The sequence below is a fragment of the Schistocerca americana genome, chromosome 5 (assembly GCF_021461395.2).
Source record: "Schistocerca americana isolate TAMUIC-IGC-003095 chromosome 5, iqSchAmer2.1, whole genome shotgun sequence".
NCBI lineage: Eukaryota > Metazoa > Arthropoda > Insecta > Orthoptera > Acrididae > Schistocerca > Schistocerca americana.
Genome location: NC_060123.1, coordinates 257,419,851 through 257,491,939, shown reverse-complemented (window position 1 = coordinate 257,491,939; position 72,089 = coordinate 257,419,851).

The following is a 72,089-nucleotide window of genomic DNA, read 5'->3' as shown; positions in this document are numbered from 1 at the left end:
CGGTATCCTCGACATGACTGGGTGGACAGGCGAGGTCACCTTGCCGCAAAGTTCCGCTTCTGCCTGAAGTGTGTCCTCCATGTGGCAGAAGAGTATGAAGAACGCAAAACTCTGATTGTGCTAGTGAGGGTGAAGGAGAGTGGGCGTTACGTATGTGACAGCGGGTCAGTTGCTGCTCTTCCTAACACGCGTGACGGCGTTATTAACCGTGATTTATTGTCACGTCACTCATTAAGGAGATCCGTTAAGGAAACAATAGACTGCAATTACGTCGCGGATGCAGGAGTCGCTGCTTTCATAATGCATTGCATAGCTGAGTAGTTCACGGTTCTCGTTCGTCATCTCCAAAAGGAGCCCTTTCGCACTAATATTAGGACGCAGTAGGTAGTAAAAGTGTACCGCAGACATGATATGACTGACAGGTTTCAGAATTTATAGATGTTATAAGAAGCTACAGACGCTATTCAAAGCATGAGTGTGTAGGCGAGAAATACAAACTAAATGTGTATATGAACGTGTACGAACTGTGCTTAACAAGCTTTCGGTTGTCCTGTTCTTATAAAATTAATCATTGGTGTCCTACTTTATCACGTTTCGCCTGTTTCAGTCTTTTCACCGGTTTGTTATTGTCATTTGATAGATTTGAGTGTAAGATACAATTAATTTTGATGTATTTTTACTTTGTATGCTACAGGTTCAGACCGTCAAATGAAGGTTGAGAAAAAAACTTTAGGAAGCTTATTGTAGATTTATATGGGTAACACTGGTTCAAGTTGAACTGACGAATCATGAACAACTTCAGGTCTAAACTTTGTAAAGACACGAACGATTTACACACACTGGCTGCGAGCCAGCATTGATTTAAATGAAGGGGGAAAGATGAAAATTTATGCTGGAGGAGAATACGAACGTTAGTCTCCTGTTTACAAGGCAAATGTGCTGACCACTGCTCCATCCGGAAGCAGTGATCATTGCAACTGTACAGAATACTCCAGCACGCCTCCCGTCAGACTCAAAATCTCAACTTACCCACACACTACTAATGCAGTGCCCATTGCCTATTATCCTTATTACTCGCATCAATTCGCCAGTTCCTGTAACAGTTCGAGCCTGGTGTCCATCATGTCCGAAAGAACAGACAGCACAGATACACAATTAAGGCGAGCACGGCCTATGATCTCTGCATTTCAGATGCAGCGCAGGCTCGAACTCTTACGGGAATCGCCAAATTGCCACGAGTATTCATGGGCAATGAGCACTACATTAGTAGTGTGTGGATAACATGAGAATACGAGTCTGACGGGAGGCGTACTAGAGTAGTCCGTGCAGTGCGGAGGACTCCTGACTGCGGCCGGCCCAGTGGACGCCGCTATGGTAGCTCAGCATGTTCAGTCACAGGGTTGGTTGCCTTCTGAGTAAAGGAATCAACGATCAACTTGAACGGATATCATATGACGTCCACCCAGACCAAACGCCACGAGTAAGGAAAAAAAATTCTCACTGCATTTGCCTATTGCGCAGGAAACCTAGGTTCGAATCCCGGTTTGGCACAAATTTTCAACTTTCCTCATTGATTTAAATCAATGCTCGCTCACAGCCAGTGTCTGCAATAAATATCATTGTGAGGTGACTCTCAACTGCCGTCAAGTAATGTATAAATGCATATATGACCAAGAGCTGTTTTTATTTTTGAACCCAAATATCAACCGGCATCAGTCATGGTCCTTCATGGATACTATCCAAAGATACAAATAATTATATGTAGTATACAGGAAATGTCCACAGTTCTTTTTTAAAGAAGCGCAAAATATACGTGAATACCTACAAGGTTAAAATGGTTTAAGCCATTACATAACGTTTGTCATTACTTAAATAACGTGTAAAGCATGCCATGAATATTAATATACTACACAGGACTTTTAGAAGCAAACATAATAAGTGTACACAGAGCGTTACTGTAGAGAAGATCAGGACTGTAAGTATTGCATTGTACAAAATATTGAGGAGTTGGTCAAAGATCTTTAAAATGCATTTTCGTTATATGGTATAAAAATACTTCGATGACAAGTTACTTGCTGATATAGAGGACTGGAGTCGTTTTGGAAAACATCTTTGGTACAGTTTCGTATGAAAACAGAAAACGAAGTTGGTATCTCCAAACAAAGAATAACATCGATCTTACAATACAAGGTAGAAAACACTATAAAACCTTATATTACACGCTATCATATTCATTGCATACATTTGATAAAACGTATAAAAGCAAACAAATGCATATGACTGCTGAGTAACCCATTCCTGAACACTGTATTTTAGCTTGTTTTAATGCTTCAGATGCGATTTCCATTACGTTTATGATATAATTGACGTTTGTTTATATACATTTTATCAAGTGTATGCAACGAATATGATAGTGTGCAACATTAGGGTTTATAATGTTTTCTACCTTGTGTTGTAACATGAATGTTATTTTTTGTTTGGAGATAGCAACTTCGTTTTCTGTTTTCATACGAAACTGTACCAAAGATGTTCACCAAAGCGAGTCCAGTCCTCTACATTGGCAAGTAGCTTATCATCGAGATATTTTTATACCATATAACGAAAACACATTTTAAATGTCTTTGACCAACTTCTCAATATTTTGTACAATGTAATAGTTATAGTTCTGATCTACTCTTCGGTAACGCTCTGTGTACACTTAGTTTGTTTGCTTCTAAAGGTTTTGCGTCTTGTATTGATATTCATGACATGCTCTACATATTATTTTAGTAATGAGAAATGTTATCTAATGGCTTAAACCATTTTAACTTTGTTAGTGTTTATGTATATTCTGCACTTCTTTGAAAAAGAACTGTTAACATTTCCTGTATACTACATACAATTATCTGCACTTTGGATAGTATCTGTGAAGATGGCCCATGACTGAAAACGGTTGAGATTTCGGTTTAAAAATAAAAACAGCTGATGGTCAAACACGCATTTTGTACAATGTCTATAATGCCTTTGTGTGTTAATTCATAGTGGCTACTGGACCACATATTTTATAAACTTTATAATATTCACAATCTGCTGTACGCTACCGTGTGTCAGTATGAAGTCATACGAGGGTAAGTGCGCAACATCTTTCTTACTTATTAGAAAAGCAGTACTAAATTTACAGTGAAATCAATTTACACCACAGTCATCCAGCTTTTTAGTGCACTTGATCCGTTGTTGCACAAGCTTTCCAACAACCTCAGATAAAAGGTTTCCGTTTGAGCAGCAGGCCACATATGCAGTACTTCTTCACGTCTTGATAGGAAGTGAATCTACGGCCTCTTAAACTGCCAATCAGATGGAAGTCAGATAGGGTGAGATCAGGACTGTATTAGGGTACTCCAACACCTTGAAAAGCGTATTCACCATCATTAGCGTGACGGTGCAGTAGCTGCTGACAGGTTCGTGCACGATTGCGCTTGTGCTGAGTTGCTTTGGAATCCACCTTGCACAGTCTTAACGGAAACTGAGCCTTTTACGCATGATTTCATATCCAGAACCGTGAGTAATGTGTATTTGGTTTGCCATTTCGTCAACAGTCATTCGTCAGTTATTGAGAATCATGTCACGGGCTTGCTCAGAGTAGGCATCAGTAGTGGATGTCACTGGACGCCTGCTCTTCCCTCGTCCTTCGGGCCTGTTCGGTCACTTCTGAATTGCTCAGTCGACTGGTAAACAATTTTCCGTCGTAAAACACCTTTTTGAAATCTACTATGGATTTCAAATCCCGATACACCTTCACTTCACAAAAAACGAATTACAGAACTCTTTTTCGTCACTGGTGAAACCAAAATGTGACACAGCCATGTTTATTTCGCAAGAGCACGAAGCAAGTTGATGTGACAGCGCCAGAACCCGCCTTAAAGGAAGATATTATACCATTTATCGGCTGGGAACGTGACACGCCGTGTTACCAATAAAAAGGCCGTCGAAACGATGGAGCAGATACTTTATACCGTCTGTCCAAGAAGTTCTGAGAGTGATTTCATTTCGGTATTACAGGCGATGCTAGGGCAGTGACTATTGCGGCATCTTAACTAACAACTATAAACAACAGACGTGTATCCGACCAGTCAGTTATGAGTAGGCAGTGTTATGCCTGCATTGACGCGCGTGTTAAAGCGCTGCTTTTGGGACGAGGAGGTGCGCCGGCCCGGGTCCAGTCCACCCGGAGGATTAACGATGAGGGTCAGTGTGCCAGCGAGCCTGGATGTGGTTTTTAGGTGGTTTCCTACACCCCACTGGGTGAATACCGTGATGGTATCCAACTCCTGCCTCACTTACATGATTTGCAGATAGTAAGAAAACTATCGCTCATTTTCACATAAATAACACTTCCGGCGAACAGCTGAGACACTGATTTTCCGTCCCGCGATTTAACGAGGTGGCGACAGGAGAGGTATCCGACCACCCCTTCAACTTACCATGCAAAATCCGTTCATAGCTATGCCAACCTCAGCGAGATAAACGCGGAACAAGAAGAAGAAGAAGATAAAGAGTGGTAAGTAGGAGACGTGCGACTGTAGTGAGTCAACATTGTTGTCTCACAAATCGCAATGGAGCAACAACTCTTAATAAAGTGTTCAAGACACTCTCCAGAAAACTTTGCAGAAGAGAAAAGAGTCTGCAGAGATGTGCCACATACTTAGACTCCGAACCATAAAAAACCATGCGTGGGCTACTACCGCGACCTGATTATAATTCAAAACGCAGGCAATTATTTTCTGAAAAAAAAAATCGCAGGTGACGATGCTGAGTGTGGGCAATACGAACCTACTGCAAAACGACAAGGTGCAGAAATTCACACGAAATTTCATTGCTTTGACAGTATAACAAACATTAAAGCCAATGTGACGCGTGGGTTGAATAACATCCCAAAGAAGGACTTTTCTTATAGTTTCACATGGTTATATGAACGTTCTGTGCGTTTAGTCAAGGAGGGGGGGGGGGGGAGGGGGAGGAGAGGGGAGAATATGCGGAATGCTAGAAGCGTAAAAACCACCATATTAATTTATCCCTATTATTTTATTTATCCACTCTCGGAGCGTTTTGGGCTGATGGGGTAAAGTTCGACAGCGGCTATTGAATGTGAATCTACCACAGAAAGCTACATTGTGTGATCAAAAGTATCCGGACACCCCAAAACACATACGTTTTTCATATTAGGTGCATTGTGCTGCCACCTACTGCCAGGTACTCCATATCAGTGACCTCAGTAGTCATTAGACATCGTAACAGAGCAGATTGGGGCGATTCGCGGAACTCACGGACTTCGAACGTGGTCAGGTGGTTGGGTGTCACATGTGTCAGACGTCTGTACGCGAGATTTTCACACTCCTAAAACATCCCTAGGTCCACTGTTTCCGATGTGATAGTGAAGTGGAAATGTGAAGGGACACATACAGCACAAAAGCGTACAGGCCGACCTTGTCTGTTGACTGACAGAGACCGCCGACAATTGAAGAGGGTCGTAATGTGTAATAGGCAGACACATATCCGGATCATCACACGCGAATTACAAACTGCATCAGGATCCACTGCAAGTAGTATGATAGTTAGGCCGCAGGTGAGAAAATTTGGATTTCATGGTCGAGCGGCTGCTGATAAGCCACACATCACTCCAGTAAATGCCAAGCGACGCCTCCCTTGGTGTAAGGAGCGTAAACATTGGCCGATTGAACAGTGGAAAAACGTTGCGTGGAGTGTCGAATCACGGTACACGATGTGGCGATCCGATGGCAGAGTGCAGGTATGGCGAATGCCCTGTGAACGTTATCTGCCAGCGTGTGTAGTGTCAACAGTAAAATTAAGAGGCGGTAGTGTTATGGTGTGGTCGTGTTTTTTATGGAGGGGGATTGCACCCGTTGATGTTTTGCGTGGCACTATCACAGCACAGGCCTACACTGATATTTTAACCACCTTCTTGCTTCCCACTATTGAAAAGCAATTCGGCGATGGCGATTGTATCTTTCAACACGATCGAGCAACTGTTCATAATGCACGGCCTGTGGCTGAGTGGTTACACGACAATAACATCCCTGTAATGGACTGGCCTGCACAGAGTCTTGACCTGAAGCCTATAGAACGCCTTTGGGCGGTTTGGAACGCCGACTTCGTGCCAGGCCTCACCGACCGACATCGATACCTCTCCTCAGCGCAGCACTCCGTAAAGGATGGACAGCCATTTCCGAAGAAACCTTCCAGCACATGACTGAACGTATGCCTGCGAGAGTGGAAGCTGTGAAGGCAAATGATGAGCCTACACCATACTAAATTCCAGATTACCGATGAAGGACGCTACGAATATTTGAGTCATTTTCAGCTGGGTGTCCGAATACTTTTGAACTCATAGTGTATGTATGTTTAATTGTACTGAAATTAGATTGCTGATTTCATTATAATGCCAAAAGCCAAGCGCAAGTAAATTGCCCTACTATATTTAGTCTGCAGTGCAGTGATGCCTTTTTTTAAATGAGATGTATTCTCTGTTGCGAATATACACCACCTTCAGCCGTGTAATGGAATGATGACAGAGTGAATCCGTGGCGGACACGCACTCGAATACAGATTTCCCGCTTATCGCGAGCGGCCGCCTTACGACCAGACTATCCTAGCAAGACTCCCGCGCAGACCTAAACGTCTGTATATCGTCAACCGTGTGTCTACGTTCAGCACCCGCACGTCCATTATGTACATTTTCGTACATCGGAGACACTTTAACTGAAAGACACTTGCCCGGTGTCGGTGGATAAATACAATATTGCAGAACCTGAACAACACGGGCCGTGCTATATCTTATCGGCTTTTTGAATTGTTTACAAGCATGAAACTGTCATTTCCCCTCGTGCTGAACAACGGATTGTTTTGTCTCAATCTGATCCCGTTATATTAGTAACAGAAACTGCGGTATGGAAAGTCTGTTCTTGAAAACTGAGTCTCATTATTCTCGTTTGTCATGATGAACGTGTACTTTGGTCTGTCCTCTACTGCTGAAGAGATAATTTCAGGCGGCTGCCGGTAATGTGCCCTGCTTTATCTTTATCTTCACGGCGAATCCTGATTGAGAGCTTCGCTCCCATCATCGTAACACCATTGTAAAGTTTTGTCGTGATATTTGTGGAAAGATGATTACAAACAAGAAGACCACAGTTGTATTCGTTTTTGAGTAATGAGTTATTATTATTCACTTAGATTTTTCGCGTGAACTTTTAATGGTCAGAACTATTATCGCCTGCACCATCTATGTCAATTATACAGTGATCAAAATAAGTGTTGCATATTGCTTTACTGTCAATACTGGAAAGTTGCACAGGTCACACTAATATTCAAGAAAGGTAGTAGGAGTAATCCACTAAATTACGGAATCATATCATTAACGTCAATATGCAGCAGGATTTTGGAACACATATCGCGTTCGAACATTATGAATTGCCTCGAATAGAACTGTCTATTGACATGCATTCAAAGCGGATTTAGAAAACATCGTTTTCGTGAAACACAACTAGCTCTTTACTCACATGAAGTGTTGAGTGCTACTGACAAGGGATTTTAAATTGATTCCATATTTCTAGATTTCCAGAAGGCTTTTGAAACTATTCTAATCAAGCTGTTTGTAGTGAAATTGCGTGCTTGTGGAATATCGTCTCAGTTGTGTGAATGAATTCGTGATTTCCGAATAGAGAGAGCACATTTCGTAGTAATTGACTGAAAGTCATCGAGTAAAACAGAAGTGATTTCTGGCGTTCTCCACGGTAGCGTTACAGGCCCTTTGCTGTTACTTATCTACATAAATTATTTAGTAGACAATCTGAGCAGCCGTCTTAGGTTGTATGCAGATGATGCTGTCGTTTATCGACTACTAAAGTCATCAGAAGATAAAAAAAAAATTGCAAAAGGATTTGGAAAAGATATTTGTATGGTGCAAAAATTGGCAATTGACGCTAAATAACGGAAAGTGTGAGTTTATCCACATGAGTGTTGAAAGGGTCCGTTAAACTTCGGTTACACGATAAATCAGTCAAATCTAAAGGCCGTAAATTGAACTAAATACCTACAAATTACAATTACGAACAAATTGAACCTTACCAGGTGGGATTGATGGAGTATATAGAGACATTTCAAAGAAGAGCAGCACTTCTTGTGCTACCGTGCTACCGCGAAATAGGGGACAGAGTGTCAAGAAATGATACAGGATTTGCGACGGGCATCATAAAAACAAAGGTGTTTTACGTTGCCGTGGCACCCTCTCACGAAATTTCAATCCGCAACTTTCTCCTCCGAATGCGGAAATATTTCGTTTACGCCGACGTACATTGGGAGAAACGGTTATCATAATGAAATAAGGGAAATCAGAGCTCGCACAGATACATACAGGTGTTCGTTTTCTTCCGGGCGCTGTACGAATTTGGAATAATAGAGAATTATGAATTATTGTGAAGGTGGTTCGATGAACCCTCCGCCAGGAACTTAAATGTGATTTGCAGAGTGTCCATGTAGATGTAGATGTAGGCAAAGAAGATAAACTCATTTCCACTTGATTAACACACAAAAAAGCCTTACAAACGATTCCACTGGAAACACTTCAGTTTCTTTTTATTTTCGTCTTGCATGAGACATTGTTTACGAACCATTTGTTCTTAATTGAAGATACTGCTTAAAAACTGTCCGTATAAGCCCGTGGGATATTGTCCGATTCCTCGACAGCGGCATCAATGGTGCCCTGTAAGGTCTGTGGTGGGAAAGGACGATTACACACCGCTTGTTTTAGCATGGCTCATGCATTTTCAACGTAGTTGAGATCTGCAAAAAATTGTGGTTACTCCATTCTACTGATTGTATGCTCCACTTGGGGGGGGGGGGGGAGGTTCACATCAATAATCTTCTGAAACCGCTAGGTTCAGCTACTTATGCTATTAGGGTTATTGCAAATTTTGGTGATAAACATGTCAGTAAATTAGCCTACTATGCCTATTTTCATTCACTGCTTTCATATGGCATCATCTTTTGGGGCAATTCGTCATTAAGAGAGAAAGTATTCATTGCACAAAAGCGTGTAATCAGAATAATAGCTGGAGCACATCCAAGATCACGTTGCAGACATTTATTTAAGGTACTCGGGATATTCACAGTACTTCGTAAGACATACATTCACTTATGACATTTGTCATTAATAAACCATCCCAATCCAAAAATAACAGCGAAGTGCATAGCTACACCACTAGAAGAAAGGATGATATTCACTATTCTGGATTAAATCTCACTTTGGCACAGAAAGGGGTGAATTATGCTGCCACAAAAATCTTTGGTCGTTTGCCAAATAGTATTAAAAGTCTGACAGATAGCCAACCAACATTTAAAAGTAAATTAAAAGAATTTCTGAATGACAACTCCTTCTATTCAATAGATGAATTCTTAGATACGTTAAAGAAATTAATTAATTATTTATTTTGTGTAAAGAAAACCTATGTGAAAGTGAAACGTTCCACATCATTACGAAATGTCGTATTCATGATCTATGGATCAAACATTAATGTATGTATGTATGTACGTACGGGCGTGCAAGGATGTCCTTCTGCTACTTCATGCCAGTCATCCTCCCGTATATTAGCAGAAGAGGTGCCCTGCGGCCAGGCATGATTTCACTCAAAAACATGAATGAATGCCTTGATAAGCGTGGCGGTCTCTGATACAGTTAGGGCGTAAACGTTGTCTTCGTTGCCTCCTCACACGAGTATCAGTATTGTCAGGTGGAGACTGATACGAGCCTCATTAGAAAAGAGCGCTGCCTAGCTCACAAATAGTGGTTTCGTGCCCTTCCGACACGAGCCCTTCTCAGAACCGGATTTAGGGGATACAGCCTTGAGAGGTCTTCTGGCACGTAATCCCTGCTCATGGAGTCTGTTTCGTATCGCTTGTGTTGACTCCTGTGATCCTGTACCTGTTTGGAACTGCCCCAGTACACGTGAAGCATTGTGTTGATGTTTTCTGCTTTCTGTTAAAAGCAGATTCCGTCCTGCACACCTGTTGTTTTTCTTCCGCGGCCGCTTATGTGATGCTCCTCAACTGATCCTGTCCTCAGAAGCTTGAACCAAATTCTTGAGACAATGCTTTGACTCACAGCGACATTCGCTGCGACGTTGACCCCGTCTCATTCCCTACTGCACCGAAGGAACACGGAGCATCTGATCGGACGTTATTGTTCTCTGAACTATACTGGTCCAACACAACTCTAGTAATGACACACAGGATAAGTACTGAAATGTTTACAGGTGACACGGCTGCCCTAGAGTGCACATACTATACCGTCAAGGTAGAAAGATGGACTGTTTTCGCTAGAATTACATTATAAATAAACCAGTGCATTGCTATCATAACTTATTTCTTGATCACAGCGTTCAATGTTAAAGTTTCAGCAACATGCAAAATTTATTTTGACCACTGTAGTAGACGCTTGAGAGAACACTGAAATGAACACAGTAATTTGCCTATTATTCATCCCTGACACTCACACTTTTCTTGTGCTCCGAACATGATTTTTAAAATCGTTAATTTTTATGAGAACTTCCCACATACTCTCGACTGTGCCCGCGTGCCACTTTGCTCTCCTCTCTGCCTTTCTAACCTTCGCCACTCTTGGAATGCAACGCTGGCGTCTCTCTCGCACAGTGTCCCTATCTGCCAGTCATACTTCAATCACGTTAACACGACGCAAGGGTTGAAAGTAACAATATACTGGCTGTATCAAAAAGAATCATCAGATTTTGCACGTGTATATTTCTGAAACTAATAAACATATACAATGAATTTTGTTTTTTGATGAATGAGAAACTCCAAAAATTTTATTTCATACCTTTTCATAGGTGTTCAATATGCCTCCTTGAGATGCACGGCATATATCAGTGCGGTATTCCAATGGTTCCCACACTAACGCGAGCATGTTTTGTGTTACGGGTTCCACAGTTGCTGTTACGTGATGTCTCAGTTCATTCATTGTTATTGATAACGGAGGCATATAAATAGATTCTTTTGCAAACCCCCACAAGAACTAATCACATACAGACAGGTCTGATAATTAAAGGCCTCGTCACCAAACACTAAACGTGGTAGAAATCTGTCATCTTCCATCTTTCCAACAACGAAATTACAGAACTCCACATGTTGTTGTTTGTCACCTTCACGAAGAGCTTGCAGTAGCTGAATTTTCTATGGTTCCATGTATAAACGTCGACGCAATACATGCCACAAGGTCATCGGGGCATGCTGAGCTGTGAAGCTACACGGCGAACAGATTTATGCGGACTCTTTGTGAAACTATGGCGGATGCGTTCGACGTCTTTGTCAGACACTCGGGGCGACCCGGCGATTTGCCTTTACACAAACAACCTGTTCCTCAGAATTGTTCATGCCATCGTCTAATGCTCTGTGGTGTAGGAGGATCCACCCCATACTGGTACGAAAGTGATGCTGAACAGTTATTACTGATCCGTTCTGGGCAAAACTAAGAAAACTAAATGCTTTCTGTTGTTCCAACAATATTTTTATTAGAACTGAAGTGGGTGCACACTGCTGCTACCTCTCGCGAACCATGTAAAACTTGAGAGTCTGATCTTTCCAACAGTACGTTGTTCACCCACATAACTTAAATAACATAATAGTTATGATTTTTTTTAAATCGGATGATTCTTTTTATATGTTTATCATGGAATAGTCTGACATGCGTAATACTTTTGTAAACGATTCCGTTTTTTACGATACTTTTCAACAAAAGAAAAGCATATTGTTAAAATGTGCGGTGATATCTGAGGTGTCCGAGGATATGATTACCTTGCAATGTACTGTCCTATCCTCATGCATTCCCTAATGTGACAGGTCTTTTGTGCCACTTCATTAAAAATGGCTCCAGGTTTGTTTCAATAAGGAAGCAGCATGGGTCGTAATTTTTTTTATTCCGTTTACTGCAGATCTATTTCAGCTACTATGTACCTACATTCAGTGCAAATATATCCAAGCCATGATGAGTTATAGTAAATAAAACCGCATGTGGTACTTTGTTGTCATTACTGTTCGTTATCTTAAAGGCAGTGTAGTATCAAGTGCGATTGTATTTACGATGAGTCATCACGACATGGATATAACTGCACTGAAAATAGCTACACTGTAGCTGACATAGATCTGCACTGAACAGATAAAAAAAAAAGATGCTGTCCTTCCTCCTGTATTGGTTAAAAAACAAATCAATTTATTTCCTAACACTCCCTATCGTTATCTTCTTGGAGGGTACCACAGCCTCGAAAATTTGAGGAAAAAGATTATTCTACGGTGCTTCAATACTTTATTCCACATTACTAGTGTCGGACACGCCCCATATGCTGTAGATGTACTTGAAAATGGACCAGGCCCCAGACTAATGGAGCAGAACGAAGTGTTTTAGAATACATCCCGTGCCGGCCCATGTGGCCGAGTGGTTCTAGGCACTTCAGTCCAGAACCGCGCTGCTGCTCCGGTCGCAGGTTCGAATCCTGCCTCAGGCATGGATGTGTGTGATGTCCTTAGGTTAGTTAGGTTTAAGTAGTTCTAAGTCTAGGGGACTGATGACCTGAGATGTTAAGTCCCATAGTGCTTAGAGCCATTTGAATACATCACGTTGGAATAATATCTTTTTCTAGCGATGTAGCAAAATCGATGGTCTTGCGGACACAGAGGACAAGCACTAATTGCCTTGCTCAGCAGTGGCAGACGCGCAGACGCTAGTGGTGGGAACAACAGAATGAAAAAAATCGACTCAGTCCAGTGATGGGACAAATTACTGGTTTGAACAACCGATTGGCTACTCGATCGGTTGTCGTTCAGTTGCGATTTTCAGTCGAATGAAACAACACAACTAAACTAGTATCTGCAGTCACGCCAGACACCCGTATATGAATGTTTTCACTCACTCTTCGAGTCTGAGTGGTTTCGCTTACTGTAAAGCAACCAGCTGAGCGGCGCGCGATTAGCCGAGCTGTCTAATTCGCTGCAGTCATGACTGTGCGGCTGGTCCTGGCGGAGGTGCGAGTCCTCACTCGGGCATGGGTGTATATGCTTGTCCTTAGGATAATTTTGCTTAAGTAGTGTCTAAGCTTAGGGACCGATGACCTTAGCAGTTAAGTCCCATAAGATTTCACACACATTTGAACATTTGGACAACCAGCTGACAAGTCTCTGACAGTTATTTCAGTTATATGAATGTTTTCAATCAGTCTCCAGGATTGTGCGATTTCGCTTACATCCTTTTTCAGCCTAACCCGCCGGTTACACATGAATCGTGACTAGGACCGACAACGTCAGTTGAATAAAAAGTATCTTTCTACAAATGAAGGATTTTAAAAATGCACGTATTTATTTACTGAAATACGAATTTTTCGTACTTCTGGAATTAAGTATGGATTTTTTGGGTAGGTTTTAAAAAGTTGATAGTTGGTGTTAGATTGTAAATTTATTTTTAAATCAATGAACAATTACTTTTTTTTTCAATTTTATTGAAGCTCAGTTTCTGTCCTCCCACCTGCTTGCACCTACTGTCAATAATATTCCCTTTCGGTAAACAGTTGTGGTTGGACGTGAACAGACTGAACGTAAGACACAATTTCTTTTTAATGTGCGGTGACTTAATCACTTGATTTTTGAGCCTGTACTGTCTTCTGTCAGAGAAAAATATTTTTCAGCATTCGTTTAATTAATACAGATTTGAAATATGAATAATCTTAGCAGAAATCGTATATCGCACTGAATTTATCTTGAGCATTACTTTTTATCCAGTCTAATGGTATCTTCCATACTCACACCACTGAGCGTTACGGACTTTCGGTCGCGACTGAGTTCCCTATTACGTAAACGCCTATTCGTAAACATGGACAAAAAATTGAAATGAAAGCTGCTTATTGGCACCCAATGAAAAGCGATAAGAACAGTGACGACTGATGACAACAGAGTGCAATAAATAATAATGATTTAAAAATGCCAAAATCATCGAATGTTTCAGCTCGGAATTGAATACACCGTGAATCAGGTGACTCCCGGCTGTCGCTCCCAACGGTACAAGGAGGCGCAAACGTGCTTGCAGACTGTTTATAGTGATGGCTAGGTATAGGCTTTATTGCGAAATTGAAGTACCTGTGTATGAATGTAAATAGTATCTTATCTTGTACGGGAAATACTAAATCTGTCACTTTTCAGAGTCAGTAAAATTTAAGCGGATTAGTGCGCACGGGTATGATTTGTACGCACTAATTTTATGCTCAACATATTTAACTTCCACACAGACAAATAGATGAATAACTATTTAAGGGATAAATTCAAATAATGTTCAATTAATGGACATCATCACATCTTTTCAGCAAAACAGAATAAAAGGCACTCACTACAATATGGTAAGGTTGCTTTCTTCTTCACGTATCCTTAATGGAACTTTTATGTTCGACTATTTACCACAAACGATACATCAGCTTAATTAGTTATGTGATAATTGCATCTGGAACAAATTAATCCACAGATATATTTAGTCAGTTTTAAATGTTGAAAAGAAGAACTAGCCAATTAAGAACATAATTAAACGAATATGTTGAAAGGTGCTCGTTTATTCGGAACTTCCCTTTCCTCTCATTATATTTTGCTTCTCGTGGATTGCGACATTTATCAATGCAGTACTCTATGCGAGTCTTCTATAATCAGCTTCGATTTATCGATATGAGCACTGCAGAAACCTCTTTGCGTAGGCCGTGTAGCGATTGTAAGACTTCAGTGATCAGTTTTGATTTTGCTTTCTACCAATGGTATTCGTTCGTGAGTATCGAACCATCTGATTCAGCTCGTTTGAAAGAAATTTCGTCGTTACAACCTCAAGTCTATAAATATAGCCTGTGAAGCATACTGATGTTGAGAAGAAGACTACCTTTGTTTGGCAGAGGTCCATGCTGTCGTGCAGATACTGCAATGAACAAAGATTTGGGTGCAATTTATTTACCGTGGTGTCACTTGTTGCGAGAGGCGAGGATATATTGGCTTGGCTTAGCTGCAATCATTCACGATCAGACATGGGCACAAATTTACCCCGATCGACTGTACACGATTCACGTACACTCTGATGGATAGGCAATCACCTGCTGGGCTGTCACTAGGAAATGTTAGTAACAAATATTTCTTCTCTGCATGTTTTTAATTTACAGGGGATAATAAAAATAGGTCGACTTACGGTGCTTTGCTGATTACTGTTTTCAAGACATTGCGCTACGTAATCACGTTCATTATTATGCTGTTACGTAGGAACGATTCTAAGGATATGGATAGTTATTCAGATTAAATAATTGGTTTTGCTTACCAGATCTACTCTTCTACAAATGGGGAGACTGCCTCATTGCACAGCTGAACGCTTTAATCAGAAAGCCAACACTTTTCAGTGTGATTAACACTTTTGCAAATCGGTACTCATCAATAATCACAATTACGGGTGGGTACAATTAAAATGCCGCTGCTCATGGAGGTCCAGTATGGGTGGCAGCTATTGTTTGGAAGTGAAATTTGAATGATATTCTAATGCATTAATGCGGAACCGATTAAAGATGGAAAAAGATAATTCTTATTTTGGCCAACAGCGCTGTACACTGGCGCTGTACACTGTTTGTGTGACGGTATCACATACACGCTGTCATTTGACGATCCATAAACTCAGTGAACAGAATGGTTATCGAGAAGAGAGAGCGTGCACTGTTATTTTTATGTGAACGACAGCAATTACAGAGCTGCATTAAGAGCGCGTCGCCCACTGAAAAGTCCCAGGAGAAGCCTGATGGCATTAAATGGTTTAAATGGGATGATAATGAAATTCTAAAACACGGGTGGGTTAGGTGCTGCATCAGGAAGACGAAGGCGCCTTATCTCGGTGCAAGTTTTTGACGAGGTTGCTGTTGCGAAACTTACCATACCATGGCAGAACTGTTGGCCTCGCCCTGTTACAGATCTTCTTGGCGTCGGAATTATATTTTTACAGGGCCAAAAACCATGCCATGGTAATAGTATCACCAAATGCAGCATTCGAGGCCCATAAGTACTGCTCTAAAGCTCCTCTGGCCTCAGAACTCCAAGAATATGAGCTACAAAGGTCCGCTACTGCTAATGAGATGTTAACCACAGTATTGATCAGCCCAGACTCCTTATCCGTCGCAGAGGACGAGCTGCCACTTCAGCGCCACAGACCTCTCAGCCAGGCTACTTCCGTAGCTGCAGGGCTTCCCCACATCTTTTACATTCATCCCTACGTTCCCTAATTATGGACCAAGTCATTTACAGTAGATTCTATAACAATCATTCGAGTAGTTATTTAAATCCACAAGCACAGATTAAACAACATCGTTGAAAAGGTTCAGATAACTGAAATACATATACATAGTCAAAGAATTTCCATGAGAGATACAACATTCTACATAAGCAACACTTCAATCTGACATACAAATATCGGTACAGATACAAAATAGGTCGAAAATATGTGTTATAAGTTTGGTAGCAAACCACGTGTGATGTAGTTCTGTACACTTGAATTACAATCCTTCATTGGAAAGTTATTTGGATAGTACTCGTGAACGCTGCAAGTACAATATCTTCATTTGAAATCACACATTTTCCTTTGTCTTTAGTTTTCATACCTTTTTTGAAAACTTACTAAACACGCTGTATTGAGCATTATTTCATTTTTTGTGCAAAGTATATTGCATAAAAACTGAAAGTAAAGAGAATTAAAAGAATGTTTCCACACAGAGACTCGACCCAACGACCCTGAGATTTCTGTGCTGAACTCTTTCCATTGCACCAACCGCTACCTGAAAACTGTGCTTACATAAATGTCTCATGCCTCGCCTGATTCCTGCCACTTGCCCATCTGGCGCTCCCGCTACTCTCACTTTCATTTATGGTGAAACCCTGCATATACCATAAATTTGGTGACGACGAGTTGGCGTAGTCTGATAATAAGCATGTCTCCTTATAAGTCCGTCTTTGCAGAGTGGCCTTTTTCCTAAGCCCCTGATATGTATGCTGACCTGCACAACAGACATGTTGTCAGAGTAACATTGACCTGCTTTTTCTAATATAATTGGCAAAATCAATACCTGTGAAATGTTGGGTTTGTCAGCTAGTACTAGAGTATATATAAAACAACGTATATATGCATGTATTTATGTTCCAAATTTTCTCCTAAACCACTAGCGATTTCAACCAACCATGGTACACGTATCCCTTATTGAAAAGAAACAATCGCTGTTGGACTAAGAACTATGTCGCTAGCACAGTTCAGGAGATATGATGTCATAAACACTGAGATGTTGGAAAAACTTCCACATTGCGCATGATGTTTAAATTTATTATTTGTTCTGTACAATATCTAATTGCAACGCATTTTGCAGACAGTATCCACATATGGCGCTTAATGTACCTACAAAATTATATCATTGTATGACACTAAGATGGGAGATGTGACCGCGTAAACACTTCGCACTTTCGCAGACAATACCCACACATGATACTGAATGCACCTACAAAAACATGTCATAATACAACACATATTTCAAGTGATATTAAGTCATAAACACTGGGATGGGTGATAAAAGCTACATTGCTCATGAAGGTTTAATAAATTTATTCTTAACTACTAATTGTAAGACAGTCCGACAGTCGAGGCTATTTAAGGAAATCCTTGACACCTGGCAGCGCTTTTGACAGCTTTGAACTGCGAAGAGCAGATGGCCGTGGGCGAAAACAAAAGCCTCTCTAGAGGTATGAAGATGTGTTGCCACAGAGATGTTTGCGAAATCGCGTTGCAGATACGCAAGGAAACCGTTCGCAGCGTACAGAAACAGTACGTTTCTAATAGAATTTTGAGAAAATGAATACCTGGGCAGTGCTGGGTTTGTAGTATATACAAAAAGCAGCACATGCGTATTCATGTCTATGATCTGCTCCCAGTTCCCTGGATCCCTTTCAACCAAATTTTGCCCACACCAACAAACTTCACAACTGTTAGCACTTTGAGGCTTATAGCCTCCTAGCTCCTATGAGATTTAAGATACAGGCAAAAATGTGCTTTTTGAGCCACTACCATAAAGGCAGCTCTGCATGGCAAGCTTGTTATGTGAGAATAGTATCAATCTGCCATATCGACCGGCTTTCCAGAGCAGCTCATATGTCAGGGACGGGAAAAGAAGCAGTCTTCAACCCCTGATATGTAGACTATCCTGTACCACAGGAATGGTGTGGGATTGTACTGGCTTGCCTTATCGACCTAGCACATTAGCTCACGATAACCGGCCTCCACTGTTAGGGACAATATTCAAGTGATATACGAGGGCCGTTTAATAACTGATGCAACACATTTTTTGAAATGTGGTTTAAGCATTGTTTGTTCAGGATTCCAGTACATCATACTATTCCCCACTCTTTTGGCTACAAAATCCTATTTTTCAATATACACTCCTGGAAATTGAAATAAGAACACCGTGAATTCATTGTCCCAGGAAGGGGAAACTTTATTGACACATTCCTGGGGTCAGATACATCACATGATCACACTGACAGAACCACAGGCACATAGACACAGGCAACAGAGCATGCACAATGTCGGCACTAGTACAGTGTATATCCACCTCTCGCAGCAATGCAGGCTGCTATTCTCCCATGGAGACGATCGTAGAGACGCTGGATGTAGTCCTGTGGAACGGCTTGCCATGCCATTTCCACCTGGCGCCTCAGTTGGACCAGCGTTCGTGCTGGACGTGCAGACCGCGTGAGACGACGCTTCATCCAGTCCCAAACATGCTCAATGGGGGACAGATCCGGAGATCTTGCTGGTCAGGGTAGTTGACTTACACCTTCTAGAGCACGTTGGGTGGCACGGGATACATGCGGATGTGCATTGTCCTGTTGGAACAGCAAGTTCCCTTGCCGGTCTAGGAATGGTAGAACGATGGGTTCGATGACGGTTTGGAGGTACCGTGCACTATTCAGTGTCCCCTCGACGATCACCAGTGGTGTACGGCCAGTGTAGGAGATCGCTCCCCACACCATGATGCCGGGTGTTGGCCCTGTGTGCCTCGGTCGTATGCAGTCCTGATTGTGGCGCTCACCTGCACGGCGCCAAACACGCATACGACCATCATTGGCACCAAGGTAGAAGCGACTCTCATCGCTGAAGACGACGCGTCTCCATTCGTCCCTCCATTCACGCCTGTCGCGACACCACTGGAGGCGGGCTGCACGATGTTGGGGCGTGAGCGGAAGACGGCCTAACGGTGTGCGGGACCGTAGCCCAGCTTCATGGAGACGGTTGCGAATGGTCCTCGCCGATACCCCAGGAGCAACAGTGTCCCTAATTTGCTGGGAAGTGGCGGTGCGGTCCCCTACGGCACTGCGTAGGATCCTACGGTCTTGGGGTGCATCCGTGCGTCGCTGCGGTCCGGTCCCAGGCACGGGCACGTGCACCTTCCGCCGACCACTGGCGACAACATCGATGTACTGTGGAGACCTCACGCCCCACGTGTCGAGCAATTCGGCGGTACGTCCACCCGGCCTCCCGCATGCCCACTATACGCCCTCGCTCAAAGTCCGTCAACTGCACATACGGTTCACGTCCACGCTGTCGCGGCATGCTACCAGTGTTAAAGACTGTGATGGAGCTCCGTATGCCACGGCAAACTGGCTGACACTGACGGCGGCGGTGCACAAATGCTGCGCAGCTAGCGCCATTCGACGGCCAACACCGCGGTTCCTGGTGTGTCCGCTGTGCCGTGCGTGTGATCATTGCTTGTACAGCCCTCTCGCAGTGTCCGGAGCAAGTATGGTGGGTCTGACACACCGGTGTCAATGTGTTCTTTTTTCCATTTCCAGGAGTGTAATTTCCGTTCATTGCAGTGGCCTTAAGCCATCTTACTGAGAGGGCTTGTATGTACGCATAGTACCACTCTACTGGTCGACGTCGGAGCCAACGTCTTGATGCATCAATAATCTTTGCAGCGTTTCCTTCAATAATATTTGCAGCGCTTCCTGACGAGGGCATTCTTCATTGGGCCAAACAGACGGAAGTCAGAAGATGTGAGGTCCAGGCTATAGGGTGGATGAAGAAGAACAGTCCCTTGAAGTTTTTGTGAGCACCCCTCGTATGGCATACTTGCGCGAGATCTTGCGTTGTCAACGAGAAGGATGAAGGATCACTTAGTTTCGTTTTTGTGGTGGCGAACACGCTGAAGTCGTTTCTTCAGTGTACTGAGAGTAGCACAATACATTTTAGAGTTAATCGTTACACCAAAGGAAGACATCAAAAAGAATAAGACCTTCAGAGTCCCGGAAGACCCTCGCCATGACTTTACCGGTTGAAGGAACGGCTTTGAAGTTTTTTTTCGGAGGAGTCGCTATGTGACGCCATTTCGTGGATCGCCGTTTCGCTTCCGGTACAATGTGATGAACCCATGTTTCATCTCCTGTGATGATGATCAACAAAATAATTATCACGTTCAGAATGGTAAAGCGCACGGAGTTCTGCACAGTTAGTCCTTTGTTCTACTCTTTTGTTAGGCGGCGCGAAACCCAGTGGGCAGACACCTATGAGAACCATAACTGGTGGGCGGCAGTGTAAGCACTACCAAATGAGATGTCCATTTGAGCAGAGAGGCTCTCGATAGTGATCCGCCGATCATCTCGAAATGAGAGTGTTTGTACGTTCCAACGTTGTAGCAGTCACAACTACGTCTGGGCGGCCGGCACGAGGGCGATCGGACAGGTTTGCGTGACCTTGGTGCGATGATGACAGACGCCCCGCCCAACGACTCGCCATGCTTTTGTTCACTGACAGGTCTCCGTAGACACTCTGCGAGTGCTTATAAATATCTGCGAGACGGTGGTTTTCTGCCAAAATGATATCAATGGCAACTTTCTGCTTGGAACGCCGTTTTGAAGGGCATGTATAGCGCTGCCACAATCGGAACCGACAAAAAAAACGTGCCGCATTATTTATTGGATGCCACTCGGGTTAATGCTCACGAATAAGGTGTCTCAAATGCATCGAGACATATATCGTTAGTGTGAATGTATATCTTGTAAAATGCTGCTAGGGTCTAAACTGGACAGGAGTGAGGTAATAAAATTTAAAGTTTCTTGAGAAAATTAACAGTTTCGACGGCGAATACGGTAGCCTACAATTATATTATGAATGTGATGCCTAACCTTAATGTAGTTGTGGTCTTCAGTCCAGAGACTGGTGTGATGCAGCTCTCAATGCTACTCTATCCTGTGCAAGATTCTTCATCTCCCAGTACCTACTGCAACCTACATCCTTCTGCAACTGTTTAGTGTATTCACTCTTGGTCTCCCTCTACGATTTTTACCCCCCACACTGCCCTCCAATACTAAATTCGTGATCCTTTGATGCCTCAGAATACGTCCTACCAACCGATCCCTTCTTCTAGTCAAGTTGTCCCACAAATTTCTCTTCAACCCAATTCTATTCAATACCTCCTCATGTCCGCCACGGTAGCTGAGTGGTCAGCGTGGCAGACTGCCAATCCTAAGGGCCCGGGTTCGATTCCCGGCTGGGTCGGAAATTTTCTCCGCTCAGGGACTGGGTGTTGTGTTGTCCTAATCATCATCATTTCATCCCCATCGACGCGCAGGTCGCCGAAGTGGCGTCAAATCGAAAGACCTGCACCAGGCGAACGGTCTACCCGACGGGAGGCCCTAGCCACACGACATTTCCATTTCCAATACCTCCTCATTAGTTATGTGATCTATCCATCTAATCTTCAGTATTCTTCTGTAGCACCACATTTCGAAAGCTTCTATTCTCTTCTTGTCCAAACTATTTATCGTCCACGTTTCACTTCCATACATGGCTACACTCCATACAAATACTTTCAGAAACGCCTTCCTGACACTTAAATCTGTACTCGATGTTAACAAATTTCTCTTCTTCAGAAACGCTTTCCTTGCCATTGCAAGTCTAGATTTTATATCCTCTCTACTTCGACCATCATCAGTTATTTTGCTCCCCAAATAGCAAAACTCATTTACTGCTTTAAGCAGCTCATTTCCTAATCTAATTCCCTCGACCACATTCCATTATCCTCGTTTTGCTTTTGTTGATGTTCATCTTATATCCTCTTTTCAAGACACTGTCCATTCCGTTCAGCTGCTGTTCCAGGTCCTTTGCTGTCTCTGACAGAATTACAATGTCATCGGCGAACCTCAAAGTTTTTATTTCTTCTCCATGGATTTTAATACCTGCTCTGAATTTTTCTTTTGTTTCCTTTACTGCTTGCTCAATATACAGATTGAATAACATCGGGGATAGGCTACAGCCCTGTCTCACTCCCTTCCCAACCACTGCTTCCATTTCATACCCATCGACTCTTATAACTGCCATCTGGTTTCTGTACAAATTGTAAACAGCCTTTCGCTCCGTCTATTTTACTCCTGCCACCTTCAGAATTTGAAAGAGAGTATTCCAGTCAACATCGTCAAAAGCTTTCTCTAAGTCTACAAATGCTAGAAACGTAGGTTTGCCTTTCCTTAATCTTTCTTCTAAAATAAGTCATAGGGTCAGTATTGCCTCACGTGTTCCAACATTTCTACGGAATCCAAACTGATCTTCCCCGAGGTCGGCTTCTACCAATTTTTCCATTCGTCTGTAAAGAATTCGTGTTAGTTTCTTGCATTCGTGGCTTATTAAACTGATAGTTCGGTAATTTTCACATCTATCAATTCCAATCTTTGGGATTGGAATTATTATATTCTTCTTGTAGTCTGAGGGTATTTCGCCTGTCTCATACATCTTGCTCACAAGGTGGTAGAGTTTTGTCAGGGCTGATTCTCCCAAGGCTATCGGTAGTTCTATTGGAATGTTGTCTACTCCCGAGGCCTTGTTTCGACTTAGATCTTTCAGCCTAACCTTAAGTAACTGAAAATTTCAGTTCTGATAGTCACAAACGAATCTCTCGCCAATTTTCTTGTGGCGACTGAATGCCAAAATAGAGCTGGTGGTGGTGGTACTGCGAACGATTATGCCACTGTCTGCAGTACGTCTCGCGGTGTGGTTAGGTAGTTTCAGTCCTTCATTGCATGAGATGTAGGACACCTCGCACCCCTCCGAAATCCGCCTGGTAGTTTCAGATCCGTTAGAACCTTTGCTGGAACAACGAGCTGAGCTCAAATACTTTTGCTGCGGGCTCGTCTTTCTCTCTTTAATAATTCGGAAGCACTCCTACTTGTCTAACCGAAAGGTTGCGAGGTGCTCTGTGAGTGGTGCGCACCATAGCGATTGCTGAATGCTCTGCCAAGGAACAGGCTTCTTTCAGAGCTGCCTTCAAGATCCTGGAGTGAGAGCTTCAGTGGCGATATTACTATTAGCATGTTTCACCCACTACTGGGCGCTTCTGATAAGTGTATTCAATTGCAGACAGTTGGCCGCATTGAACTTCGACGAGCACATTTTTCCTTTGGGTGATGTTCCATGTGGCATTGGCGCCACATGGAAAAATTATTCCTGCAGTAGAATCACTCCCCACTTCCGACTGAAAGCATTTTCGTCTGACTTTGTCTGTGTGGGTAGGAGAACATCTACTTCTACATCCTCCAAGGCACCTTACGATATGTATGCTCCTCCCTTCCCTGTTCAGTTCGCGAATGGTGTGTGGGAAGACTAACCTTCGGAAAGCCTCCATATGAGTTCTAAGTTCTCTAATTTTCCCGATGAGGTCGTTTCGCGAGACGAATGTGGAAGGAAGTAATACGTTTCCCCACTCTTCATGGTACCTTCTACACAAAACCTCTTCTTCATGAACAAGCCTCTTTTGTAGCCCCTGCCACTGGAGTTTGTTGATCACTTGATCATTTCTGTAAATCTCTAGCACTTGACGAAATACGTCACTCTTTGTTGGATCTTCTCTCCCTCTCCTCCCCCCCCCCCCCACTCTCTCTCTCTCTCTCTCTCTCTTTCTATATTTATATTGATAAGGTTCCCCCACTGATGGGCAATGCTCAAGAATCGCTCAAACGAGTGTTTTGTATGACACTTTTTCGTGCCTGAAAATGCAGTATATTACCTTAAGATTCTAGCGACGAGTCCCAGTCAAGCGTCTGTTTTTCTTACAATTCCATTTTATCTCTCTCCTGCCGGTTGTTCTGAGGTAGTTTTCAGCTGTTACCACCGCCAGCGATATGCTGCCTGTAAGTGACTGATTGATGATTTTGATCCAAAACATACTGAAACTGTTGGTCAAATCAACAGCGTGAAAAGAACCGTTATTAGAGCTGCGATCTTTACAGGGCGTTTCCCACAAGGAGATAGACTTTCAGGGAATATGGAGAAGGATAAATACACTACTGTTTGTGAAAATTACAACATGCAGAAGTAATGGTCTGAATCACACCAAAACCTGAAGATGTGTAAAACAGTAGGATAATAATAAGCTATTAAGACTGCGGAGAGACAGCGTGCAGGTAATCCCAACAGCGCTCTCTTTTGTGTGGCTGGACAGGTCAGTAGTACGCCACATTCAGTTGGTGCAAAGTTGTCAAACAAAGTGGAAACGTGCAAGCATGTGACGGTATGTCTCATCGATGTCGAATGGTGCAGTACCAATATGCGACTGAGTTCAAATTGGGTAGAATGGTTGGTCTCTGGGAAATGGATTTATCGTACTGCAACACAGAGGCTCAGAGCAAGCACACTGCTACGGCAGTGGTGTTTGCCTTGAGCCAATGGATACAAGAGCGACGTAAACAGTGACGAGCGGGCACTGGACTGCACAATGTGTCCAGAGCACAAGATGACCGCCATATTGTTTGCTTTTCCTTAATCGACACAAAAGCTTTGTTAACAGTGTTGGCTCGATGTTAGAGTATATTAATGTTTGTAGATATGTTTGTGTCAATGGTTCGATGCCGTCTGCTGAGGGCTGGACTGGCGGAACATAAGCCATTGCGTCGGCTTCCGTTGATCGGAAACCAAATTGCCTCAGCCTACAAATGGGCACATGGACGCCGTCATTGGCATGATGCGTGGCAGAATGTATTGTTTTTGGAAGGTTCACGCTTCAACTTGTCCCACAGGGAGGGCTGCGTACGTCTTACGTGCTACCGTGGTGAACGCAGTGAGACAGAGTGCATTGTTGAATGACATATTGGACAGACGGGAAGCGTGGTGTTTGAGATGCCATTAACTGTAGCAATTAGTCTTGCCGCCTACGTACAGAGGGTAACCTGAGCAGTAGACTCTATATCAGCCTCAGCCGTTGCCCCTCCTCTAGGCGGCTCCACACGCCATGTTTCAGCAGGATAATGCCTGAGCACATGTAGCGTGGAATGTACATGCCTTCTTCGAAGAATGACGTCTACTACTTATTCCCTGGCTTGCACATTCGCCTGACATGTCGTACGTCAAAGAGGTCTGAGAAGTGGCCATTGAGCAACTCGTTCATTCTGGTCCTCTTGTGACCACTGTCGATGCTTTATGGATACACCTGCAAACCAAGTAGCAAGTTTGTTCTCTAGCAGGATATCTGGGCCACCTTTGATTCCGTACTACGACACCTAGGGGATCTGACTGCAGGACTTGACAGCTTCACACTGTACTGATTTCTGACAGCAAAAGTGTATGTGCAATTCCGTAATTCTAATAATTTGTATGTTGTAGTGTCAATAATCTGTGAAAATTTACGAACAGTAGTGTATGTTAATTTGAGACAGGGGACTGTGGAAGTAACTTACAAGTGGAAAGTTGTAAACGAAAACGGAAAATTTAACATTAATGTTGATCGGGTGACAATGTAGAAAAAATGTAAACTTTAAAAAAATTAATTATCTGAAAAACTTTCATTTTCATATAGCGCTACAGTCACAATATTTGTTCAAAATTGCGTCCCGCAGCTTCTATGCAGGCATGATACTGTCGCACAGGGTACTGTAAGCAAGGACGTTATTGTCCCAACACTCACATGCAGTAAAAATTCTTGACAGGAGAATCTCTCCAGTCTCCATGGGTGTCTTTCAGTCTCTTGTACAAGACATTTTAACGTGAAGCCACAGAAGATAGCCAGTAGGATCCATAAAGTGAACGAAGTGACCATAAGACAGGACACCTCATGATACTTGCGTACATAGAGGTTGGATTTGGCCACATTCCAATTTTGGCAGCTATATGTTCATTATACCCTATAAACAACGATACGTATTCACTGTCAGAGCTACCCGCAACACATTGCGGTTTGTTCTTTTTGATTTAGCTATTTCTGTACCAAAATTTCCCATTCCAAATTGACACATTTTCTTTTCTCATTTGCCCTTAAAATTAGTATTGTCATAAGAAAAACAGCCTTCATATCTCTGCCGTTAAGGACAAGCGTTGGAGTTAAAGTTTATTTAATAACTGGGTAAATAAGGGGGGAGAGCACATTTTTCATGTGTCATATTGGCGTTGCGTGTTTTAGGCATGCGTGCTGGCATAACAGCTGAATGTAAATCAATTGAGAGAAGGCTAGTTACACAGTGGAATGTTCCGTTGGCATAGAAAGCTACTCCAGTCTCAGCCTTCCGCCTACCGACTCACTCTTTCCTCGAAGATTACAAGTCTGTAATACAGGTTCGTTCAAAACATGTTTGCTGGAAAGAAAGACAGAGTAAGCAGCTTTGTGTTAGACACCGGTTGTTGCACATATGTTCTGAACACGTGCATTTTTTGTGGCTGTGTTGGATCAATTTTATCCTTTCTGTGGCGAATAATGCGTTTTTTATTCTCTTTATTGTTCTCTGTATTATGATGTTTACTAATCGTTATCGATTTCGAACCAGTCAAGGCTTCATCATCAGGCACACGTGGTTACCACCGACATAATATGCAACAGTAAAAGGTATTATTTCATAATAATGGATCATTAGCAAGTATGACTAATTAACTGATGACAGTTGCCGCACGGAGTGGTCGCACGGTCTAGGCGCCACGTCACAGATTGCGCGGCCCTTCCTGCCGGAGGTTCGAGTCCTCCCTCGGGCTTGGGTGTGTATGTTGTTCTTAGCATAGGTTAGCTTAAGTATTGTGTAAGTCTAGGGACCGATGACCTTAGCAGTTTGGTCCCTTAGGAATTCACACACATTTGATGACAACTCGTGATTACCAAACAATATTTTTGAGGTAACATAGTATGCCAACGATCGCAACTTGATCATTATGGTCAGGCCTCGAGCACTTCGGAATCGATAGCAATACAACAAATGACATTACATGTACCTATGTCAAGTAGGTATCATGATAAAGAGAAGAAATACACTCCTGGAAATGGAAAAAAGAACACATTGACACCGGTGTGTCAGACCCACCATACTTGCTCCGGACACTGCGAGAGGGCTGTACAAGCAATGATCACACGCACGGCACAGCGGACACACCAGGAACCGCGGTGTTGGCCGTCGAATGGCGCTAGCTGCGCAGCATTTGTGCACCGCCGCCGTCAGTGTCAGCCAGTTTGCCGTGGCATACGGAGCTCCATCGCAGTCTTTAACACTGGCAGCATGCCGCGACAGCGTGGACGTGAACCGTATGTGCAGTTGACGGACTTTGAGCGAGGGCGTATAGTGGGCATGCGGGAGGCCGGGTGGACGTACCGCCGAATTCCTCAACACGTGGGGCATGAGGTCTCCACAGTACATCGATGTTGTCGCCAGTGGTCGGCGGAAGGTGCACGTGCCCGTCGACCTGCTATCGGACCGCAGCGACGCACGGATGCACGCCAAGACCGTAGGATCCTACGCAGTGCCGTAGGGGACCGCACCGCCACTTCCCAGCAAATTAAGGACACTGCTGCTCCTGGGGTATCGGCGAGGACCATTCGCAACCGTCTCCATGAATCTGGGCTACGGTCCCGCACACCGTTAGGCCGTCTTCCGCTCACGCCCCAACATCGTGCAGCCCGCCTCCAGTGGTGTCGCGACAGGCGTGAATGGAGGGACGAATGGAGACGTGTCGTCTTCAGCGATGAGAGTCGCTTCTGCCTTGGTGCCATGATGGTTGTATGCGTGTTTGGCGCCGTGCAGGTGAGCGCCACAATCAGGACTGCATACGACCGAGGCACACAGGGCCAACACCCGGCATCATGGTGTGGGGAGCGATCTCCTACACTGGCCGTACACCACTGGTGATCGTCGAGGGGACAATGAATAGTGCACGGTACATCCAAACCGTCATCGAACCCATCGTTCTACCATTCCTAGACCGGCAAGGGAACTTGCTGTTCCAACAGGACAATGCACGTGCGCATGTATCCCGTGCCACCCAACGTGCTCTAGAAGGTGTAAGTCAACTACCCTGGCCAGCAAGATCTCCGGATCTGTCCCCCATTGAGCATGTTTGGGACTGGATGAAGCGTCGTCTCACGCGGTCTGCACGTCCAGCACGAACGCTGGTCCAACTGAGGCGCCAGGTGGAAATGGCATGGCAAGCCGTTCCACAGGACTACATCCAGCATCTCTACGATCGTCTCCATGGGAGAATAGCAGCCTGCATTGCTGCGAAAGGTGGATATACACTGTACTAGTGCCGACATTGTGCATGCTCTGTTGCCTGTGTCTATGTGCCTGTGGTTCTGTCAGTGTGATCATGTGATGTATCTGACCCCAGGAATGTGTCAATAAAGTTTCCCCTTCCTGGGACAATGAATTCACGGTGTTCTTATTTCAATTTCCAGGAGTGTAGGTCATTATTCTCCACAAATGTGTATCAGCTGATATCCCCAATAAATCACATTACATGCAACTATGTCAAATGGATATATAATAAAACGAATAAATAGATCATTATTCTCCACAAGTGTATATTAGGTAGTATCCACAATTTCTTCCAGCAAGGTGAAAGGCGTGAACATTTTGTCCTACCGTGGAGTTTGTAATCTTGTCGTGAACAGCTGGAGGAAATGAGTGAGGGGTAACTCGAGCAGCTTGATAGTTAGGCAGTTTACATGTTGTGAACCTGGATAACACTACTGCCAGACAAAACGAACGCGTCAGTCTCTGATTTTCATGGGCCTGTATTTCTGATGCTAATGTCTATCCTCATCCTTCTCAGGTGGTCACGAAAGTTTTACAATTGAGAACAGATTTGCAATGAATCACCAAGTTCTCTGCAAACGATTGAAACGTTCATGAACAGACCGATGGTCTTATGGATTCCTTGTTTTCTTCGGCGCGGCTAATGACAAAAAGGACTGGCTGCCTAGTTTCGTACAGTCTTCTCCTTTCAAATGACATGTTATGGAGGGGGAGTGAATGAATTACCAACAACAATGTGTTGAGGGAGAGTGTCCAATTCGATGAATGAGGTACCATCAGTAGCGGCTGGTGTATAAGAGCACAAGAGCACGTGAACACCCTAACTTTGAACACCTTGCGGATTTATCGGTTATTTTTCTTTGAACGCTGTTAAAACGTAACATGAACGCTGCAGTCTGAAAGATACGGCTCTTAAATTTGCCACGCTACTGCTCCTCAGAGTAACGAAACATATCCTGCATCTACATCTACATACATACTCTGCAATCCACCATACGGTGCGTGGCGGAGGGTAAGTCGTAACACAACTAGCATCTTCTCTCCCTGTTCCACTCCCAAACAGAACGAGGGAAAAATGATTGCCTATATGCCTCTGTACGAGCCCTAATCTCTCTGACATTTGTGGTCTTTCCGCGAAATGTAAGTTGGCGGCAGTAAAATTGTACTGCATTCAGCCTCAAATCCATTCATTGGGACAGTCCTTAGAAAATGTAGACCATCAGTATACGAGGCGGCTTACAAAACACTCGTTCGACCTATACTTGAGTATTGCTCATCAGTGTGGAATCCGTACTATATCGGGTTGGCGGGGGAGATAGAGAAGATCCAAAGGAGAGCGGAGTGTTTCGTCAGAGGGTTATTTGGTAAGCGTGATAGCGTTACGGAGATGTTTAGCAAACTCAAGTGGCAGACTCTGCAAGAGAGGCGCTCTGCATCGCGGTGTAGCTTGCTGTCCAGGTTTCGAGAGGGTGCGTTTCTGGATGAGGTATCGAATATGTTGCTTCCCCCTACTTATACCTCCCGAGGAGATCACGAATGTAAAATTAGAGAGATTCGAGCGCGCTCGGAGGCTTTCCGGCAGTCGTTCTTCCCGCGAACCATACGCGACTGGAACAGAAAAGGGAGGTAATGACAGTGGCACGTAAAGTGTCCTCCGCCACACACCGTTGGGTGGCTTGCGGAATATAAATGTAGGTGTAGATGTAGGTGCTGGTTCTCTAAATTTCCTCAGTAGCGATTCACGAAAAGAAGGCCTCCTTTCTTCCGGAGACTCCCACCCGAGTTCCTGAAGCGTTTCCGTAACACTCGCGTTATGATCAAACCTACCAGTAACCGCCTCTGAATTGCTTCTATGTCCTCCCCCAATCCGACCTGATAGGGATCCCAAACGCTCGAGCAGTACTCAAGAATAGGTCGCACCAGCGTTCTATAAGCGGTCTCCTTTACAGATGAACCACAGCTTCCCAAATTTCTACCAATGAACCGAAGACGACTATCCGCCTTCCCCACAACTGCCATTACATGCTTGTCCCACTTCATATCGCTCTGCAATGTTACTCCCAAATATTTAATCGACGTGACTGTGTCAAGCGCTACACTACTAATGGAGTGTTCAACCATTACAGGATTCATTTTCCTATTCATCTGCATTAATTTACATTTATCTATATTTAGAGTTAGCTGCCATTCTTTACGTCAATCACAAATCCTGTCCAAGTCATCTTGTATCTTCCTACAGTCACTCAACGACGACACCTTCCCGTACACCACAGCATCATCAGGAAACAGCCGCACATTGCTATCCACCCTGTCGAAGAGATCATTTATGTAGATAGAAAACAACAGCGGACCTACCACACTTCCCTGGGGGCACTCTAGATGATACCTCCGATGAACACTCACCATCGAGGACAACGTACTGGGTTCTATTACTTATACATATTACATACCCATCAGGATATGTGGCAGGAACCAGGTATAACACAGTTTTGATGTTAACTCACCCATCAAATCGCATAACAAATCCACCTGCTCCACCTCAACCAAGTATTCCGCACTGTCGTTTGCTACAAAAAGTGCGCGCTTACGGCCTATCCAATGACATATGCGGTTGGATAGAAAATTTTCTAACAGACAGGGAGCAGTATGTCGTCCTGAACGGGGTAACTTCAACAGAAACAAGAGTAACTTCAGGTGTGCCTCAGGGCAGCGTAATAGGTCCTCTGCTTTTCACGATTTACATAAACGATCTGGTTGATGAAGAGCTCAGTGTTGACATCCTAGAACTGGCAGGAGAGATAACAATAAATCACTTGGCAAAAGTATTTACTTCCTGCCTGCACTATGCTTTAATCCCACTATCGTGGAACAAGGCTAAGATTATTTTGATACACAAGAAAGGAAGTATTCACAATATTAAAGACTACCGTCCTATCAGCTTGCTCTCAATTTTGTACAATATTTTCACAAAGATCTTGTTAAACCGAATTAGTTCCACCCTAGACTTAGCCCAACCTATAGAACAAGCAGGATTCCGAAGCAATTTTAGCACTATTGACCACATTCTGACCGTTAGTGAAGTGATAAGCAGAGCGATTGAATACCAACTGTCCCTCTGCATTGCCTTTGTTGACTTTGAAAAGGCATTTGACTCCGTTAGCCATGTAGCTGTCCTCCAAGCTTTGAGTGAGCAAGGAGTGGGAGCAGCATACATTGAAGTGCTCAGGGAAATCTACGAGAATTCTTCAGCTTATGTTAACATCGGCGAATCAACTCAAGAATTCCGCATCATGAGGGGTGTCAAGCAAGGCGATCCCATCTCCCCAAAACTGTTCTCTGCTGTATTGGAAATGGCTATGTCAAAGCTGAGCTGGGAAGGTAAGGGAATTAGAATGAATGGAAGAAGGCTTACCAACTTGAGATTTGCTGATGATATTGCCTTACTGGCCAAAGACTTCGCAGAGCTCCAAAACTTAGTTACAGATCTTGCATTGGAATGTCAGTTGGTTGGCTTGAACATGAACCTTTCCAAAACAAAAGTAATGTCCAACAAATGAGTCCCAGCTGGAGATGTGAAAGTCAAGGACAGTCTATTAGAAGAGGTCAGTGAATATGTCTACCTTGCCAGATTATAAATATGAAGGGAGACATAAGGCCAGAAATATATCGACGCATCAAGCTTGGCTGGCAAGCATTTGGGAAGAATTCAACAATATTCGAATCAAAAATGCCAGTAAATCTGAAGAAAGCAGTATTTGATAAATGCATTCTTCCTGTGATGACGTATGGCTGCGAGACATGGACGCTGAACCGGAACCGTTAGATGTGGAGCACTATCGCTTTTGCTAAGTCGACTGGAGCCATTGGTAGTGGTCGTAATAGCAGTAATCGGATTAGCAAGGCCTCGGCCCGTCCTGGAGGGACTCGCCTGAGTGCGGGGACGGGTCGTTCTGGTCGGCAGGCGGCGCTCGCCCCCCGCGGGCTCACTGCGCTGCTCAGATTGCGGACTGCGCGCGCCGCTAGCGAGGCGTGACGGCCCGTGCCGCGGTTATCCGTTTCGTCAGGAGGCTCCGCGGCCCAGATGCGGCGGCGCGGCGCTGGAGGGGCGTCGCCAGTGACGCAAGGCGCGCGGTGCGGCGCTGTGCGGTGCGGTGCCGCGGGACGCCCTGGGCTTTCACTGGCTGTCTGCGACGGGGATGGTCGGCTGCGAGCGCTCTTCGCACACCGCTAGCTCGTGCTCTGTTCCTCGCTAAAGCCGCCGGCAGACGGACCGTGCAGTCGAACGTTAACGTTGAGCGTGCCAAGTTCGACGTGCTGCTGAACGCTCACGAACGATACGTCTTGTACATACGGTACTTGGGTCCCAACGTGGTATACGCGATCGCAACGCACTCCAGCGGCAGTTGATGGATGCTTCTAGTTCGTAATCACACTGTTTACTCAACGGGCGAGCGTAAAATTCCCACGCTAGCTCTCTTATGACATTTGTTATTAACAACCAAACCCAATTCAAAAGTAATAGCAGTGTGCATAACTACAATACTAGGAGAAAGGATGATCTTCACTATTCAAGATTAAATCTAACTTTGGCACAGAAACGGGTGAATTATACTGCCACTAAAGTCTTTGGTCACTTACCAAATAGTATCAAAAGTCTGACAGATAACCAACAAGTATTTAAGAAGAAATTAAAAGAATTGCTGAATGACAACTCCTTCTACTCCATAGAGGAATTTTTAGATATAAATTAAGAAAAAAATTATATATATATATATATATATATATATATAAATATATATATAAAAGTTGTAATATTAACTTAAGTATGTTGTTAAATTAACTTAATTATGTCATGTATTGGAAAATTTGACTCGTTCCACATCATTACGAAATATCGTATTCATGATCCATGGAACTAGTATTAATCTAATCTACTCTAATCTAATCTATTAAAACGCACATTTCTCCATCGTCCACGAAAATGAAAGTACCATGTCCAACTAATAAGGACACAGGCTTATAAAAGTTCCATTACAAACAGTGCATTACGGATTTGGAATACTTCTCCGCATAAGATAGACATTATTTCATCATTCCCACATTTTAGTATAACCCCAAGGTCAGTCTTACTTGGTCGCTGTTCCTACGCAGTAGCAGAATGTTTGTAGCATGTGAATTACCCGGCGTAAAAGAAAAAGGAGCAAACTATCTTTATACAAGTAGCGCAAACTGTCCTGTAGATTAAGCCAATCCAACAAAGCCACCCCTCAAAAAAAGGTGAACTTATCTTTACATAACATCAAATATTATAGTATATGCTTATATTAAACTAATAATAAAGTATCAGAACCCAATAAAAACACGAATGTTACGAAAGAAAATTTGGAAGAGTCAAGACAGGAACCACTGCTCCACCACAAAACTCTTCAGAAGTCAGTGACACTACTCATTACGCTAAATCAACATCACCACGTTTATATATAACCATGTTATGTTACCCCTTGCTGAAAACCTTAATTATAGATATGTTAGTAATTGAAATTTAATTATAACCTAAGTAACCTAAGTACATCACACACATCGATGCCCGACGCAGGATTCGAACCTGCGACCGTAGTGTAGCGCGGTTCCGGACTGAAGGGCCTAGAACCGCTCGGCCACCGAGGCCGGCCAGAGGATGACAGACTAAAGGCCGAAATACTAAATGTCTTTTTCTAAAGCTGTTTCAAAAAGGAAGACTGCACTGTAGTTCCCTCTCTAGATTGTTGCACAGATGACAAAATGGTAGATATCGAAATAGACGACAGAGGGATAGAGAAACAATTAAAATCGCTCCAAAGAGGAAAGGCCGCTGGACCTGATGGGATACCAGTTCAATTTTACACAGAGTACGTCAAGGAACGTGCCCCCCTTCTCGCAGCGGTGCACCGTAGGTCTCTAGAAGAGCGTAGCGTTCCAAAGGATTAGAAAACGGCACAGGTCATCCCCGTTTTCAAGAAGGGACGTCGAACAGATGTGCAGAACTATAGACCTATATCTCTAACGTCGATCAGTTGTAGAATTTTGGAATACATATTATGTTCGAGTATAGTGACTTTTCTGGAGACTAGAAATCTACTCTGTAGGAATCAGCCTGGGGTCCGAAAAAGACGATCGTGTGAAACCCAGTTCCCGCTATTCGTCCACGAGACTCAGAGGGCCATAGACACGGGTTCCCAGGTAGATGCAGTGTTTCTTACTTCCGCAAGGCGTTCGATACAGTTCCCCACAGTCGCTTAATGAACAAAGTAAGAGCATATGGACTTTTCCAATTGTGTGATTGGATTGAAGAGTTCCTGGATAACAGAACGCACCTTGTCATTCTCAATGGAGAGAAGTCTTCAGAAGTTAAGAGTGATTTCAGGTGTGCTGCATGGGACTGTCGTAGGACTGTTGCTATTCGCAATATACGTAAATGACCTCGTGGATAACATACGAAGTTCACTGAGGCTTTTTGCGGATGATACTGTGGTATACCGAGAGGTTGTAACAATGGAAAATTGTGCTGAAATGCAGGAGGATCTCCAACGAATTGACGCATGGTGCAGGGAATGGTAATTGAATCTCAATGTAGACAAGTGTAATGTGCTGCGAATACATAGAAAGAAAGATCCTTTGTCATTTAGCTACAATATAGCAGGTCAGCAACTGGAAGCAGTTAATTCCATAAATTATCTGGGATTTAAAATGGAATGATCATATAAAGTTGATCGTCGATAAAGCAGATGCTAGACTGAGATTCATAGGAAGAATCCTAAGGAAATGCAATCCGAAAGCAAAGGAAGTAGGTTACAGTACACTTGTTCGCCCACTGCTTCAATATTGCTCACCAGTGTGCGATCCGTACCAAATAGGATTGATAGAAGAGATGGAGAAGATCCAACGGAGAACAGCGCGCTTCGTTACAGGATCATTTAGTAATCGCGAAAGCGTTACGGAGATGATAGATAAACTCCAGTGGAAGACTTCGCAGGAGAGTCGCTCAGTAGCTCCGTACGGGCTTTTGTTGAAGTTTCAAGAACATACCTTCATCGAGGAGTCAAGCAGTATATTGCTCCCTCCTACGTATATCTCGCGAAGAGACCATGAGGATAAAATCAGAGAGATTAGAGCCCACACAGAGGCATACCGACAATCTTTCTTTCCACGAACAATACGATACTGGAATAGAAGGGAGAACCGATATAGGTACTCAAAGTACCCTCCACCACACAGCGTCAGGTGGCTTGCGGAGTATGGATGTAGATGTAGATGTATGTGTCAACTACTTTTACAATGTATAATTGGGTACCAATAGACAATACATTCAATTCTTCAAAGCTGCAGGAAAACTGCAGGCAGTATTCACTACTACCAGCGAGTGCACTGCTGATCATTGAGGTAGTAAGAAAGGTAGTACGAGTAATCAACTATATTACGGGTCCATATCGTTAATGTCGATATGCAGCAGGATTTTGGAACAAGCAATGTGTTCGAACATGTGAATTACCTCGAGAAAAACGGTCTATTGACACACAGTCAACACGAATTTATAAAAAATCGTTCTTGTGAAACACAACTGGCTCTTTACTCGCACGAAGTGTTGAGTGCCATTGACAAGGGCTTTCAAATTGATTCTGTATTTCTAGATTTGCAGAAGGCTTTTGACACTGTACCACACAAGCTGTTTGTAGTGAAATTGCCTGCTTATGAAGTATCATCTCAGTTATGTGATTCGATTCGTGATTTCCTGCCAGAGAAGTCACACACAGTTCGTAGTAACTGACGGAAAGTTATCGAATAAAACAGAAATGATTTCTGGAGTTCCTCAAGAACTTTGGAGTTCCTTATCTATAGAAACAATTTGAGAGACAACCTGAGCAGCCGTCATAGGTTATTTTCAGATGACGCCGTTGTTTAGCGCCTAGTAAACTCATCAGAAGATCAAAACAAATTGGAAAACGATTTGGAAAAAATATATATATATTTGAAGTTTAAAGGTTCTGTTTTCGCACTCATGTGTATGACCTCACAGTTTTCCTTACTTGGGGACAATTGCCAATTTTTGCACCATATATATATATATATATATATATATATATATATATATATATATATATATATATATATATGCTTCACTTTTCTGGAGCGGTTGACTTAACTGCTTTCTTTTTGAGTCATTGCTAAGGGGGCCAGGGGCAAAGTGGACTGGGCTGACGGCCCGAGGCCTGGCCGCGATGTCCCTTTCTTCCTTTCAGAACTAAGAAGGGTGGAGGGCAATGAATCCAAGAGAGCCAAAATGCAACAAGGAATAGGACGAAAATATTTTTATTTTATTTTCGCTTTTTATTTTGTTTATTTTTTAATGTCTTATATATATATATATATATATATATATATATATATATATATATTTGTTATTTGTTTGTACTATCACCAATGTCTTCAAGAGCTCATCCTTTGGCATTCTAACATTATGCGTGGTGTCTGTTTGCTGTAAGTCGTGTCTCCCTACAACTTTCACGCAACGACGCTCTGAGCATGTTTTTTAGGGAATTGACTAGTTTGAACCTGGGACCTGTTGCTGGTAAGGAGACGCATGACATATAGAGTTCAGTAGAGTTCAGTGACACCAGCGATGATATAATCAAATACTTAATGATTTCAGCGTCAGCTCCACTGCACTCCCTGTAAAAGATTCTTAATACTAACTAAATTTAGTGGAAGGGGTTCAAGGTTTTCCAATTTTTAGTTAGCTCGTAAAATAACGTCGAAAAAGCAGACAAGTTTACCATTGGAAATTTTATTCTACTCACAAAACATTGTTTGTAAATTGCACTATTGATAAAAGGAAATATTTTAATACAGGATAATAAAAACCAACTGCGTTCAACAAAAATGTGAAAGAATATTCCCTGAGTGGGTTTCCAAGTTCTACAATGGATCGAAGGATGACCTATGCCATATCACATCTATAATCTAGGTTTAAATTAAGTTTTACAAAAGAGAAAACTATCAAAATGGTCTACAGTGACCCTCAATTATCTTTAATTACTTACCTAACTTGTCGTAAATTACAGTGGCTGATGTGGCTTCTCAATAATTATATAACAGAGAAATCATCGTGTTTCAGATTTTAACTTATGTAGCAAATGTGAATACCATGAGATTTAATTGACAATCGACACTAGTATTACGTAAAAAGGGGATGTAACAGGTGAGACTTCTGCAGTTCTGAGTGAAGCCTTATGTGTTCAAAAATGCGGCATCGCGTGCGTTCATTACCTTGTCGGTGTTCGTCAGGGGGTGACAGCCAGCGCAGCTTCATACAGCTCGCCGTTTCGGAAGCAAATCTGTCCTAACTTCTCCTTAATACAATTTACCGAAGTTGGTTCAAAAAAAAAAAAAAAACTGTCTGGTTGTGTTTTCATCTGACCAATCAGGGTCTCAACGTAACCTTAAGCTCCGCCAACAAAAATTCTGTCTATTAAATGAGAAACGTTATACTTTTCGTGGTGGGGCAATGTTTTTAAAGTTTGCAACGTAACAGAGACACGAAAAAGTCTCACGCTAAAACTTGCAGCTGGTGTGGCCCTTTTAGTGTTATCGTAAGATCCATACAGTTCTTCTGGAGGGCTCTATCGTTTAACATGGGCTGGGGGTGGTCCTGGTGGTTAGCTGGCGACGTGGGTGTCGGTCCCTTATCGTAGGGCCTTCTAGCTTAACACGGTTCTGCTCTTGGCTTCTGTTCTCTTTTCTCCCCTCGGAACTGCGTCTGTCTCACGGTGGGAAGGTATGACATGCATTTAGGCATTCTTGTGTTAGTCTGTGGTATTCCATTTGCTCACTCGTTACTCGTATTACTTTGGTTAATTTAATGTCACGATTGATTTGGAGCTATGTAACATACTACTGGATTTGCTTATCATGTCAGGGTTTTCATGGAAGGTGTTGGATTTGTCTGACACCTTACATATCACCACCCTTCGAACTTAATTTTTGCACTGAAGTTAGGCAATGATTGAATCGTTGTCTAAGTTCTTCCACATTACTCTCAAAAATATGTTTATATTGAAAAAAGAAGAATATTTTTGTGCTATTATTATTATTTTTATTTATTTTTAATTATTTTCTTTCTTTAATTAAGTGTGAAGTTTGTTTTTTAAGAAGTTTGTTATCGAAGGTGAGGAGCTTTCACATCGATTTTCTTAGAAATATATTTTTTTTATAGATGTAGTAATTAAGTAAAATCTATTCCTAACACATTTTCTAAATATCAAGAATAAGTAAAATGTTTTTGTTTCTAGACACTCATTTCAACATTCTTACACTAACAAATAAGAATTATTTCCAATAATTGCTTTGAAAAAGAAATATACATACACAAGTATTGAGATATTATCCTAACAAATGGTACAAATATGAGAGAAAGGGAAAACATCCAACAAGATAATTTTTTATTCTTTGCTTTTATAAGGAGAAAATAAGTAAAATATGGTTATTCTTTTATTTTTATGAGGAGAAAATAAGTAGCATATAGTTTTAGTGTTTATTATGCCTTATTTTTGTTCTTTATATACTGTCCATTTCAGAACTAATGACTTATTTTTATCGATAGTCTATTTTTTACTCAAGTCCCTAGTCAATGGCTGTTATTTTGTAGTTTATTAGCTGTCTGGTGTGCTTAACTTATTTAGTTTTTACACGTTTCTTTTGCAGAATTCCTACATCACATAATTTGATTTCACACATTCACACAATCCTATGAATGTTTAAGCATGAGGTTGGCGAATGTTTTTGCACAAAGGTGATGGACTTGAGCGAGAGGGATGTGGGCAAGTATTTGATGTACAGCTTTGTTCGTCGTTCCTTGTTGGCTTTGCAAGTGTGTGTCGCTGTTGTGGAGGTCCCATAATGGAATGGAGCTGTAAGTGCAGAATCTTGTGGTTTACTGGCTTTGTATGCGTGAGAGTCATCGTTATGTGTCGCTGAAAGCGGTCGTTTTTCGTTCTAATACTTCACAGACGACTAGTTTACAATAGGATAGGGATTTGGGAAGGTATGTCGTCTATTCTTCAGCCATCTTCTTTCTTGGTCTCAATCTTGCGAATCTTCAACTTCTGTTCCTCCTGCTTTTTCTCTGCTTCCTACTTGCTTCTTGGTTCTTCTCTGCGCAGGATATGGAAATATTTATTGAAAACTAGTCGCTTGGAAGTTCTCCTCTTAGTAACAGTTTGATAAATTGTTTGGACGTGTCATTTTTACTTTGTGGAAGTTTTCTTCAGTTTCGTGCATCAGCGTGCTGTTTAATAACAGTAGTGTGACTTTTACACATTTTTTTTTTTTTGCCAGTGGTGGCTTGCCCAAGTAGTCTTCTCCTCGGGCCGTTTTTTGCTCACTCCGCTGAGTCAGTGCGTTCCAAGACCCTCTTGACCTTCCGTGTTCCGCCACTCTGTGGTTCCGTGTTCTGTCCCAGCAGGGTTCCGTCACCCTGTGGTTCAGCATATTTACTGCCCACTTTGGCTACAAGGGCCCTCTGTTGGTCTTACTGTCCTTTCCCTTCTCTCGACACTTCTGCCTTGTAGGAATCATGTCTTGCTAATTACGTCCATTTCTTTGCTGGAGTTTTTACAATGGTTCTTACAAAAAGTTTTACTTATAATCATCTAACATATGGCTAGTACCTACATTGTTTTATGCCTTCTTAAAAAGCTTTACAAATTTCGGCGCCCTTTCCATGTTACAATTCTAAGATATTTTGAGTGTTAACTTCTACAAGAATCCTCAAATTCGTTTTTTATTTTTGTGTAGTGTTGTGGTGTATAGCATTTTAGTATTTCTTGCTGTTAGACTATCTACGCTTTATCCCTTCACCTTAATCTATGGTACTATTGGTGTTATTTTTATTTTTGTTTTTATTGAAACTACTTTCATTTTCCCACTTTCCTCTCTCTTCATTCTTCATTCTCCTGACGATCTTATCTGCAACATAATCTTGAAATATTGTGCTGATTATTTACCAGTAATAAAATTAATCTTCAAACTTTTTGATATGGCTCACATGGGGAAGTCCTAAGGTTTTGCCTGTTTTTGGGTTCATTAGTTCCACAGCATTATCGTGAGCAATTCGGCTAATTATGATAGGTCCTTTGTATGCAGCGTGAAACTTATGTATTTTGTGTTTCTGTTTGCTGGAGAGATGGTGTGTTTTTACAAATACTTTCTTGCCTACTGAGAATGTTCTTTTAATTGCTGTTCTGTCTCCTCTTTCTTTTCTTTTAATGGCTGCCTTTCTGATGTTTGAGATTGCTGTCGCTATGACTTGTTTGTGCTGTCTACGTGGTACAATAGGAAATCTAACATTTTCTCTGGTTATGTTTGGGGGTTCAATATTTTTAGGTACAGTAACTGGAGGTAGTAGTGTAGTGCTATGTGTACTGAAAGCCTTTAATACTACCAGTCTTAGGTAAAAATACCTCTGCTTTATACCCTCTAATTCTCTTTTACTGTGTACCGAAATACCTTGAACTTCTTGCAATTTTTCATTGATTTCTTTATGGACTTCTAACATGAGTTGAGGCGATTCCCCTTTTTGTGCATACCATTAAATTCTTCATCCTCTTTATCTCGCATCACTCTTAATTGTTTGTTTATAACTGGTATTTCTTCTAATTTTAGCTTTTGCTCAAAGAGAAGTGTGACATTCCCGAATGTTACGCTACCTTTCCCCATATCTATTATCGCTCGTCTCTCATTTAAAAAATCTGCACCTATAATCAAATCTACAGTTAGTTTAGGTATAATTAGGAAGTTGGCATCGATCTTTTGACCTTGACACGAAAGAGTTAACCTTGTTTGTCTCGTAACTTCCGCAGCATTGTTTCTAATAGGACCTCTTACTTTAATCGTACGTGTTTTCAGAACTGGCAATTCCTCATTGGCATTACAATGCATGAATAAATTTTCTGAGATTGCAGTCAGTTCACTTCCGCTATCAATTACAATACTGACTGGGATATGCTTTACCATGGCCTTCACAACTGGTTGAATTTGAAAGGGTTGGTTCTGTTCTTCTTCTTCTTGCATCAACGAATCCTCCACTGAATCATACATGAGTTTTTTCAGGAATTTCCCTTGTGAATTCGAACTTTCTGTAGGATAAGCTTCGACTGCTACTTCTCTCTCTTTTATTTCCTCTTGTCTATTTCTTCCTTCATTTACGCTTTCTTCAACATCCTCTACTTTTTCCTCATCCTCGTCTATCTTTTCCTCCTTCGTCGTTACTTCCACATAATCGCATCTAAATGCTCTAATTATCGCTTCATAACTTCCTCCATTATATACGTTGGGTTGTGTGCCCACTAGTAACTTATTTTCAACTTCTGTCGACTGCGCATTATCCTCATTGAATTCGCTTTCCCTGGTTTCCATCTAAAATAGCTCTGCAATACTCATTACTTCGTCCTTTCCTCCTACATTCGTTGTGCATGCCTCTAGTAATTCATCTTCCTGGTCAGTATTTTCCGCCGGCGAAATTTTCTGACTGTGAGGAAATGATCGTTGTCGTACTTCGTCATAATTCCATATGAAATTCGCGATTCTTCGCCACTTTTGTTTCTGATCATTTCTCCCGTCGTTCGATCCATTGGATATTGTCCACTGTAACTTTCGCGTACCCTTGCGTAGTATCGTTGGAGTGGTACGCAATAATTTTCTTCCATCGGTTGTGAACGTGTAGCTGAATGCATTGCACTATACTCTTCGCGACCTGGCTTCCTATTGTCAGGTATTGGTTCGGTATCTTGTCTGGCTAACCTTGCCGCTTCTTGCACGATCCAAACTGTCTTGACACATACATTTGTCGTTCTGCATGTGTCTGTGGTGCCGTTTGTTCATCAAGAATTTCGAAACGTGTTTGTTGCGGTGCAGGCTGTCTGATTTCACGTATGTTATTTTCCGCCTGTGATTGGAATCGAAAATGCATGATATCTTCGTTAATTGCTTGCTTTTCCGGTGTTGTTACAGATACGGATGTGGTTGCAGACTCAGTGCTTGTTCGATCCTGTTCACTACGCTCTTCAATGGTTTGCAACAACTCTGTTCGTAATTTCTGAAATTGTCGCTTCGTCAGCGCTTCTATTTTGACTATGCGGTTATCATATCTTTTCAGCGCTGGTTTTGTGATACGTTTGTGTAACACATTGTTTTCAACAATTTCACGCGCTGTACCTGCTGCTTGTCTAGTAATTACGTTTATCTGTTTTTCTAGTTTCTTGCCTTCTCCCTGGGTATTGTTACGTAATGTTATGATCTCGTCCTGAGTGTCATTACGCAATGTTTGTACGTCCGCTTGTACCTTGTCAACGTCTATTCTCAATTGATTGTGACCTGTTACTAAGTTTCCTATCACTTCTCGAGATTCTTTTGCCTCGTCTTCAATATAACTTAGGTGTAACTGAATTTTTTTGTTTTGTTCTTTACTCTCACGCATTTGTCTCGTGATTTCTGGAATTTGGTTCGTCGTTTCTGCATTCTGAATTTTAATTTGGTTTGCAATTTCTTTATTTTGTCTTGTCATGGTTACCGTCATTAATTGTAAAAATTCTGCCAGATTGGTGGGTCCTATTGCGTTTCCTTCCGACGTCCTACGCTCTGTGTTTTCACCCAAGTGTTGGTTCGCAACCGATTGCATTGAACTGTGCTATGACACGTTTCTGCTCGCATTCCTTGTACTCTGTGGTGAGGGAGCTCTGATTACTTGTACTATGGGTTCTCCGTATTAAAGATGCAAGTTAGAATGCTCATCGGCTGTCTCTCTACTTTCCTGCTCCTCTGTCGTACGCTGACCTAGGTTTTCTGTGCCTTGGCGTACATTATCCTCGTTATGGTGCGTTATCTGTCCTATTTCTCGCGATACTGAATCGTCTGTTGTACTGTCCTCTATTCTCTGTCCATCTTCATGTTGGGTCTCTACTTCAATTCGGTCAAGGTCTCGATCTGCCATTGCTAATCTTTCCGAATCCCTTATTTTCTGCTTTAAAAGCAATTAACGCGCCGTACTTCGCGTCAACATGCGCTCATACGATCTCACGCGTTTCATAAACTTTTTACACACACGACTTGACAATCCATTCACTTACTTGTTGGATCAGAACCAACTTGTCAACAACGTATCCGCCACCTGTGCACTTGAATTGGAGAGAAAACTTAATTCTAACAATATTAAAATTCATAACTTAATTATGCTATTGTCTCTGCTAGAATGTCTCACGTTCTATTGAATACTTTCTTACTATCTATCACTGCAGCTACTGTTTTCGACTATTTATAACTTTAGGAAAAATTTTTTACTACGAAAATTTTTCAACAAGATATTTTTCTGACCTAGTTAGGCATGTGGTCGACCTTCAATCATGGTATTTTACCATCCTGGCAGGGTCGCCATTCTCTAACATTCTGCGTGGTGTCTGTTTGTTCTAAGTCGTGTCTCCCTACCACTTTCGCACAACTTCACTCTGTCGTGTTTTTTAGGGAAATGACTAGTTTGAACCTGGGACCTGTTGCTGGTAAGGAGACGCCAGACCACACCTGACATGTAGAGTTCAGAAGAGCTCAGTGACACTAGCGATGATATAACCAAATACTTAATGATTTCAGCGTCGGCTCCACTGCACTCCCTGTAAAAGATTCTTAATACTAACTAAATTTAGTGGAAGGGGTTCAAGGCTTTCCTATTTTTAGTTAGCTGGTAAAATAACGTCGAAAAAGCAGACAAGTTTACCATTGGAAAATTTATTCTACTCACAAAACATTGTTTATAAATTGCACTATTGATAAAAGGAAATATTTTAATACTGGATGATAAAAACCAACTGTGTTCAACAAAAATGTGAACGAATATTTCCTGAGTGGGTTTCCAAGTTCTATAGTGGATCGAAGGATGACCTATGCCATATCACATCTATAATCTAGGTTTAAATTAAGTTTTACAAAAGAGAAAACTATCAAAATGGTCTACAGTGACCCTCAATTATCTTTAATTACTTACCTAACTTGTCGTAAATTACAGTGGCTGATGTGGCTTCTCAATAATTATATAATAGAGAAATCACCGCGTTTCAGATGCTTACGTAGGTAATGTGAATACCATGAGATTTAATTGACGATCGACACTAGTATTACGTAAAAAGGGGATGTAACAGATGAGACTTCTGCAGTTCTGAGTGAAGCCTTATGTGTTCAAAAATGCGGCATCGCATGCGTTCATTACCTTGTCGGTGTTCGTCAGGGGGTGGCGGCCAGCGCAGCTTCATACAGCTCGCCGTTTCGGAAGCAAATCTGTCCTAACTTCTCCTTACTACAATTTACTGAAGTTGGTTAAAAAAAAAAAACCTATCAGGCTGTGTTTTCATCTGACCAATCAGGGTCTCAACGTAACCTTAAGCTCCGCCAACAAAAATTCTGTCTATCCAATGAGAAACGTTATACTTTTCGTGGTGGGGCAATGTTTGTAAAGTTTGCAACGTAACAGAGACGCGAAAAAGTCTCACGCTAAAACTTGCAGCTGGTGTGGCCCTTTTAGTGTTATCGTAAGATCTATACCGTTCTTCTGGAGGGCTCTACCTTTTAACATGGGCAGGGGGGTGGTCCTGGCGGTTACTTTTCGTGTTGGGGCAATGTTTTTAACGTTTGCAACGTAACAGAGACGCGAAAAAGTCTCACGCTAAAACTTGCAGCTTGTGTGGCCCTTTTAGTGTTATCGTAAGATCTATACTGTTCTTCTGGATGGCTCTAGCTTTTAACATGGGCTGGGGGTGGTCCTGGTGGTTAGCTGGCGACGTGGGTGTCGGTCCCTTATCGTAGGGCCTTCCAGCTTAACACGGTTCTGCTTTCGGCTTCTGTTCTCGCTTCTCCCCTTGGAACTGCGTCTGTCTCACGGTGGGAAGGTATGACATGCATTTAGGCATTCTTGTGTTAGTCTGTGGTATTCCATTTGCTCACTCGTTACTCGTATTACTTTGGTTAATTTAATGTCACGATTTATTCGCAGCTATGTGACATACTACTGGATTTGCTTTTCATGTCAGGGTTTCCATGGAAGGTGTTGGGTTTGCCTGACACCTTACAGCATGCCTCATAATACTGAGGGGAAGGTAAATGACAGCCGGTCCTTGTTGACTACTAAACAGGAAGAAAAACAAAAGAGGCCGTCTCGTTACGACGTGAGGACGCTCCATGGTGCTACTCGCTGCGGAATTATCTACGCATGTCTTTTCGTATCGACGTGGTAGTTTAGTCTTTTAAAAAAAAAAAAAAAAAAAAAAAAAAAAAAAAAAAAAAAAAAAAGAAATTTCTTGCTTCAACTTCTATCTTGGATAATACAACTGCGAAGTGGGTTATGGTACGTGATCCAGCGAAAATTTGAGAAGCATTGCTGATACTTGGCGTTCCGTACGATCGCACTGCGTTGTTTGTTTAGTTTGTGCGAAAACCGAGGACTATCTTTCTCATTGTTGCCAAACATGTAGTGGACGGCGTTGCCACTTATCCCTGTTACAGAATTCTTGTTTGTTTTCGAAAAAATATACTTAATACGTGAAAAGGGACGAATGTGCGGTTGTCCGGTCAAGAGTCAGACGTAGAGGAAAGCCAGCATCTGGCATACCAAACGCCAAGCATCTTTTGCTGATCTGCAGCCAGTGCAGTAGCCATCCATATCCACTACTTCGCAGGTGATACAAAACGGAGAGTCCACCTGGTGAATGCGAGATTGGCACACCTGCTTCGCGTTAACCGTTATGTACGAATCGGACTGGACATCCGTATCAAGAGTGGCGGCGCTCAACGCCTGCCGCAGAACATACCACTCTGCTGGGGATACTTCCTTCCGGCATATTCGACGCCCTACTCATGTACATGTTGGTGTATATCGCTCTTGCCAATATCAAGTGTGTGGGCAATAATGGAGTGTGGATATAGCTTAGTTCAAGGAAGGATTGTCCAATGTACAAGAAAGACGGTGGGATGACCGATAACAGCACCGGTGGAAAGAGGGAGATCGGTACTAATGTGTGAGGCCGTTCCAATTAGACTTAATAATTGGTGTTAAATGAATGCAAGAAAGAGCAGACGAATGATTGCAGGTTTAATTGGGTCACTGAAATTCATAAGAACCCAGACGGCCACAAGCTTGAAGATAGGTAACTATCTTACAGAAGCCAACTTGCAAATTTTCAGAAACCAGTGTTAGGAATCTAAGAATGTAGAACGGCCCCCTACATATCGAGAAGACTAGATAAGAGCGTGCACAGACACCTTTAAGTGCTCATTCATTCCACGCTACATATGCAAATGGAACACGAAGAAACACTTTCAATTTACAGTTGTTTTCAGTGTAGAGGTGTAGTTGCAAATGAAGTTAGAAATGTAACAGTGCCACTGCAGGAAATACGAACTTAATTACCAGCCATTTTTTGTTATTGTTGTAGCGGCAATGATACAACGAGGCACGTTAAGGTATCGAAAATCAGTGTTTTCGCTACCACGTGCTACATAGTTCTTATTTCAGAAGTTATTGGGCAGACGCTTTCTCCAGTGCTTAATTTCTAAAATTTTAGGTGCTGGAACGCAATTCTTCAACCATGCAACCCCTCTCCCCCTCACCCTTAGCCATAAATATCAGGAGTTTCGATTTTTGAAAACTTTTGATAAAATTTACAATGAGAAACATATTTTTATGAAAAATAAACTGCTGAACTCCACCCGAACAAGTCATGAAGGCCCAACGGTACCGACCGGCAGCCGTGTCATCCTCAGCCCACAGGCGTCACTGGATGCGGATATGGAGGGGCATGTGGTCAGCACACCGCTCTCCCGGCCGTATGTCAGTTTACGAGACCAGAGCCGCTACTTCTCAGTCAAGTAGCTCCTTGATTTGTCTCACACGGCCTGAATGGACAACATTTGCCAACAGCACTCGGAAGACCGGATGGTCACCAATCCAAGTGTTAGCCCAGCCCGCCAGCGCTTAACTTTGGTGATCTGACGAGAACCGGTGTTACCACTGAGGCGAGGCCATTGGCATGTTTTTATGAAATATCTTTATGAAACTCAGTTTTTAAAATATCTTGTGGTTAAAACAATAAAACCATAAAATTTAATATAAACAACCGGTGCTACCGTTTCTCCCATAGGAGTGTCACTTTTCTCCCTGGTTCTGATCGATACATATCGGCACAAGTCGGTAGTCTACGTGAGTAAAACGTAATGTTTTCAATTGCTTCCAGCAGCAGTGTTCAAAACAGTTGCACTGAAGCTACTCCGTGAACGTTTTTCCAGTGTCAATTAATTTTAGGGGCTGACGATTAAGATATTCCTGGCTCATATCGTTCACGTACAATTCCGACTCCCCGAAGAGTCAGGAAAAACAAAACACGATGTGACATGAGACACGGAGTTGGATGTTTAGTAAATGCTTAAATGCCATTTGTCTACTACTCATTGTTACAACCGGACTGATTTAAGCTCATATTTGTTCCTACAAATAAGAAACAGTTTTGAACACGTACATCTCTATAATACGTCTTCAACGAACGTTAATTCTTTGTGCCATTTGTAACATAGCAGGTAATCGGCAGCAGTAAACGAACAACTTAGTCATAGCTAACACTTGGTTCAAGAGTCATGAAAGAAGGTTGCATACATGGAAGAATCCTGGAGATACTAGAAGGTATCAGACAGATTATATAATGGTAAGACAGAGATTTAGGAACCAGGTTTTAAATTGTAAGACATTTCCAGGGGCAGATGTGGACTCTGACCACAATCTATTGGTTATGAACTGTAGATTAAAACTGAAGAAACTGCAAAAAGGTGGGAACTTAAGGAGATGGGACCTGGATAAACTGACTAAACCAGAGGTAGTACAGAGTTTTAGGGAGAGCATAACGGAACAATTGACAGGAATGGGGGAAAGAAGTACAGTAGAATAAGAATGGGTAGCTCTGAGGGATGAAGTAGTGAAGGCAGCAGAGGATCAAGTAGGTAAAAAGACGAGGGCTAGTAGAAGTCCTTGGGTAACAGAAGAAATACTGAATTTAATTGATGAAAGGAGAAAATATAAAAATGTAGTAAATGAAGCAGGCAAAAAGGAATACAAACGTCTCAAAAATGAGATTGACAGGAAGTGCAAAATGGCTAAGCAGGGATGGCTAGAGGACAAATGTAAGGATGTAGAGGCTTATCTCACTAGGGGTAAGACAGATACTGCCTACAGGAAAATTAAAGAGACCTTTGGAGAAAAGAGAAGAGAGAAGAAGAGAGAAGAGAACCACTTGTATCAGTATCAAGAGCTTAGATGGAAACCCAGTTCTAAGCAAAGAAGGGAAAGCAGAAAGGTGGAAGGAGTGTATAGAGGGTCTATACAAGGGCGATGTACTTCAGGACAATATTATGAAAATGGAAGAGGATGTAGATGAAGATAAAATGGGAGATACGATACTACGTGAAGAGTTTGACAGAATACTGAAAGACCTAAGTCGAAATAGGGCCCCGGGAGTAGACAACATTCCATTAAAACTACTGGCAGCCTTGGGAGAGCCAGTCCTGACAAAACTCTACCATCTGGTGAGTAAGATGTATGAGACAGGCGAAATTCCCTCAGACTTCAAGAAGAATATAATAATTCCAATCCCAAAGAAAGTGTTGACAGATGCGAAAATTACCGAACTATTAGTTTAATAAGTCACAGCTGCAAAATATTAACGCGAATTCTTTACAAACGAATGGAAAAACTGGTAGAAGCCGGCCTCGGGGAAGGTTAGTTTGGATTCCGTAGAAATGTTGGAACACGTGAGGCAATACTGACCCTACGACTTATCTTAGAAGAAAGATTAAGCATTTGACAATGTTGACTGGAATACTCTCTTTCAAATTCTGAAGGTGGCAGGGGTAAAATACAGGGAGCGAAAGGCTATTTACAATTTGTACAGAAACCAGATGGCAGTTATAAGAGTCGAGGGGCATGAAAGGAAAGCAGTGGTTGGGAAGGGAATAAGACAGGGTTGCAGCCTCTCGCCGATGTTATTCAATCTGTATATTGAGCAACCAGTAAAGGAAAGAAAAGAAAAATTTGGAGTAGGAATTAAAATCCATGGAGATGAAATAAAAACTTTGAGGTTCGCCGATGACATTGTAATTCTGTCAGGGACAGCAAAGGACTTGGAAGATCAGTTGAACGGAATGGACAGTGTCTTGAAAGCAGGATATAAGATGAACATCAACAAACGCAAAACGAAGATAATGGAATGTAGTCGAATTAAGTCGGGTAATGCTGAGGGAATTAGATTAGCAAATGAGACACTTAAAGCAGTAAAGGAGTTTTGCTATTTGGGGAGTAAAATAACTGATGATGGTCGAAGTAGAGAAGATATAAAATGTAGACTAGCAAGGGCAAGGAAAGCGTTTCTGAAGAAGAGAAATTTGTTAACATCGAGTATAGATTTGAGTGTCAGGAAGTCGTTTCCGAAAGTATTTGTATGGAGTGTAGCCATGTATGGAAGTGAAACATGGACGATAAATAGTTTAGACGAAAAGAGAATAGAAGCGTTAGAAATGTGGTGTTACGGAAGGATGCTGAAGATTAGATGAGTAGATCACATAACTAATGAGGAGGTATTGAATAGAATTGGGGAGAAGAGGAGCTTGTGGCACAACTTGACTAGAAGAAGGGACCGGTTAGTAGGACATGTTCTGAGGCATCAAGGGATCACATACTTAGCATTGGAGGGCAGCGTGGAGGGTAAAAATCGTAGAGGGAGACCAGGAGTTGAATACACTAAGCAGATTCAGAAGGATGTAGGTTGCAGTAAGTACTGGGAGATGAAGAAGCTTGCACAGGATAGGGTAGCATGGATGCTGCATCAAACCAGTCTCAGCACTGAAGACCACAACAACAACAACAAACGAAATGCAGTCGACATAATGGTTAACCATTTGTACCGATCTCAACTTTGGAATAAACTTGTATTAATCTTGGGTATACTATACACACACATTTACACACCCGCATACACACACACCATCTCGCCTCGTGGCCTTGCCCATCGTATTAGGTTGGTCATCCATTGACACGTTCACTGGTGTCGGCGCTGAGAGAAATTTTAATTACGTTGGGATTTAATACACGTGTACCAATCTTCGGTGCCGACTTGTTCCAGTGAGTTAAAAAAAAGAAAAAAATCCCCAAGAGGTGCCGGAACGTCGTTCCGGCCATAAATAAGTCCTAGATATCTCCGTCCGTCTGTCTCGCACGCGGGGTCTTGTCGTTCCTATGCGCTGTGAAAATTATCTAAGTTACATAGTGTTTAGCACGAAAAACCCATTTAAGATGCGAGAACTGCATTGCGATTGATACTCGTAGTTTTGAGAGCTTTCTGGACAATACTGGCCCTCAACATATACAAATGTATAGTGCTTCGCATAAACAGGCAGAATGGCCAGTAGTATGATTACATGATTGAAGAACAGTCATTAGAAGTAGTCACAGCTATAAAATATCTAGGAGTATACGTGCGAAGCGATTTAAAGCGGAACGACCACATAAAAGGAATCGTAAGGCAGATGCCAACTGAGAGTCATTAATAGAATCCTCAGATGGTATATACCACGTACATAGCAGGTATCTCACAATACCCTCATTGGACTAATGGTCGTAAATCTGAAATCTGCACCAGATATGATTGACAGAGGAAACAGAGAAGACCCGAAGAAGAGCAGCACGTTTCGTTACAGGTTTATTTACTAAGCGCAAAAGCATCACGAAGATACTCATCCAACTCCACAGGTAGACACTGCAAAAGAGGCGTTCTGCATCATGGTTTATTTTACTCTTCAAATTGCGAGAGCGTACGTTCCTGGCAGAGTCAACCAGTATATTGATTCCTAATATGTATATCACGCGAAAAACGTAAAATTAGAGAGGCTGGAGCTGACACAGAGGCTACGCGCGAAGTGACAATGGTGGCAAAGTCTCCACTGTCATACAGCGTAAGGTGGATTGAGAAATATAGCTATAGATAGTAATAATAATTTCATGTGGCACAATGACCTGGTGTAAGTCTTTAATTTGGATGCACTTCGGCGGCTTACACGTCCCTAACCTACTCCAGGTTGCTAACCGAGGAAAGAAATTCACACGCACATGAAATTTGACGTTTTGTTGTTCGGCGCGGATCTCAGAGACTGGCGGGTAGCTCTTTCAGCTACGGTTAAAATGTGACCGTGAGGTGATGTACAAGCTGTGAGGCTACAGCAAAAACGTAACCCTTACAATAGTACCGCGACAGTAGCTCCATAGAGAGGAGGATACAGTGGCGTAACAACAAATGCGTCGGAATACATGGTGCGCTGATTATGTGCATTCAGGATGGGCTGAGGATACTTAACGGGGTCAATGGGGCGACTCTGCTAATTGTAGGCGGGATTACTCCCTCTTCCTGAACAGCCGCAGAGCGTTTAAAATGCACCACACCTATGGCTGTCGGGGCATTGTCGGTCTTCTGACGGGGCAAGACCATGATCCCACTCAAATTGAACAATACAAGTTTGGGCAGAGAGGCTTTTAGCGAATATTCAGACAATGGAGCTGCAAAAGACATCGTCTTCCATTATTTGACACATTTCATGTACACCTTGCAACCGGTCTATGCGCGGACTACTTAACATAGGCCACTAATGAAATCCACGATAGGATAATGGGAAAGCTGCCGCGGTGAGTGACGTTAGAGACTATGGGTATAAAATATGCTGTAGCATCCTACAATGACTGCGAGTGAAGACTGAGTGTCAAGTAGTGAGAATAAAGTGATAAATGACGACATTACCCGTTTGCGGCTCATAGCCTATGGTGCTACCGAAAGAACAGAAAAAAGTTGTGCTGATCCACATCTGACGCACGCTAAACACTTAGGCTTAACCAAGTGCTAAAATTAGATTAGTGTTATAGCTATACTAACAAAAGTACAGGATATTATCGTAGTAAAACACTATTGTGATTTTATCAAGTACTGTAATGTTCTTCAGTCAGTAAAGAGAAGGATGTTAAACACTTGGCAGGAAACCATCTGTGGGCTGTAGACGCATAGCGCGACAACCAGCGGTGACTGCGCTGAGAACATAACATACTCGTACATCTCCCACTACTATCTATTCTTTTTTCTCCAGCTACATATTAGTTAAATTTCCTGATTTCATCAAAATGAGTAATATATATAATTTTCCGTGGAATACTAACATTAATATATTATGTTCTCCAAAAATTTTTCTATTTTCTTGTATTTTATCTGATTAAGTAGTAATAGATTGACTGGGAACAGGAAATACGTAAAGAGAGCTATTATTATTCAAATTATTATTGTTCATTGTATATTCAAACTGCAACTGTATGTCATGAAGATGTATTACATTATTATTGAAGTAATGGTATATACGAACTGAACGAACACCTAAGCAAAGAACCATAAGGGTCTTGAAGCAAATAAATAATAATAACCACGCACTTGTCATGAGAGTAAAGTGACAAAATTCGCTGTTATTTTCCTAAGCTTTTCCTTCCATCCAATTACTTAAAATTCCATTCTTCTACCTCGAGTCATATCGTCGCACTGCCTGAACACATTGTGTCACAGTACCAGAAACGCATGTGAGGGACTACATGCGGTCTGCGATCAGCCTGACGCTGCATACTCCAAATTGTTCTCAGAATTAGTCTTTTCCAGTAATTATCTTTTTATCAGTAAGATGCATTCAATTTAGGATCCCTGTGTTTCATTTCACAAATTAATTTGACACAATATGAACAGTACACTAACGCCATCGGTGATTCGCTAATATTGGAAACAAGAAAGAAGAAACGAGTAATGATAATGGTGCAGGTAGGAATAAGATTTAGGCTTCTCGTAATATCAAGAAACGTTCGAGGTATAAAGAGAGAAATATTCTTATTCTGATACGTCAAGAAAGGTTATCAGTGATTTAGCAGCCTCTTTTCTCTTCTTAGTTACAAACGTGTTAGCGTAAAATACGACTACAGAACCGATGACAGTGTTGCTAGTCAAAGCTGCATTAGTTATCGATTTAAACACGCATCGCTTGTCTGAATCTCAGCTTCCATTTTCTCACATGATATCTTCCTAACCATGGATCAAAGGCAACAGGCAGGTTCCATATTGCTAAACTTCCGAAAAGCATATGACACGGTGCCCCACTGCAGAGTGTTAACGATTGTTCGAGAATATGGAACAGGTTTCTAGATAGGTGACTGTCTCCAAGACTTTTTAAGTAATAGATCCCAATACCAGCAATCTGTTGCTCTTTGCTGATGGTGCTGTGGTGTACGAGAAGATGTTGGCGTTGAGTCACTGTAGGAGGATACAAGATTACATGGACAAAATTTCTACTTGGTGCGATGAATGACAGCTTGCTTTAAATGTAGAAAAAGTATGAGTTCATGCAGATGAGTAAGAGAAAGAAATCCGTAATATTCGAATAAAGCATTAGAGCATGCTACTTGACACAATCACGTAGAATGAATACCTAGGCGTAATGATGCAAGGCGGTATTAAATGGAACGAACATTTAAGGATTGTAGTAGGGAAGGCGTGTATGGTCGAGTTCCGTTTATTGGTAGAGTTGTAAGAAAAGTGTGGTTCATCCGTAAAGGAGATCGCGTACAGAACACTAGAGTACTGAGAACTGCTCGAGTGTTTGGGGCCATCACCACGTCAGATTAAAGGAAAACATCGAAGCAGTTCAGAGGCGGACTGACAAATTTGTTACCAGGAGGTTCGATCAACACGAAGGTATTACGGAGATGCTCCAGAAACTCGAATTCATATCCCTGGAACGAAGGCGCCTTTTTTTTTTTTTTCGAGGAACACTACAGAAAAAATTTAAAGAACCGGCCTTTGAAGATGACTGCCGAACGATTCTACTGCTAGCAACGTACATTTCAGGTAAGAACGAAGAAGATAAGAGAAATTAGGTCCCGTACGGAGGCATATAGACAGTCGTTTGTCCTTCTTTCTATTTCCGAGTGGAAAGGAAAACGAAAGGAAATGGCTAGTAATGGTACGAAGTACCCTCCGTCGCGCAACATACGGTGATTTGAGGAATGTGTATGTAGATATAGATGTAGATGGAGCCAACTGAACTAACTGTGTCTGCGTGTTGGTTCGCGTTGCCCGATTTTAAAGTGAGATGAGGCACAGTACGCTTTCTGCTAGGCGAAAATGTTGGGATGAATATGAGACTACAATTTTTAGGCGTACTCTTTACAGTAAAACATGTCACAGCCGAATTCCACAAACAGATGAAGAAATTGGCTACTATTAACATTTGAAATTTCGGCACCACTTGGATCCCACGAAGTACGATTTATAGAGAAGCAACTTTCCTGTCCCATTATTTGGAAAATTGACTTAGATTCTTGAATGACTTGTGATTTTGTATGATTAGAGAATGAACTGACTGTCCTTCGTTCATTTGAGGACTTCATTCAGAAATACCAGAAATTATGTGCTCTTGTACGTGAACTTTAAACTTGCATCTTTACAAACCAGTACGGCTTATCAGAATAAGCCTCCTCTCGTTTTAAACAGGGTGGAAACATTCAGGCATCCATCCAGGATCAATAATGCGGTCCACGTTTGCTACTTCAGCTCATGGATTTCCAGCTGTCCCTCTCCCTCCCGCAATCTGGAATAGATGGCCACCCACCACCGTCAACGTCGTTCAGACGATGTAAAGCCCCAAGAGAATTTACAGTGTGACGCAACTGCGCTATATTTGGCGAGGTAAACAGAGAGTACCCGGAACAACCTTCCACACTCCTTTATTTGCGGAATCTGTATGCATTACTAAATAAAGTCTCCCTGTTTTTCCTGTCTGTATATGAACATTAAACTCAGGAACTACAGTAGAGATTTGATACGGTTCTCACTAACAGATAGACTGTTCACAAGGTATTTTTGTGTACATAATTCATTACTGCTGCGCCAGATTATTCTTCCGGCCGTAAATACTTAGTGCTATATGTGCGCAGCGAGTTACTAAATGAAAGTAGTCAGCCCGGCTTTGACTCGCTAGCCAAGGTTAAATAGTTATAACAACTACTCTACTGACATGAACCCTGCAGCACGCTGACTGCTACTCAGTAAAAAAAAACACAGACCACTAGGTCAGAAAATAAAATGCCTCTTACCTTCTCTACTTAACCGCCCACTGTTGTTACACAGCCTTGGAACTCTGCGAAGGAATTATGTGGATAATAATTAACAGATATGAGAGTGAAACTGTCAATTAAAATTAGACAGTTTAATTTCCGCGAAAATAACACCATTTTTAGTGTCATGTGCCACAACACATAGTCGGTGTGTAGGCTTCTGATAATGAAATTAGAAAGAACAATACAGGATAAAAAGGGGTATGATCTCGTTTAGGATCAGGAAAGCGAAAAGAACAAGAGATACTTAGGGTGTCTGAGGTTGATACGACAAATAGTGCTAGAAGGTAATAGGGATAGGTTCATTTATTTATTGATTGGGAAAAAGTGTTTGACACAGTCTGCTGGAGTACCTCCTGAAGAGTTTGAAATTGTTTGATGCAGACTGAAGGACAAAGAACTGGAACAGAAACGGCACACAAGACAAAATGTGGCAGTAAGAATTGATCATTACGAAGCAGATGAAACGGATACTGGTAGAGATATTAGACAAGGGTGTAGTCTGTCACCGACAGTTCCCATTACATATGCTGAAAAGCTAAAAAAGGAAGCGTTAGTAAAAAAAAATGGTTCAAAATGTCTGTAAGTACTACGGGACTTAACATCTGAGGTCATCAGTCCCCTAGACTTAGAACTACTTAAACCAAAGTAATCTAAGGACATCACATACATCCATGCCCTAGGCAGGATTCTAACCTGCGACCGTAGCAGCAGCGCGGTTCCGGACTGAAGCGCGTAGAACCACTCGGCCACAGTGGCCGGCGTCATTAGTAGAAGCGAGAGGTATGGTACTAGGAGGAGAATAGATTAAGACAGTTAACTACGCAGATGGCGAAGCAATGTTGGCAGAAGAACCACATTTAATGATGAGAACAGTCGTAAAATTGGGAAAGCAGTACGAAATGAGGATAAATACAGGAGAGACATCAGTGGTAAGAATAAACAATCATCAAGGCTGCGTCAAGATACCAGTGGAACGAAACACAATCGAACAAGTAAAATATGTTACGGACTTTGTTTGATGACAGAAAATGGAACCTGTATAGAGAAAATGAGAAGAAGATTATCTACAGGTAAAACATCTCTTGAATAGATGTAAGATTTGTTGACTGTAAGAAGAACTGTGGTGGAACTAACAAAGAGGTTCTCCAAGTGTTTGGTCTCAAGTATAATATTACAGTATGTGACCCGAATTAGCGACAGGCAAAAGGAAGAGAAGAACTATTTGAAATGTTATGAAATCTGACCGTGGAGAAAAAAATATTATGGACCCATGGAAGAAGAAATGAAGAAACACTTCATTGAGTTGGAGAAGAAAGAAAAGAAAAGTGGAAAAGAAAGCCTCTGCACTTAGACATGGAACGTACACTTCTTGATCAAATGTATCCAGACACCTATTAATGGGCTATGGGGAACGCCGACCATTCGCCTTTGTGACAGCTTGAGCTCTGCCGAGTACACTTTCAGTCAGTTGTCTGGATGTCTGTGAAAGAATGGCAGCCTGTTCTCCTCAACTGTAACCTCAGAAGATAGTAATGATGATGATGGACGCTGTGGTCTGGAGCGAAATCGAAGTTTGACTGATCCCAAAGATGTTACATTGGCTTCAAGTTGGGACTGTGGGCAGACCTGTCCATTTCAGGAATGTTATTGCCCACAAACCATTGCTAGCCAAATACTGGTTAACGAAAGGGTACACTGTCGTGCTGACACGAACAATCGTCACCTGTGAACTGTTCCGCCACCGCGTGCAGTACACAATGTTCTAAAATGTGTTCATATCCTACCGCATTTAGCGTCGTACCAAGCGTAATAGGTGAATCACAACCCTCCCCACGAAACACACTCCCATACTATAACACCACATCCTCCATACTTCCCTACTGATACTGCATATGATGGGAAGTAATGTTCTCCATGCATTATCCAAATCAAGACACTTTCTTCGCATTGCCACAGGGTATTGCATGATCCGTCACCTCATTTCACTCATTTCCAGTGATACACTCTCCAGTGGCGTTGCATTTTACACCTCTTCAAGCTTCGCTTATCACTGACTATAAAAACTTCAGACTAATGAGGGGCTGCTCGCCCATTGCACCCAATTCGTTTTAGCTCCTTGCAAACAGTCATTGTGCTGCCTGAACTGATGTCTGCAATTTGGAACTCACTCCATTCGCTTTCATGTTAGTTTTTACAACCATCCTTCCTCAATGCTCGGCTGATCGTGTGCGACAGTGTATGAGGTCTTCTTCGTCTTGGTTTGGTTGTGGCAGTTTCTTCGCGTGTCCACTTCACAAGCACATCATCACCAGTCGACTTTGGCAACTTTGGAAAGGTTGAAATATCTCTGAAAGACTTGGTACTCGAATGACTAACCCACATTCGAAGTCGCAGAGCTGTCCTGCCCTACCTTTCCTGGAACTGTAAGCTCTTTTTGGTAATTCTCTCTTCGCCTACCCGGAGTGATTGAACCGTTTTAGTTCGTTAGAAACTTTTGTAACTTGTTTCGTTAGCTGAAACCAGCTGTCTGCAACTAGTTTACATGCTGCAGTGAAGGAAGTCTTCGTTATATATTAAAAAACTCCTACTACCATTTTTTTTTATTTTATCCCAAGTAATTACATTGGATATATTGGTAATATTGTAATGAACTAATACAAAACCATTAATTTCAGGTGTTAAACGTAACAATCATCATTCTATTATCGTAAATGGTCCACTGAAGAAAACAAACAAACAATTTAAATTGGGCTCATATTGACCAAGAAAACAGTTAATAACCTTTGTGTGCTTTAAATATAAAAATAAACAAAACATCATTGGATACTACTGACTCAGAGGTAAAAAGTCACTCATTTTTAAAGCAATAGTTCTGAAAATAAGGGAATATATGTTTTTAATGTGCTTATGGGGTCTATTGGCGCCATTGATACTGGGAGTGTTAGTGGGTGCAACTCTTCAGACTCAGTTACTATTGAAATTGCTTTACATTGATTTATGAATTTGACCCCAGTGGCCAATAGGTGCTGATCTGAGCATGTTGCGTCCTGTTAACACCCTGGTTTTGGCAGAAGTTTCTGAAAGATTTAACCTGTTAATGATACAAGGAAGACCTATCTTAAATTGATGTTGTTAACATGTTGTGATGTCCTGTGTCTAGCAGTGAACTGTTTCAAGTAAACTTACGTGTATGGGTAATGTTGATGTAAATTATATGGTTGAATAGTGATTAGTTGCTCTGCCATGGCTAAGATACAACCAGTCCAAGTGTGTAATATTACTTGATGGACGTTTAATAGCAACTACATTGGAGCTATACTGTCTGCGATCGAAACCTGCAACCTTCGAAGTTCATAAGAGAAGGAAAGCTTCCTGTCTCAAAAGTGTGATATGAGATTGGTTATATTATTTTCAGCTTACTCAGTTTCCGGAAATTTTGTATTAAATATTGGCTTTACTATCACTAACGTCGTCTCAACAACTTTCTGAAGAGATGAATGCTTGAAGTGAAGCGAATCCAGGAATTGGAGCGTTATTCTTGGCATGGCAGTCGATACTTCAAGTTGCACACATTGTGAATTGCATCACAAAACTTCCCCGTTAGATGACAATGGTCTCTACAGGGAGGTTCCACAAATATGACATTCAACTGCCCTCCTGTACAATGAGTTGTTCTCCTGTGGGGATGGCCATGGTGACATTGTTCCCATTAATGTAATCAACTTCCCAAGCAAGTTTATCAGGCTTAGTGAGCAAATAATCTAGCAGTATTATCCCTGATGTGAGATTCGAATTTATTGTGGCTAGAGTAATAGAAGCATACAACTCGATATGCAGCCATACACGGTAGTGCCAATCTATGTATGTGGTATGGGAGGCAGAGCGGTTATGTATTTAATCCAAACATAGTGTTGCTTCTCACCCTTGAAGATTAGCAACAATTCTACATGTTAGGTGTAATTGGCTAGTTTGCAAAAGTAGAGGGGTTCACCTACTTTCTGCCTGACTTCTTTGTTTTGTATTGTTTGTTCATGGTCATCTTCATCTGTTGGTTTACCAGCTCCCAGATGTTCTGCCTCTCGAATTTTGGAATGTCCTGGAGTTTCGTGAGTAATGAGATGCCTTGGAAATTGTAATATCTGCGGGCATCAGTGGTTTCGCATGTAATTCGAAGTACTGCTTTTGTCGAATAATTTCTATCAAAACGTTCTCGGTCACGGATTCGACACCCCCCCACTCCTTTAATTTTGATTAATACTCAGCATTCGTCGCCAAAGACTTCCGGCATAAGGCGTCTCCCTCATTCTGCCAACAGCATTTTCAAAAAGGGCGGAGGAGCGGAAAAATGTTTAGGGCACTCTCTTGTCGTTGGCGTGTGAAACTGCCCCTAAAGGTAGAAGAATTAGCAATGATCGACGGAATGAGGACACAGAAGGCAATGGAAACCACTGCAATAAAGACACGTAATGTATGTCCACATGACATTTGGCCTGGAATAGAAAATGTCTCCTGATTGTTTCACCACTGACAAAAGATTCTGGAATAGTCCTCCATTCGGATCTCCGGGAGGGGACTGCCAAGGGGGAGGTTACCATGAGAAAAAGACTGAATAACCAACGAAAGGATAGCGTTCTACGAGTCGGGACAGGGAATGTCAGAAGCTTGAACGTGATAGGGAAGCTAGAAAATCTGAAAAGGGAAATTCAGACTCAATCTAGATATAGTAGGGGTCACTGAAGCGAAATGAAATAAAGATGAGGATTTTTGGTCAGATGAGTACAGGGTAATATCAACAACAGCGGAAAACCAACACCGACAACGATAGTTTAGGTATACATGTCGATGTCTCAAACTGAAGATGAAGAGATAGAGAAAGTATATGAGGATACTGAAAGGGTATACAGTATGTAAAGGGAGATGAAAATCTAATAGTCATGAAGGATTAGAATGCAGTTGTAGGTGAGGTGCAGAAGAAAAGGTTACAGGAGAATATAGGCTTGGGACAAGGAATGAGAGAGGAGAAAGAATAATTGATTTCCGTAATAAATTTCAGTAGGTAATAGCGAATAGTCTGTTCAGGAATCACAAGAGGAGGAGATATAGTTGGATAGGGCCGGTGATACGGGGAGATCTCAGTTAGATTACATCATGGTCATATAGAGATTCTGAAATCAGATCCCGGATTATAAGGCGTACCCAGGAGCAGATACTCAGATCACAATGTAGTAATGATGAAGAGTAGGCTGAAGTTTAAGAGAATAGTCAGGAAGAATCAGTACACAAAGAAGTGGGACACGGAATAATGAAGGCAGGGCGAGATACTCTTGAAGTTCTCTAAGGCTATAGATACAGCAATAGGGAACACATGAGTAGACAGTACAGTTGAAGGGGAATGGACGTCTCTAAAAAGTGTAATCACAGAAGTTGGACAGAGAAACATAGGTACAAAAAACGTAACCGCGAAAAAACAATGGGTAACAGAAGAACTACTTCAGTTGATCGATGAAAGAAGTAAGTATAAAAACGTTCAGTGAAATTTAGGAACACAGAAATACAAGTCACTGAGGAATGAAATAAATGGGAAGTACAGGGAAGCTAAGACTAAATGACTGGGTGGAAAACGTGAAGAACTGGCTCGGCATATAGGAAAGTCAAAACAACCTTCTGTGAAACTAAAATCAAGAGTGGTAAGATTAAGAGTGCAAAGGGAATTCCCCTGTTAAATGCAGAGGAGAGAGCCGGTAGGTGGAACGAGTACATTGAAGGTCTCTGTGAGGAGAAAGACTTGTCTGATGTGATAGAAGAAGAAACAGGAGTCGATTTAGAAGAGATGGGTGATTCAGTATTAGAATCAGAATTTAACAGAGCCTTGGAGGACTTAGGATCAAATAAGGCAGAAAGGATATATAACATTTCACCTGAAATTCTAAAATCTTTGGGGGAAGAGGCAACAAAACGACTATTTCCGTTGATGTGCGACATACCACCTGACGTACGGAAAAATATCATAACACAATTCCGAAGACTGCAAGAGCTGACAAGTTCGAGAATTATAGCACGATGAGCTTAACAGCTCATGTATGCAAGTTGCTGACAAGAATAATACACAGAAGAATGGAAAAAAATGATGATTTGTTAGATGATGATCAGTTTGGCTTTAGGAAAGGTAAAGGCACCAGAGAGTCAATTCTGAAGTTCCGATTGATAATGGAACCAAGACTAAAGAAAAATCAAGAGAAGTTTATAGGATTTATCGACCTGGAAAAAGCGTTCAACAATGTAGAACGGTCAAGATGTTAGAAATTCTGAGAAAAGTACTGGTAAACTATAGGGAAAGACGGGTAATGTATAATATATAGAAGAGCCAAGAGGGAATAATAAGAGTGGACGACCAAGAATGAAGTGCTCGGATTAAACAGGGCGTGAACAGGGATGTAATCTTTCGCCCCTACTGTTCAATCCGTACATCGAAGAATCGATGATGGAAATAAAAGGAAGCTTCAGGAGTGGAATTAAAACTCATGGTGAAGGAATGTCATATGACTCGCTGTTGACATTGATAATCCCAGTGAAAATCAAAAAGGATTAAAGGATCTGCTGAATGGAATGAACACTCTAATGAGTGCGGAATATGGATTGAGAGTAAATCGAAGAAAGACGAAAGTAATGAGAAGCAGCAGAAATGAGAACAGCGAGAAACTGAACATCAGGATTGATGGTCACGAAGTTGATGAAGTTAAGGAATTCTACTACCTAGGCAGCAAAATAACTAATGACGGAGAGAGCAAGGTGGACATCAGAAGCAGACTGGCAATAAGGGCCTTCCTGTCCAAGAGAAGTCTATTAGCATCAAGCATAGGTCTTAATTTGAGGGAGAAATTTCTGAGAATATACGTTTGGAACACAGCAATGTATGGTAGTGAAACACGGACTGTGGGAAAACCGGAACAGAAGAGAATCGAAGCATTTGAGATGTGGTGCTACAGACGAATGTTGAAAATTAGATGGACTGAAAACGTAAGGAATGAGGAGCTTCTGCGCAGAATCGGAGAAGAAAGTGAATATGTGGAAAACGCCAAGGCGAGGCGTAAAGCTTCGTGTCGTGCAGTCATCAAAGGTAGACGAATGGGCCTTCGGCTCCGAAAGCCCATCTCGATGATGTGTCATTGAGTTGTTCGGTCGCTGGCACATGTTGATGGCCCAGCATTGAAATCTGCAACAGTTTGCGGAAGGATTGCACTTCTATCACGTTGAATGATTCTCTTCAGTCGTCGTTGGTCCCGTTCTTGCAGGATCTTTTTCCGGCTGTAGCGATGTCGGAGATTTGATGTTTTACCGCATTCTAGGTATTCACAGTAGAAATGGTTCAAATGGCTCTAAGCACTATGGGGCTTAACATCTGAGGTCATCAGACTCCTAGACTAAGAACTACTTAAACCTAACTAACCTAAGGCTATCACACACATCCATGCCCGAGGCAGGATGCGAACTTGCGACCGTACCAGCTGCGCGGTTCCGGACTGAAGCGCCTAGAACCGCACGGCCACAGCAGCCGGTTATTCACAGTATACTCGTGAAATGATCACATAGGAGAATCCCCACTTCATCGCTACCTCTGAGATGCTTTGTCCGATGGCCCATGTGGCGACTATAATACACGATCAAACTCACTTAAATCTTGATAACCTGCCACTGTAGCAGCAGTAACCGATCTGACAATTGCGCCAGACACTTGTTGTCTTATACAGGGTGAGAAGTATTTAAACCGACAAACTCTGGGAGGTTGTAGGGGACATCAAAACAAACATTTTTCCCTAATGTCATTTCTTCCTATGAGTAGTATTTAAACCGGTAGAGAAAGATTTCTCTGGCGGCAAATTAATTAAACTAACAAACATTTTTCCATTTTTATGACCACAAGACAACACATTAACACAACTCAATTTCAATTACAGTAGATTTTCAAATATTCCTTCATTGACACGTAAACAAAGGTTACACCGTCGGATCGTGTTCTGTCTGACACGGGTAAAAACCCCAGGAGTATCCTGAATTGTTCCTGTTGCTGCTACTATCCGGGCAACCAGATCCTCTTTTGATGCGACAGGAGTTGCGTAAACAAGGTTGCGCATCTCTCCCCACACAAAAAAGTCCAGAGGGGACATATCTAGGGATCGAGCAGGCCATGGTACAGGACCACCTATGCCAGTCCACGTTTCTGGGAACCGTCGGTCCAGGAATCGACGCACGTGACGACTGAAATGTGCCGGCGCCGCGTCATGTTGGAACCACATGCGTTGTCTTGTAGGGAGCGGGACGTCTTCCAGCAATTCCGGCAATGCTCTGGCGAGAAAATTGTAATAGTGTCTGCCATTTAATGGCCTAGGTAGCAGATACGGTCCAATTAAACAGTCCCAAACAACACCGACCCACACACTAACGAAGAACCGCACTTGATGAGCGCTAGTAACTGTGACATGTGGGTTATCCTCACTCCAAACATGCGAATTGGCATGTTGAAGACACCATCACGCCCGAACGTTGCTTCATCGGTAAACAACACAGAGGATGGAAATGTAGGATGCATTTCACACTGTTCCAGGTACCACTACGAAAACTGTCCTCTGGGTGGATAATCAACTGGTTTCAGGTTGTGGACACGCTGTAAGTGAAATGGACGTAACAATTGCTCTCGAAGAACTGTTCTTACATTCGTCTGATTCGTTGCCATGTTACGTGCAATTGCACAAGTGCTGACTGAAGGATCCAGCGCCACATGCTACAAGACAGCTTCCTCAAATTGCAGCGTTCTTGCAGTGCGACGGCGTCCGTGTCCAGGTAATCTGCTAAATGATCCGGTCTCAAGCAGACGTTGGTACACAGCAGCAAAGGTCGTATGATGCGGGATACGGCGATTAGGATATTGTTGTTGATAAACCCGCTGTACAGCTCGTTCGTTGTGGTGTGCTACGTAGTACTCACCAACCATATCAGTGAACTCATTCCAGGTATATCGATCCATTAGTAAACAGAGACAATGCACTACTACACTGGTGGGCAGCAGTTGCCTTCAGCTGAAGAGCGTAATACGCCCTCTAACAACTGAAGAGCGTAATACGGCCTCCACTGGTTCAAGTAATCCTCATAGGAATAATATTTGTTTTGATGTCCTCTACAACCTTCCAGAGTTTGTCGGCTTAAATACTTTTCACCCTGTGTAGGCGTTACGACCGCAGCGCCGTATTCTGCCAGTTTATACATCTCCGTATTTCAATACGCATACCTATATCTTTTTCGTTGGCGCTTCAGTGTAAATGTCACAGAGATAAGCAATTCTAATGATTTATACAGCCACTGACAGTGTGTTCATGTGAGAAGTTGTGTTGACATCTGACCATGTATTCTGGATGTATAGCTTTTTTTTGGTCAGGCAATGTAGTTTACTAAAAGCATTCCAGACGATTTTCACTGTTTTTCTCCAAATGTTGTCCTCTTTTATTGTCCTAGATATAAAAGCTCATCGAGTAGTAGTACTATCACTTCAGTTTAATTTCTACAATTGATTACCTCCTGTTTTAACTAATTACACTTGATTTTCGCGTCGACCTTTAAGCATGCATCTTCTATTAGTTGTTTATGTTTTGTCTGAACTAGCCGCAAATACTACAGCTTATTAAAACAAAAATATCTTTGATACGGTCTACTCGAATTCGTTTACATTTTTCTGGGTTAGGGATCGGTGAAGTTTCTCCAGACCGGTTGAGAGCATGTTTGTTGTGGTACCTCCTACCAGAGCTGCTTTTCGCTTAAGAGTGTTCCACTTGCCTGAAGAAGTGTAATGGTAGTTGTTCAAATGGCTCTGAGCACTATGGGACTTAACTGCTGAGGTCATCAGTCCCCTAGAACTTATGACTACTTAAACCTAACTAACCTAAGGACGTCACACACATCCATGCCAGGGCAGGATTCGAACCTGCGACCTTAGCGGTCGCGCGGTTCCATGCTGTAGCGCCTACAGCCGCTCGGCCACCTCGGCCGGCTAACGGTAGTTTTGTCTTTGACGTAAGTATTCATCATCAGTCCTACACGGGACATGTGTGCTTTGAGTGAATTTGTTTCTGAAGGGCTAGTAGTAGAGAGTTTCTTGAACAGTGTAAAAAGGTGTTTTAAAGTCTATGAATCACAGGCAGAGTGATAATTGATACACACTGCTCCGTTACATATATTCGCTTACGACTTACAGCCTTGCGTTGATCCATTGCTTTATGACAGCAACGGTGTTGCTAATTTTTGGAGACACTGGAGATAGAATGTGCAGAAAATAGTCCTGTTGAAACTTTATCTGCCTTTTATGTTGCTGGAAGTGTACTTGGACTGACTGCAATACTTGTTTCAGCAACAGGGAGGCGTAGTTCAGCTGGCATAAAATAAGATAGAAGAGAAAGTTGTTGCATCTGAGTGCAGGTAATGACGCCTCTCGGCCACCAGGTCACGTGTCGGGCTCTCCCCCTGAAAGTACGCACTCACGGAAGCGCTATTGGAAGCGCCCCGGTTACGTTTAACGATCAGCCCGAGGCAGCCGGCCGCGGCTCGGCGCGGCTCCTCGTGATTAGCCAGTCAGGCGACGAGCCGCAGCGAAGCGTGGGCGGCTCGCGTCACGAGCGCGCGGTCAGTGGTCGAGCCTCCGCCAGCTGAGGGAGCCCGGCCACGCAGGCGCGGGTGCCTCCGTAATTAATTACAAGCGCGTTTCTCTTCCCTGTTAGCGCATACCTAGGCTCATTCACCATCCGCTAAACGGTCTGCTCAGAAGTGATGAACTGGCACACAGTGATCGTCATGTATATGTGTGGCAAGGGATTTCAAATGGATTCCGTATTTCTGGGTTTCCGGAAGGCCTTTGACACTGTACCACACAAGCGGCTCGTAGTGAAATTGCATGCTTATGGAATATCGTCTCAATCATGCTACTGGGTTCGTGATTTCCTGTCACAGAGGTCACAGTTCGTAGTAATTGACGGAAAGTCATCGAGTAAAAGAGAAGAGACTTATGGAGTTCCCCAAGGTAGTGTTACAGGCCCTCTAGATCTACTCCTTCATCCATACTCCGCAAACCACTTGATGGTGTGTGGCGACGGTTACCTTGAGTACCTCTACCTTCCATTCTAGTCTCGTATTGTATGTGGAAAGAAAGATTGTCGGTATGCCTCTGTGTGGGCTCTAATTTCTGTGATTTTATTCTCATGGTCTCTTCTCGAGATATACGTAGGAGGGAGCAATATACTGCTTGACTCCTCGCTGGAGATATGTTCTCGAAACTTTAACAAAAGCCCGTACCGAGCTACTGAGCGTCTCTCTTGCAGAGCCTTCCACTGGAGTTTATCTGTCATCTCCGTAACGCCTTCGCGATTACTAAATGACCCTGTAACGAAGCGGGCTGCCCTCCGTTGGATCTTCTCTATCTCTTCTATCAACCATATGTGGTACGGATCCCATACCGATGAGCAGTATTCAAGCAGTGGGCGTACAAATGTACTGTAACCTACTTCCTTGGTTTTCGAACTGCATTTCCTTAGGATTCTTCCAATGAATCTCAGTCTGGCATCTGCTTTACCGACGATTAATTTTATATGCTCATTCCATTTTAAATCACTCCTAATGCCTGCTCCCAGATAATTTATGGAATTAACTGCTTCCAGTTGCTGACCTGCTATATTGTAACTAAATGATGAAGGACCTTTCTTTCTGTGTATTCGCAGCACATTAAAATTGTCTACATTGAGATTCAATTGCCATTCCCTGCACCATGCGTCAATTCGTTGCAGATCCTCCTGCATTTCAGTACAATTTTCCACTGTTACAAACTCTCGATATACTACAGCATCATCCGCAAATAGACTCAGTGAATTTCCGATGTTATCCACAAGGTCATTTATATATTTTGTGTATAGCAACTCCCCTGCGGCACACCTGAAATCACTCTTACTTCGGAAGACTTCTCTCCATTGAGAATCACATGCTGCGTTCTGTTATCTAAGAACTCTTCAATCCAATCACACAATTGATCTGATAGTCCATATGCTCTTACTTTGTTCGTTAAACGACTGTGTGGAACTGTATCAAACTCCCCTTTGATGTTCCTTATCTATATAAACGATTTACGAGACAATCTAATCAGACGTCTTTGGTTGTTTGTAGATGACGCTGCAGTTTATCGACTAGTAAAGTCATCAGAAGATCAAAACAAATTGCAAATCGATTTAGAAAAGATATCCGTATGGTGAAAAAATTAGCAATTGACTCTAAATATCGAAAAGTGTGAGGTCATCCATATGAGTGATAAAAGGAATCCGTTAAACTTCGGTTACACGATAGATCAGTCAAATGTAAAGGCTGTAAATTCAACTAAATACCTAGGAATTACAATTACGAACAACTTAAATTGGAGGGAACACATAGAAAATGTTGTGGGGAAGGTGTCACGTAATCCCCACCGCACACCCTTTTCACTTTATATGCAGTTTATATGGTATAACATTTTAATTAATTTTATATTGCTCATTGTTGCGAGCACACCTGATAAAATACGATTCTCACTATTTGTTTCTGCGTTTGAAAATATTTTAACTTTATGCACTTTGACCTATTATGTGGGGATACGCGCAACACTGAAAGATTTCCTGCTGTGGACGTACGATTTAATTTGCAAACTACACTCCTGGAAATGGAAAAAAGAACACATTGACACCGGTGTGTCAGACCCACCATACTTGCTCCGGACACTGCGAGAGGGCTGTACAAGCAATGATCACACGCACGGCACAGCGGACACACCAGGAACCGCGGTGTTGGCCGTCGAATGGCGCTAGCTGCGCAGCATTTGTGCACCGCCGCCGTCAGTGTCAGCCAATTTGCCGTGGCATACGGAGCTCCATCGCAGTCTTTAACACTGGTAGCATGCCGCGACAGCGTGGACGTGAACCGTATGTGCAGTTGACGGACTTTGAGCGAGGGCGTATAGTGGGCATGCGGGAGGCCGGGTGGACGTACCGCCGAATTGCTCAACACGTGGGGCGTGAGGTCTCCACAGTACATCGATGTTGTCGCCAGTGGTCGGCGGAAGGTGCACGTGCCCGTCGACCTGAGGCCGGACCACAGCGACGCACGGATGCACGCCAAGACCGTAGGATCCTACGCAGTGCCGTAGGGGACCGCACCGCCACTTCCCAGCAAATTAGGGTCACTGTTGCTCCTGGGGTATCGGCGAGGACCATTCGCAACCGTCTCCATGAAGCTGGGCTACGGTCCCGCACACCGTTAGGCCGTCTTCCGCTCACGCCCCAACATCGTGCAGCCCGCCTCCAGTGGTGTCGCGACAGGCGTGAATGGAGGGACGAATGGAGACGTGTCGTCTTCAGCGATGAGAGTCGCTTCTGCCTTGGTGCCAATGATGGTCGTATGCGTGTTTGGCGCCGTGCAGGTGAGCGCCACAATCAGGACTGCATACGACCGAGGCACACAGGGCCAACACCCGGCATCATGGTGTGGGGAGCGATCTCCTACACTGGCCGTACACCACTGGTGATCGTCGAGGGGACACTGAATAGTGCACGGTACATCCAAACCGTCATCGAACCCATCGTTCTACCATTCCTAGACCGGCAAGGGAACTTGCTGTTCCAACAGGACAATGCACGTCCGCATGTATCCCGTGCCACCCAACGTGCTCTAGAAGGTGTAAGTCAACTACCCTGGCCAGCAAGATCTCCGGATCTGTCCCCCATTGAGCATGTTTGGGACTGGATGAAGCGTCGTCTCACGCGGTCTGCACGTCCAGCACGAACGCTGGTCCAACTGAGGCGCCAGGTGGAAATGGCATGGCAAGCCGTTCCACAGGACTACATCCAGCATCTCTACGATCGTCTCCATGGGAGAATAGCAGCCTGCATAGCTGCGAAAGGTGGATATACACTGTACTAGTGCCGACATTGTGCATGCTCTGTTGCCTGTGTCTATGTGCCTGTGGTTCTGTCAGTGTGATCATGTGATGTATCTGACCTCAGGAATGTGTCAATAAAGTTTCCCCTTCCTGGGACAATGAATTCACGGTGTTCTTATTTCAATTTCCAGGAGTGTATTTTTATATAACACTGACCTGGCTTGTTAGATATGGAACATGGTATCATTACTGTACCCAACTATGGAATAAAAAAATGCCCTTCGCTACTTTCATCTCTTGAATGCACAGAAAATTACTCTTATTACCTGTACGGAAGTTACATTATGTTACGTTCACTAAACATAAAAGCTGCAGTGGATTTTTTTAAATATATGAACACTATTAACTGCCACGACAAACATGGGAGCATGAAACTAAAAAAAAATGAAATTTGATTATTATGTTATTAGCCAGAACAGTTTTTGCACAACACTCTTTGATCACAAAATGGTTCAAATGGCTCTGAGCACTATGGGACTCAACTTCTGAGGTCATTAGTCCCCTAGAACTTAGAACTAGTTAAACCTAACTAACCTAAGGACATCACACACATCCATGCCCGAGGCAGGATTCGAACCTGCGACCGTAGCGGTCTCGCGGTTCCAAACTGCAGCGCTTAGAACCACACGGCCACTTCGGCCGGCTCTTTGATCACATACATGGAAAATTTTATCACTCATGAATTATATACGTAACTGTTAACATAATAGCAGCTGCCCACGTCCAACTGAAAATGACATAATAAAATCCACGATTTCCCTCTGAAGTCTCCGGGAAGCTGAAAGAGATAATTTTAACGTACCGTTACCTGCCCGCTATATTTCTGGAAAACTGCTTTCACTCAGTTTACTCTGAATTTGTCGCGTCAGCGGCTCCCGCCATCGCTGCACGGCTCCGCATCATGAAAAATTCGTAATATGCTGAAAACTGCTAAGAATATGGAATGTAATCTTGGGCAAGCTAACAATGAATTATTACAGGTCATAATTTTAACCATTTCTATATTTAAAAAATCAACATAAATTGAAAGTACACACCTTTTACAAATATCAATCTCCAATGGCGTCTTTCTCGATCAAAGTACAAACGAAGGTTACCTAAGCATTCAACCGAACGTCATAGGCTCTTACAAGTTTAACGTCTACAAGAAAACAGAGGCAGTAATGTTTTAACCTCCACTATTTATAGGCTATTTAATATGCGTCTTTGTAACTATTTCTAATTATCGTTATCTGCTTCGATACATACATTCGCCGCCCATAGACGTTATTTGTGAAATATAAATACATAAATATTGCACAAACATAAAAATGAAAAATTGTTATTTCTTTTTATACATAATCGACAACCATTCATACCGTAATGAAACAATAACAATACAGATAAATGTTTATTTTTATTATTTTTGTATGTATTCTAACGATTTTGTAAATGTCCTGCCAGGAGACGTCACAAAGGCTGACCAAAGACTGCGTTTTATTGGCAGGACACTTCGAAAATGTAACACATCTACTAAAGAGACTGCCACCACTACGCCTGTCCGTCCTCTTTTAGAATACTGCTGCGCTGTGTGGGATCCTTACCAGATAAGATTGACTGAGTACATCGAAAAAGTTCAAAGAAGGTCAGCACGTTTTGTATTATCGCGAAAGTGGGGGGGGGGGGGGGGGGGGGGGGAATAGTGTGACTGAAATGATGAAGGATTTGAGTGGACATAATTAAAAGAAAGGCGGTTTTTTACCTGCAGTTTTATATTTTTTCTGAATGCTTTCGATCAATTTTAAATTTCAACATAGCTGCAGAATCTCTCGTGATGGTCAGCGACAGCGATAATTGTACACCATTTTTTTTCCGAGTCAATATTTACGAATCTATTGCTACACTTCTGTAGCTCACAAACGACAAGTGAGGAGAACATAAGACTTGAGTCTACATCTACGTCTTCATCTACAGATACACTCCGCGGGACACTTTGCAGCGTGTGGCGGAGGGTATTTTGTGTACCAATGTCACTCTCTCCATTTCCTTTTCCAGTCGCGAATGTTTCACGGGAACAACGATTGCCGGTAAGCTCGTGTGAAGGCTCGAATCTCTCTGATTTTATCTTCATTGTATTTTCGAGAGAGATATGCAAGAGGAAACAATATA